Here is a 51,189-nt window from a genome sequence, read left to right as displayed (position 1 = left end):
TGCCAGAAATCCCAGGATGCTCTCTGGCGTGCTGGTTCCGCCGTGAGTCGCAGAGAGCTGCAGCGGCCTGCTTTGCTTGCCTTCACAGCTTTACTTTTTTTTTTTTTTTTTGCTGTACGCGGGTCCCACTGTTGTGGCCTCTCCCGCCGTGGAGCACAGGCTCCGGACGCGCAGGCTCAGCGGCCATGGCTCACGGGCCCAGCCGCTCTGCGGCATGCGGGATCCTCCCGGACCGGGGTACGAACCCGCGTCCACCAGCATCGGCAGGCAGACTCTCAACCACTGTGCCACCAGGGAAGCCCACCTTCACAGCTTTAATAAGGCACTTGGTTGGTCTTTCTGGTGGGGGAAACCCAAAGGCAGGTGGACGTCCCACAAGGTGTGTACAGTGTCCCTACCAGAGAGGAAGAACAGGAAGCTAGTAGCAGCTGGGACTTGAGCCCAGGTGCCTCAGTCTGTGCTCCTCTCCACCCCGTGGGGCACATAAAGCCGTGGCACCCCCGCCCTGGCCCAGTCACTGCATCCCCTCCTCCACCCAGGGACCAGGGTGCTGCCAGCCCTCACTTGCGGCAGGGCCTCTGCCTCCTCACCCTCTCACAGAGGGACGTGAGGCGTGGCCCAGCGGGCACGCCCCGTGCGCTCCCGGGGGATGCGTCGGAAGGCAGCTCCCGTCTCTGTCTGGCGCAGATCTCGTCCATGGAGAGGAGCCTGAAGAGCATCGAGGAGGAGAACAGGCTCATCGAGGAGCAGAACGAAGCCCTGTTCCTGGAGCTGTCCGGCCTGAGCCAAGCCCTCATCCAAAGTCTTGCCAACATCCGCCTTCCGCACATGGTAGGTAGCGGCGGCCCCGTGGCAGCCACGTCCTCGGGCTCTTGGGAGGGCGGGCGCCCCTCTGCCTCTGGGGTCTCGCTGGAAGGGCCCTGAGCTGGGGGTTCTGCCTGGGCAGACAGCTGGCCATGGTGGCTGTGGCACCCTGAGCAGCCTGGGCCGTGGTTGTCTCAGCCCGAGTGCCGCCCGTGGTGGGTCCGTGGGCTTGTCTCTGGTGGCGTGGGCGTGTGGGTCCGAGATTTCCCACATCGATTTCCCTTGCTTCTGGAAACCCTGGGGCCCCCTGCACAGATGGGCCTCGATAACCTGGTTCTGTTCTCTAGGAGCCAATATGCGAACAGAATTTTGATGCCTATGTAAGCACCCTCACCGACATGTACTCCAACCAGGAGTGCTACCAGAACCCCGAGAACAAGGACCTCCTCGAGAGCATCAAGCAGGCCGTGAGGGGCATCCAGGTCTAGTCCTCCTCGTGTGAGGAGCCCTCGTGCTGATCCGGGGCACCGGGGGTACCCCGACTTGCCTCCATCTTTTACCTCCCTTGCCCTGCCCTCCCAGTGGAGATTCCCAACTCACAGTGACTTCTAGTTGGCAGCCCAGGGCGGCCTCGGGGGGTTTACCCAGAGGGGTGCCTGGAAATGCGTGTCTCCCTCGATGCGATGCGCTCGCCGGGCCGGAGGCCTTGACTTCTCCACGCGAGTGCGGGGCGTGAAGTATTACAAAGTGATTTATTTTTGCTTCTGAAAGCTCGAAGTCTCCAGGGGAAACTCAAGGACCAGGTTCTCAGGGAAGTTTTGGAGCTGCAACCACAGTACTCCTTTGTCTGTCAAGGCCGAGAGGGCAGCCCGGCCGGGCGGTGGTGCGTGTGATGAGTCAGCGGGAGCGGCCAGTGCGCCTGCGCGGTGAGGCCGCGTGGCAAGTGTGTTTCCTGTTGTCCTTTAATTCAGTTTTTACGTTAAGGGTGGAAGAGAACAGCGTTCCAGAGGGTAGGTTAGGAGTAGGCCTCGAGGACGCTGGCCTGGGACCCCCTGAAAGACAGCGCCAGCTCTGCATGGAAGCACCCCCGGCCGGGCCTGCAGACCCTGTGCTCAGGGCTTGGCTCCCTCGAGGCTGTGGCCTTTAGGCTCATGTTGGGGTCGAGGCCGGGGCCTCTGGCTTTCTGTGTGCCCACGTGGCCTGTGACCCGCCCACCACCCGGGTCATGGCGAGCTTTACTGAGGTGGGGACAGTGTCAGCGAGGTCAGGGGATAAGTTCCTAACTAGAGACCACCAAGGTGTCACTTCTTTTTAGATCCATTCGAGATTCGAAAGAAGGGAAATTTTGATTTAATGTGTTAAAAACACAATGTTCCTAACGTGTAAATAGAGTCCAAATCAGCTGTGACTGCGATTCCAAGTTAGTATTTAAAAGTAGAGAAATTGCACTTCCTGGAAGAAATAAGAAAGTAGTTAGTTTAATTATTCTGTAAATTATTTAATTTTGTCAAAATGTAAGTATTTATATTCACAACCTCTTATGTTAACGTTTGCTATTTATTTAACATTTTTATTTATTAATTTTATACTATTTTACCTAGATCCCACACTAGGACACACGAGAGGGAAATAAATGAAATCAAAGCGAAATTAACGATTTCACTATGAGATAGGCCACACAAAAAATCTTGCTATAACTTCTAGTTATGATTTTAATGCAACTGAGTTATTTTTTATATATTTTGTTATTTATTCTTTTAATAATGGAATTTTAAAAAAGTATTTTGTAACAGGAATTTTGATAATTTGGGGATATTTCCCCCTCGGTCCAATGGAAAGAACGACTTTTTGGTTTTCTTCATCCCTTTTGGCTCCTTTTGTTTCAGGCACGGACGACAGCAAATGGAATTCTGTATTTATTGTTTATTTAAGCGTAGTGCAGATGTGTGTGCTCTGGCGTGTTTCTTGTGTCGCGTCTGTGTGCCGGTTCTTGATGTGAGTCCTGTCGCTGTGAGGGGTGCTGGCCGCAGGCCTCCCTGAGCAGCTGCCCGCCCTAGGCTCCCGTCCCTCTGACAGCTCTGATACTGTGATTCTCCTTCCTCAGGAAACGTTGAACCCACAGCACAGCACTTCTCAGTGTGTCTGCAGGGTGATTTCCTAATAAAAGTCCACTCTGACTGCGAGTGGGAGCTGTGTCTGGTGAGGGTGCCGTCTCTGTCCCGAGAGCTCTAGGGGTCACCTTCCTGGGGAGTGGGTGGTGGGTGGGCTCTTCTTGATGCTACACGTGGAACCCACATCTCCTTTGTGGAACCGCCCTCCCCCCCAAGGTTTGAGTCACAGACCTGCATGTGTAAATCAGAGTTTTCTCTTAGGGTCAGAAGCAGTCTTCCTGCTGGGGTGGCTAGACTGGGGGTGTGAAATGGGGGCTGCCCAAGGCCCCCTCTCCTGGCTGCAGGAGAGAGCCATCTGCAGAGGAGGGAATTTGGACATTTAGGAGGGAGGCAGAGCTGGGAGGGGGAGAGAGAAAGGTGGAGGTGGGAGGGGGAGGCAGACAGAGCTCCTGGATTCAGCCATACCTGAAGGCGGCGATGGCTGTAGTGGCTCCTCACTGCTTTACCCTTTTGTGTCAGGCGGGGCTCTCCCAGGTAGGACTTAGGTTTGGGGCTTCTGGTCACATTCAGCCTGAACTGTCAACACACTTTGACCCCACTGGGAATCTGGCCCTTGAGGGCAAACTGGAGCTCCCACCCGAATTGAGAACGAAGGGAGAGTCTTAGGAATGCTGGGCCTCACTTCCAAGACCCATCCCAGCTGGACGGTTGAGGGTCTAGAGGGCCTCAGCTGCTGGCTGTGGGGACCAGAGCATGTGACAGTGCGTGGAACCTGTGCAGCCTTGAGGAGGGGCTCCCCGGGGGGGCACAGGGAACCAGTGGTCCGGGTTGGTGCTCATCTGTGTCAGCACGCAGATGCTGGGGTGACAGCATTCTGGAGGCGTGAGAGTTGGCAGGAGACGAGCAGAGGCCAGGACTGCGGAAGAACGGGCGAAGGGCCGTGTCCGTCCCACGCGTGACACCCTGCTCCCACCCTCTCCCCGGGCTTCGCCCGCTCCCTGCCGAGGGTTTAGCGGGCCTCTTAGCCTCCTGACTCTGAAATGTTGTGCTTCGGGGGACCCAGCTTACCGCACCCCGACCTGGCACCAGTTCAGCCAGAACCTCTCCCCAGCGCCACCCGGCACGGCCTCAGCGCAGATTTCCAAGGGCTCCAGCAACGTGAGAAGCGCTGGTGCCCGTGGAGGTGACGGTTGGGTGCCGGCGCACTTGCCACGCAGGTCTCCAGCTGGCTTCGTCGCGGTAAGCTCTGCCTGTGGGCTCTGCAGAACCTGGTTGGTCCAAAGAACAACAAAGACAACACGGCTGGGAAGAGGGCCCCAGAGGTCAGCGTCCAGAGCAGGTGAGTGCACAGATGTGGGGGGACAGAGGGGCTGTGGAGGGTGGGGGCAGGGGCGGGCCAGAGGCTCCCTCCACGAGCCACATCTCAGTGAAGTTCTGTATGCATAGTTGGGGGACAGGTGGGCCACAGCGAAAGGACAACCCGGGGAGAGGTCAGCTCCAAACCAGCCCTGGACTGGCCCTGGGCCTGGGCTCCAGCAAAGATGGACTCAGCCTTGCCCTCAGGGCTGCTCAGGCCCACGGCTGGCCGGGTGGGCCAAGGGCGTGCCCCTGGAGTGTGGGATCTCGGAAGACCTCTCAGAGGCCGTGTGCCGGATGTGGCAGGTGGATTGGAGGAGAGGGGGCTTCCTGGAGAGGTAGCACCGTGGGCACGGGTGCTGGCGTGTAGGACCCTGACGTTGAAGAACCACAGCACTGAGGAGGCTGCTTTGCTCCTGTAAGACCTGTGGGCTTTCCAAGCTGTTCTCCGGCTCCAGGATTCTGGGAGGTCCTAGGCAGCCTGGCCTTGGGCTTCTGGGTCCTCGGTGTCTCTCGGCTTCCATCCGCGATGATACCCTGGGCTTCTGGGGCTTTGTCCACTGTGGTGTCAGCAGACCTGGGCTTGAATGGGGCTCTGCACCTACCTGCTGGTGTCTGCGTGTGATGCTGTGGGCAGAGGGTCCACGGCAGCCCCTCTGGCTTCAAGCAGATGCAGCAGCACCGTGATGCTAGAAGGTTGTATGGTCCCACAGTCTGATGATGACATTAGCTGTTCACCCCCCGAAAAGCTGATCCCACCTCCTGCTTGGAGGGTCTGCCTCAGCCACCAGCCTCCTGGGGTCCAGGGTTGGGGGAGGGTCTTGGTGTCATTGGCATATGCTCTCTTAGGATTTATTTTTGGGGTGGGGACCTCATCCACAGCCAGGCCTCCTCTCCCAGCCTGCAGACCCTTCTTTTACACCCTGCAGAGAATAAAACTCAAGGCTTTATCCTGAGGGAGGGGAGCATTCCCCAGCTCTCAGAGACACTTGCCACCAGCCACCTTTGTTACAGGCCCTTTCTTCCTTCTCCAGCATCACCTGAATCTGCCAGGTACCCGGGTTCTGAGGTGCGGATGGCCTTGGTTCTGAGCTTCCCACACTCTAGCTATAATTCGGGTTTGGGGTCTGCTAAGTCGTCCACTGCATATCGGTGTCTTTTCTGCCTTCTGAATCACATTGTTGTCTCCTCTTCCATCTTCCCATTCCTGCCAGTTTATACCTTTTTTTTTTTTAATCTTTATTGGAGTATAATTGCTTTACACTGGTGTGTTATTTGCTGCTGTATAACAAAGTGAATCAGCTATACATAGACATATGTCCCCATATCTCCTCCCTCTTGGGTCTCCCTCCCACCCTCCCTATCCCACCTCTAGGTGGTCACAAAGCACCGAGCTGATCTCCCTGTGCGATGCGGCTGCTTCCCACTAGCTATCTACCTTACGTTTGGTAGTGTATATATGTCCGTACCTCTCTCTCACTTCGTCCCATCTTACCCTTCCCCCTCCCCGTGTCCTCAAGTCCATTCTCTACATTTGTGTCTTTATTCCTGTCCTGCCCCTAGGTTCTTCAGAACCATATATATTTTTAGATTCCATATATATGTGTTAGCATATGGTATTTGTTTTTCTCTTTCTGACTTACTTCACTCTGTATGACAGACTCTAGGTCCATCCACCTCACTGCAAATCGCTCAATTTCGTTTCTTTTTATGGCTGAGTAATATTCCATTGTATATATGTGCCACATCTTCCTTATCCATTCATCTGTCGATGGACACTTAGGTTGTCCATCCTAATAGCTTGGACTTCCATGTCCTGGCTATTGTAAATAGTGTTGCAGTGAACATCGTGGTACATGACTCTTTGAATTACGGTTTTCTCAGGGTAGATGCCCAGTAGTGGGATTGCTGGGTCATATGGTAGTTCTATTTTTAGTTTTTTAAGGAACCTCCATACTGTTCTCCATAGTGGCTGTATGAATTCACATTCCCACCAGCAGTGCAAGAGGGTTCCCTTTTCTCCACACCCTCTGCAGCATTTATTGTTTGTAGATTTTTTGATGATGGCCATTCTGACTGGTGTGAGGTGATACCTCACTGCGGTTTTGATTTGCATTTCTCTAATGATTAGTGACGTTGAGCATCCTTTCATGTGTTTGTTGCCTGCCAGTTTATACCTTAAAAACTGTCACTTTAGCCAGGTTTTGAGAGGGTGCCAATGTAGATAGGCGTGTCCACCTGCCCTCCTTACCTGGACCCACAGGTAACGCCCCAAGTGGGTGAGCATCGGGCTGTGTGTGGAGGCTGTGTTGAGGCCACCCCATGATTGCAGGAGAGACTTTCCCCTTGACCACTGCACCCCTAAGGCTCATGGCTCCGTAGAGGCTGTTACAGCTGTGGGTGTGGAGGGTTTCCTAACACTGGGCGATACGGGGCCACACCTTGCCATACGGGTCTGCAGGTGTCATGACGCTGCCTTTCTCTTTGCTCCTCCTTGAAATAGGAGGTGGCTTCTCCGAGAGAAGCCCAGCCCCCACCTCAGCCAGGTGCCCGTCAGGTTAAAACATAGGGGTGCCAGGGGACCCACGATTGTGGGCACACCACCAGTGCTGGCAGCTGACCCTAGGGACAGGCCCCTGCGGTCCCTTCTGCCCCCCAGACCCCGCCCCTGCTAGCCTTGCCCCTCTCCCTGTCCCGTCTGGTGTAGGGTGTGTGGGCCACTGAAGCCTGGCCTCTACCCTTCCACTGCTTTGATGGCTCCCTCATCCCTCCCCTCTGTGCCCTCCTCCAGCCTGTCCCCCTTGCGCCCCGCAGAAGCTGCCCTGGGCCTCCTCCTGGCCTCTCCCCTCCCTTTCTCACCATCCCTACAAGAGTGTGCCACGTGCAGGGAACGCCCACACTGTCCCCAGGCCTGCCTTTCCCAGTTCTAGCAGCTTCTGGGTCTCCACTTGGGTGTCCCACCTGCCACAGGAAGGCAGAGCAGGGTGCCCCCTAGATCAGGCCAGAGTGGGGAGAGGGGTGGCTGCATGGGGCAGGAGGTGGGCCCAGGGCCCTGGCTCTGAATTAGGAGGATCCAGTTGTGCCCCTGGACACCTCAGCTAGGAGCAGCCCACAGCGGGGAGCCACGCCTGGCAGGAGCCCCAGGAGTTAAGAAGTCCCCAGACCTGCTTGGACCGTCAAGGGAGAGACCCTGAGCCTAACCCTGCCCGACAGGTGGCTCCACGGTGAACTCCAGAGGAGCTCTGGTCCCTCCTCCCAGGGTGCTAAGCTCTGAGAGAAAAGCAATCAGTGCTTCTGATTCATAAATAACTTTGCTTTAAAACATGACGGAGGGGCCACAGAGAGAAAGTATTTGTCTCCCTTCACCTCGGGCTAATTACAGACGGGGTCTTTTTTTTTCCAGAATGAGAAGGCTCTTTGCAGATCAGCTTGTCTGTAGTGTGGCCCAAGGTACACTGCCTCACTGCAGTGTGGGAGGAGCCAGGTGGAAGCTGGCCTCTGTGTCTTGGACAAAGAGGTTGACGTAGCCGCAGGGGCCCCACCTGGACGTCAGGGGTCTGGGGCCACCAGGCCCAGGGGATTCCCTTCTCAGCTTTACTGCCAGGTTCACAGTCCATGCCGTCCGACGGGAGGAGGACGGACCAGCCACATGTTCTGATCTCCTCTTTCTGGAGCCTCCTGGAGAGGCTCCTCCTTCACTGTGAGCTGGGGATGGTGGCAGCCACCAGGCAGGCCAGACCTGCTGTCAGAGTGGCCCCTCTCCAGTTGTTGTCCGGTGAGGATTCACTGTCACTGGGGTAGCCATGGGTTTCCCTCAAGGGCGGCCAGGCTTGTCCAAGATGTCTTCTCTGGACGCCTAAAGGCGGTCTCCTCCGATGCACACATTTTCAGTCAGAGGCAGAGAGGAGTAAGACATGGTCCTTGCCCTGGGACCACGTTTTCCAGAACCTTCCTGATCATTCCGGAGCCACCTTGACACTGTACCCTCCCTGGAGGCCCCTCCACATTCATGCTGTTCCCAGAGGTTACAGCGGCCTCCTGGCCTCATCCCCTGTGCTGACCCTGGGTGGGGGAAGGTCTGTCCCACGTGATTCCTGCCAAGCTGGGGGCTGGGATCACGACCAGACCCTCAAACGTGTTTCCTTCTTAAAGTGCTGAGTCTAGGGGCCTTTTAGAGTCCAGACAACTTTAAATTGAGAAATCATGTGCGCATGTTCAGAGGGGTTCTTTCCCTGGTCCACAGCCCACCCCAAATTCTTTAGTGCAGCAGGGATACTTCCCAGCTCACGGTCCCCACGTGTCCTGTGAACACAGCACTCAGAGCGGCCCAGGCCCTGGGCAGGTCGACCCTCTGTGGCAGTTTCCTCATCAGTTCAGGGGACAGACACGCTGAGACAAGTGCGTGCACTGCAGTGGGGAGCAGGCTGCCCTGAGACATCTGGACACCCCACCCCTGCCATCGCATGTCCCTGGGAAGCCAGCTCAGAGGCATCTGTGAGAGGGGTTCACAGTGGTGGTGATGTGCTCCAGGCCTCAAGGCTCACCCCCCCATCCACAGAGCTCTGCCCCAGGGGCCATCCACACCCAGCCCGCACTCATGCTAGAGGGGCCCTAGGGTACCCCCAACAGGTTTATGTGCCTCTGGGTGGCCAGTGGTGTGGGGGAGGGGATGCTGCTGCTGCCCTGCACGTTGGAGCCCTGTGTCGGGACTGGCGGTCTTCAAACATTGTTCAGTCACCTAAACCCTTTAAGTGGAGTGTCACCCGGAGCCCCCATGCTGCTCTGGCGGAGGCTGAGGGTCAGACTGGTGTGGCCGTGGGCAGCCAAGCACAGAACTCATGCTCAGCAGGGTGGGGGATTTGTAGGGTTGGAGGAGGGTCCAGGAAGTACATCTGGACAGTGGTGAGGGGCAGCACATGGACATGAGTTAGGAGTATGCCGAGATGCCCCTCACGGGCGCTCCTGGTTTCTGATACGTTAGCACAGGTGTCAGCTCTCTTGTTTGAGTCCAGGCCCGTCTCATACCTGGGAACCTTGAGCAGGACTCTTCCAGCCTCTGTGCCTCAGTTTCCTTCTCTGTAAAGGGGTCCATGGCACATGCTGCTGAAGGAGAATGGGAGGGAGCGAGCGGGAGCGCAGGCCCCGGGCCACATGCCACCCCTGACGCTCTGGGGACCCCCTCTAGCCGCCTCTCCTTCTTGCACCCCCCAGCAGCACCAGCCATCACTCCTGGCTCCAAGATCTGCCCCTCGTGGGTCACCAGACGCCTGATGTCTGAGCACAGCTGCCAGCTAAGCCCTGGGTTTGCAGGCTCCCCCCAGGGCACTCCTGTCTGCAGAGTCTAACTGCCACCCACCTGGCGCCCGCAGGGTCAATACGACTGCTGCTGCCACCTGCACTAGCAACTGGTCTTGTCCACTGACAGCTGCAGCCAGAGGTTCTGGAGTTTGCTCTTCCCAGGCTGGCCCCATGTCTCTAAGGCTGCTACCCGCTCACGCTGTCCCCTCAAGCTTTCCCTCTCATAAGTCATAAAACACAGTGAGAGCTGGCTAAGGGGGAGGGGCCCCTCGAATCCTGGGAACGGCACACTAAGAAATGCGGGTATCAGCACCTCAGGGTGCTTCCGCCCCAGGTGTCCTGTAGACAGACCTCTGGGCCCTGATTTGCTACCACTTCTGGGTCAGGACCCTGTATTAGCCAGGGTTCTCCAGAGAAGCAGAACCAAGAGGAGATACCTATATCAGCTGTATCTATATCCGTATCTGTATCCGTATCTGTATCCGTATCCGTATCTATATCCGTATCCATATCTATATCTATGTCTATATTTATATCCGTTTCCGTATCTATATCTATTATCTATATCCGTATCCGTATCTATATCCATGTCATGTGTATCTGTCTATACCCGTACATCTATATCTATGTATGGAGAGTGGTTTATTTCCAGGAACTGGCTCACACAATGTGGGGGGGCAAGTCTGCAATCTGTAGGGCAGGCCAACAGCCTGGAGACCCAGAAGACCTGACGTCTGGAGGTGGGTGGCAGTGAGAGGGTGGTGAGTGGGATCTCCTCAGCTGCATGGCTGAGGCCCTCCATTCTGATGGGTGATTTGCTTTATTCAAAGTTTACTGATGTAAATGTGAACCACGTTTAAAAGATACCCTCACGGCAACACCTAACTGGTATTTGACCAAGTATCTGGGCACCATAACCTAGTCAAGTGGCCACATAAAAGTAATCATTGAAGATTCCTGAGCCCGGGCATTGCTAACCTTTTATTAAGGTGGTTTGTTTTAAGATGAGAAGTTATTTTTCAGAATCCCTTCCCAGTCATTTTACTTATATGAATACATTTGAGTTCACCACTATTTCCAGATCAACATCAAACGTAGTACAAATAGCAGAGAAGCCTCAACTCATGTCTGAAACTGTGGCTAATTCCACCACAAAGGGCTACGAATGGCTTAAAATGAAGAAGAACAAACTTTTTTCTCTTTTCAGATGACCTAGTTTGGACGCTCTCAACACAACAGCGCAGCGGCGCCGCCTTGTGGTCAATATCGGGTCTCGTCATTGCTATGGCCTGGCCCTGGGATGCGATCCGTCCTGCCTCACTTCACAGATGGCCAGAGGCAGGAGAGAAGGTCCAGGTGTAACAGCATTCACTTGCTCTGAGGCCCCCTCCTTGACCCCCCCAGTGGAGTCTGATGCGTCTGTGGGCAGTAATCTCACTCCGAGGCCCCAGATGCGGAGAGTGGACGTGAGCCCTTCCCCCCCCGTTGGAGGAGACGTTGGAAGCGGGGCTGGGGGTGGGGTGGGGTGGGGGAGGCATGTTTTAGTTACTGTAATTGCAAAGGCAATTCTTGTCCATAGTAAAAACAGCACTGAAGTAGGTAAAGTGAGAAGTGACGTCCTTGTCCAGGACCGAGGCACACTAAAAAATAATCTTATATATTTACCCACACAGCACTTCCAGGGCTCTTCATTCTTTTGTGTAGATCTGTATTTCCATCTGTTATTGTTTGCTTTCTGCATGAAAAACTCACTTTATCATTTCATGTGTCAACTTAAAAAAATGCACAACGTGAGAGTTGCGAGTTAAGTTTTATTTGGGGCAAAATGAGGACTGCAGCCCAGGAGACAGTATCCCAGATATCTCTGAGAAACCGCTCCAAAGAGGTGGGGGGAAGGTCAGTATAGATGTGATTTTGGCGAAGGGGGAGCACATGCAGTCAAACACATATCTTTTTGCAGAAGGTTTCTGCTAGTCACGAGGAACAGACGTCACCATGAAGGATTTTAGTGCTTTTCTAGATACGAGGAGATACAAGAAGTGGGCTCTTAAGAATGGCTCCTGGAAATATCTAACTATCTGAAGACCTGTTCTGCCACTTTTTCCCGGAGCACAGAGTCCCTCATTTCTGCTCTCCACCCTGAACTCCTTTCAAGGGGTGTTGAAAGTCAGCAGCTGCAGCTACAGGAGCAGCACGTGATTTAGTCTTTGTAGAGGCAGCTGGCAAGTGCCCCTGGCAAGGGCTGACTTGTTGTTGACACATGTTGTGTGGGTCTGCTGCTGCTTCTAGCTTTTGTATGTCTGAAAAAAATTTCATCTCCTTTTAAAAAAAATTAATATACTTCATTTTTGCCAGTAGTTTTTTTTTTTTTTGCGAGTAGTTTTATGTTTACAGAAAATAGGGGATAGTACAGAGACTTCCCGTATACCCTCTCTCCCGTGCACACGGTTTCCCCTATCATTGACATCTTGCATTAATGTGGTACATTGTTACAACTGATGTACCAATATTGATACACTATTAAAGACCATAAGTTACATTAGGGTTCACTCTTGGGGTTGTGCATTCTGTGAGTTTTGACAATGCATATGTCATATAGCCACCATTACAGTATCACACAGAATAGGTTCACTGCCCTAAAAACCCTATGTGCTTTGTTTATTTGTCCCCCCTTCCCCCAACCCCATCCCTGGCAACCACTAATCTTTCTACTATTTCTACAGTTTCGCCCTTTCCAAAATGTCATATCATACAGTATGTACGTAATCACACAGTCTGTAGCCTTTTGAGACTGATTTCCTTCATTTATTTAGAAACAGCATAAGGTTCCTCCCTGTCTTTTCATGGCTTGACAGCTCATTTCTTTTTAGTGCTGAATAATAACATTCCATAGTTGGGATGTACCACAGTTGTGCACAAAAATTGGCAATTATGAATAAAGCTGCTGTAAACATTCGTGTGCAGGTTTTTGTGTGGACCTAAGTTGTCAGCTCCTTTGGGTAAATACCAGGGAGACTGCTGTATCTGATGAGACTGTTTAGCTTTGTGAGAAGCTGCCACGCTGTTTTCCAAAGTGGCTGCACTAGTTTGCATTCCTGCAAGCAATGAATGAGAGTTCCTGTTACTCCATATTCTTACCAGCATCTGGTGTTGTCAGTGTTTTGGGCTTTAGCCGTTGTAGCAGGTGTGTAGTGTGTCTCGTTGTTTTAATTTGCATTTCCCTGATGACATAGGATGTTGAACATCCTTTTATGTGCTGATTTGCCATCTGTATGTCTTTTTTGCTGAGGCATCTATTCAGGTCTTTGGCCCATTTTTAAATTGGATTATTTGGCTTCTGTTGTTGTTGAGTTTTAAGAGTTCTTTATATATTTTGGGTACAAGTCCTTTATAAGTTATGTGTTTTGCAAATAGTCTCTCTCAGTCTTTGGCTTATCCTTTCATTCTCTTAATAGTGTCTTTCACAGAGCAGAAGTTTTGAATTGTAATGAAATCCACCTTACTGGGACTTCCCTGGTGGCACAGTGGTTAAGACTCTGCGCTCCCAATGCAGGGGGCCCGGGTTCGATCCCTGGTCCGGGAACTAGATCCCACATGCGTGCCACAACTGAGAGTTCGCATGCCACAACTAAGGAGCTGGCGAGCCGCAACTAAAGAGCCCGCCTGCCTCAACTAAGATCCAGTGCAACCAAAAAAAAAAAAAAAAAAAAGAAATCAACCTTACCAATTGTTTCTTTCATGAATACTGTCTTTGATGTTCTATGTAAAACATCATCACCAAGCCAAAAGTCACCCAGGTTTTCTTCTATATCATCTTCTAGAACTTTTATGTGATAATTGTGAGGTTTGTGTCTAGATCCTTTTTTGTGTATCTGTATGTCCAGTTGTTCTAGCATCATTTGTTGAAAACACTATCCTTTCTCCATTGAATTGACTTGCTCCTTTGTCAAAGAACAGTTGACTATATTTGTGCAGGTCTTTTTACGGGCCCTCTATTCTGTTCTGTTGATCTATTTGTCTATTCTTTCATCAATACCACACTGTCTTCATTACTGTAACTTTAAATTAAGTCTTGAAGTCGAGTACTATCAGTCTCCAATTTTATTCTTCTCCTTCAATATTGTGTCGGATTTTCTTTTTTTTTGCCTTTCCACGTAAACTTTAAATCAGTTTGTTGATATCCACAAAATAGTTTGCTGGGATTTTGACTGGATTGCATTGAATCTACAGATCAATGTGGGATGAACCGACATTTTAACAACATTGAGTCTTCCTATCTGTGAACATGGAATATCTATTCATTTATTTAGGTTTTCCTTGATTTCTTTAATCAGAGTATTGTAGTTTTCCTCTTATCCATCTTGTACTTTTTTGGGTTAGATTTATACTTAAGGTTTTTTTTGTTGTTGTTTGTTTTGGTGCTAATGTAAACGTTGTGTTTTTTATTTCAAATTCCAGTTGTCCATTGCTGGTAAGTAGGAACGCGATAGATTTTTGTATATTAACATTGTATGCTGAAATCTTGCTATAATCATTTATTAGTTCAGGAGGTTTTTGTTTGTTTATTTTAATGGATTTTGGGGGTATATTCTATGTAGACAATCTTGTCATCTGTGAACAAAGACAGTTATTTCTTCCTTCCAAATCTGCACACCTTTTCTCTCCTTTTCATGTCTTATTGGATTAGCTAGAGCTTCTAGTACAATGTTGAAGAGAAGTGGTGAGAACATTCTTGCCTTATTCCCAATGTTATGGGAAAGTATCTATTTTCTCATCCAGTATGATGTTTGTTGTGGGTTTTCTGTAGATGTTCTTTACTAAGTTGAGAAAGTTCCCCTCTAATCCTAGTTTGCTGAGAGTCTTTATAATGAATGGGTATTAGATTTTGTCAGATGCTTTTTCTGCATCTGACAAAATCCAATTTCATATCCAAAATTGATATGATCATAAGATTTTTCTTCTTTAGCCTGTTGATGTGATGGATTACTTTGAAATGTTAAATGTATCCCTGGAGTAAACTGCACTTGGTCGTGGTGTGTAATTCATTCTATATATTATTGGATTCAATTTGTACATATTGGATTTTTGTGTCTATGCTCATGAGAGATATTGGTTTGTATTGGGTTGGCCAAAAAGTGCCTTCAGTTTTTAAGTAAAAATAAAAGACATATTTTTCATTTTCACAAAGACCTTTATTGAATAATGTATTCACTCTTTTGTTCCACTACCTTCTGCCATTTTTCAGGCAACTTCATCATTCCATCTTCCCAGAACTTTTTGTCTTTTTGAGCAAAGAACTGTTCCAGGTGCTTTTTACAGTCTTCCAGGAATTGAAATTTTTTCCATTAAGAGATTTTGTAAAGACCTAAATAAATGGAAATCCAAAGGTGCAATATCTGGGGAATACGGCAGATGAATCAGAACTTCCCAGCCAAGCTGTAACAGTTTTGCCTGGTCATCAAAGAAACATGTGGTCTTGCATTATCTTGATGGAATATTATGCATTTTCTGTTGACTAATTGTGGACGCTTTTCGCTTTCTGTTGAGTGCTGCTTTCAGTTGGCCTAATTGGGAGCAATACTTGTTGGAATTAATCGTTTGGTTTTCTGGAAGGAGCTCAGAATAGAGGACTCCCTTCTAATCCTACCATATAAAGAACATCACATTCTTTGGATGAAGACCAGCCTTTGGTGTGGTTGGTGGTGGCTCATTTTGCTTGCCCCACGATTTCTTCTGTTCCACATTATTGTACAGTAGCCACTTTTCATCACCCGTCACAATTTGTTCTAAAATGGAACGTTTTTGTTGCGTTTAAGTAGAAAATTGCATGCGGAAATACAGTCAAGAAGGTTTTTTTTCACTTACCTTATGCGGAACCCAAACATCAAAGCGATTCACATAACCAAGCTGGAGCAGATGATCTTCAGCGCTTGACTTGGATGTTTTCAGTATGTCGGCTACCTCCCGAGTGGTATAACATTGATTGTTCTCAATCAGTGTCTCGATTTGATCCCTGTCGACTTCAACTGCTCTACCTGACTGTGGAGCATCGTCCAGTGAGAAATCTCCAGCACGAAACTTCACAAAGCACTTTTGACATAGTCAATTAGTCACAGCACCTTCTCCATACACTGCACAAATCTGTTTTTGCGTTTCGTTGCATTTTTACCTTTCTTGAAATAATAAAGCATAATATGCTGAAAATGTTGCTTTTTTCCCTTCCATCTTCAATATTAAAATGGTTACACAAAAATTCACCAATTTTGATAAGTCTTGTTTTAAATGCATGCTGATGTGACAGCTGTCACATACAATCTAACAAAATTGCTTCGAATGAAGTTAAAGACAGCTAAGTGCTACTCGAGCATCTTACAGAAAAAGGCAAATGAAACTTTTGGTCAACCTAATACTTTCCCTTTCTTGTAATGTCTCTGTCTAGTTTTGGTATTAGGGAAATTCTGGTCTCGTAGAATGAGTTAGGAAGTGTTCCCTAGTTTCTGTTTTGTGGAAGAGATCAGATAACTGGTATCATTTCTTCCTTAAGTACTTGGTAGAATTCACCAGTAAACCCATCTGTGCCTGGTGCTTTCTGTTTTGGAAGGTCATTAATTATTGATTTCTTTAATAGATGTAGGACTATTCACATGATCTATATATCCTTGTATGAGTTTCGTAAATTGCGTCTTAAAAGGAACTGGTTCATTTTTTAGATTATCATATTTGTGAGCTAGAGTTGTTCACAATATTCTTTTTTTAAAAAAATTATTTATTTGGCTGCACTGGGTCATCATTGCTGTGTGCAGGCTTTCTCTAGTTGTGGTGAGCACGGGCTACTCTTCACTGTGGTGTGCGGGCTTCTCATTGAAGCGGTTTCTCTTGTTGCGGAGCACGGGCTCTTGGCGTGTGGGCTTCAGTAGGTGCAGCACATGGGTTCAGTAGTTGTGGCGCACAGGCTTAGTTGCTCTGCAGCATGTGGGATCTTCATGGACCAGGGCTCGAACCCGTGTCCCCTGCACTGGCAGGTGGATTCTTAATCACTGCGCCACCAGGGAAGTCCCCACAATATTTTTATTTGCTTTTAATATTCATGGGACCCATAGTGATGGCCCTTATTTCATTTCTGATAATTAATAATTTGTATCTTCTATTTTTCTTGGTTAGCCTGGCTGGAGGTTTATCAATTTTATCAATCTTTTCAGAGAACCACCTGCTGGTTTCACTAATTCCCCCTATTGATTTCTTGTTTTCTGTTTCATTGATTTCTGCTCAAATTTTTATTATTTCTTTTCTTCTGCTCACTTTGGATGTAATTTGCTCTTTGCTGTGTCAGTCCCAGCTTGTTGATGGTGATGCTCTCAGCTAGGAATGCCTGAGGCACTTTCTGGGCCTGTATTACTTGTAGTGAGCCCCGGAGACATCCCCCCCTAACCCTGCTACTGGGGCAATGTTGTGGCTGGACTGGCTCTTGTGGTTCTTATTAAGATCACTGGATGCACTTTAGCAAAAACCATGAGGGAACTCTGAGGAACAAGATTGATTACTCACAGGTGCTGGAGGGTACATGGCACAGCTCAGGGCCACGCAGCAAGGTCAGAGGGGGAGAAAGAGAGCCTGGGGCTTTGCCTTTATTAGGGTCTGAGGGTGGGGTGTCTAGGATCATGGGGTCACTCATTACTGGTGAGCCTGGAGCATAAGGGCAGGAATTAGGGTGTAGGCAGGGTCATTCAGGTGCTCAGTTTTCTAGGTCTCCCAGGGTTTTCTGAAATGGGAACGCCATGCGGGGCGGGAGGGGAATTCCCTACCTGATCGTTTTGCTAGTAGTCGTGTCATACAGCTGGTGATATGTTTATTCACGAGCCATGTCATCTGACATGGATGCCTCGGTAATCAAAGCTTCACGCCAGGCACTTACACTACACTCTTCTCCCCTTTGTTTTTGTTTTTAAATGTATTTATTTTTGGCTGCGTTGGGTCTTCGTCGCTGCACGCGGGCTTTCTCTAGTTGTGGCGAGTGGGGGCTACTCTTCCTTGCGGTGCGCAGGCTTCTACTTGTGGTGGCTTCTCTTGTTGCAGAGCATGGGCTCTAGGCGTGTGGGCTTCAGTGGTTGCAGCGTGTGGGCTCAGTAGTTGTGGTCCACGGGCTTAGCTGCTCCGTGGCATGTGGGATCTTCCCAGAGCAGGGATCAAACCTGTGTCCCCTGCATTGGCAGGCGGATTCTTATCCATTGCACCACTGGGGAAGCCCCTCCCCTTTGTTTTTGAAAGCTAGAATTCTAGGGTGGCAGGGTTTTGTTCTTCCTTTTAGTATTTTAAATATGTTACTTCACTGTCTTCTCGCTTGTATTGTTTCCATCAGGAGATCTGCTGTCAGCCTTATTTTTATTCCTTTGTACATAATGTGTCTTTTTTTCTCTGGGTGTTTACAAGTTTTTTCTCTTTATCACTGGTTGAGCAACTCGATTGTGTTACACCTTGGTGTAGTTTCCTTCATGTTTCTGAGCTGGAGGTACCTTGAGGTTTGTAGTTTTCATCAAATTTGGAAAATTTTCAGCCTTTGTTTTTTCAAATAATTTTTTCTCTCCCAACTTGTCTTTCCTTCTTTCTGGGACACTAGTTACATGTATATTAGGTCACTTGAGGTTGTCCCACAGTTGTCATTGAGGCTGTTAACTTTTTATTCTCCTTTCTCTCCATGTCTTATTTGGGACAGTTCCTATTGCTACCTCTTCAAACCTTCCTGCAGCAATGTCCAATCTGCTGCTGGTAATATCTGCATAGTTTTCAACTCAGACATTATAATTTTCATTTCTAGAAGTTATTTTTGAGTCTTTTTTTGTAACCTCTCTGTCTCTACTTAGCTGTTTTCAGTACTTGATATTCATTGTAGCACCGTGTTAGTGTCTTTGTCTACTGAGACTGATGAGATCTGCGTCAGCTCTGGGCCAGTTTCCATTGCTTGATTTTTTCTCCTCATTATGGTTGTATTTTCCCCCTTTGTGTACCTGACAATTTTAGATCGGGTGCCAGACACTGTGAATTTTACCTTGTCGAGGGTTCGATATTTTGTGTTCTTAAAAATATTCTTGGGCTTCCCTGGTGGCGCAGTGGTTGAGACTCTGCCTGCCGATGCAGGGGACACGGGTTCGTGCCCCGGTCCGGGAGGATCCCACGTGCCGCGGAGCGGCTGGGCCCGTGAGCCATGGCCGCTGAGCCTGCGCGTCCGGAGCCTGTGCTCCGCAACGGGAGAGGCCACAGCAGTGAGAGGCCCGCGTACCGCAAAAAAAAAAAAAAAAAAAATTCTTGAGCTTTGTTTTGGGATACAGTTAGAAGCAAATAGTTTGATTCTTCCAAATCTTTCTTTGATTTGTTAGGTGGGGTCTGTGCAGTGACCAGTCTGGGGCTAATTATTCCTCACTACTGAGGCAAGAGCCTTCTCCGTCCTCTAACCAATGTCCAGTGAACCAAGAGGTTTTCCAGTCTGGCTGGTGGGAACCCGCACTACTTCCTGCCTTGTTACGGTGCGGGGCGTTACCTCGAATCCTTCTGGGCGGTTCTTCGCCCAGACTTGGGTTGTTTACTGACATGCGTGTGCTGATTAGTTCTCTGCTGAAAATTTGGTGTGGGGGGTCTCCTGCAGATCCCCAAGTTCCTCCTCAATGTCGCTTTCTCCTCACCAGCTGTGGCCTCTAGCTGCCTTGGCTTCCCTGAATCCTCAGTTTCATCTCCTCGACTCAGGGAGTCCTTCTGGCCCTGCTTGGGTTCCCTTTCTCTGCACCGCAGCCTGGAGGTTCTCACAGAGGCAAGATGGGGCAATTGCAGGGCTCAGCCCATCGGTTCTTCATCTCTCAGGAGTCACTGAGCTTTGTTGCACAATGTTTAGTGTCCCGAGAACTGTTGCATCACGTATTTTGTCCATTTCTTTGTTGTTTCACGAATGGGGGCAAGTCCAACTCCTGTCACTGCATCTTGGTCAGAGTTTCTTAGTACAGAGTTTCAGTTTGGAATTATGAAAAAATTCTGGAGATCGTTAGTGGTGATGGTTGCACAACAATCAGAATGTACTTGATGCCACTGTTCACTTAAAAATGGTTAAAATGGTAAATTTTATGTTATCTATATATTACCACACACAAAAAAGACACCTTAAAAAAAAGGGCTACCTGAACAAAGGGAAGTCCTGGTACTGTTCTTTGAAGATGACAACACAACCCCGCATGTGGCTCCAGCCTCGGGTATGCTCCTGCCTTAGGCCTATGCATGACCATCCCTGTGCCTGGGGACCCCTCCTCCAGATACATCAACCATGAGTGGCCCACAGATCACCCAACCCAAGGCTACATCTTTCAGTGAGCTTTCCCAATACCTGTTAGAGACACCCCACAGCTCCCCATGGTGTGACCCCCACTCCCTGGGACAAGGAATAATCCCAGCTCACCCAACTACAGTGTGTCTGGTGGCCTTGGCAGGGCACTGACATCTCTTTTACAGACGGACAAATTCTGCATGGGCTGGATGCTGTCAGGAAGCAGGGGTATCTAAATGAGTGATACCTGTGAGGGGCAGGGCGGAGGGAGGCTCAGCTGTGCTGAGGCAGGAGCAGGCCTCACTGCTGTGGGCTGGGAGAGGGCACGCTGGTGGCACAGAGACCTGGTTTTGGCTTCTACCTGGACACAGTTAAGATGTGGCCTTTGTCACAGTGCAGCTTTTCTGCCAGATGTGTGTGTCCAGCAGGACAACCTTGCCGTGAGCCCAGGCCAACTCCCATCGTCAGGGCTGCCCTTCTTCCTGGAGAGCATGCTAATATCTACTCCAAGGAAATAATCTCTGTAAAGCGCTTAGCATGATGCTCTACAAAGACCAATACTGATGGTATGTTGTCTATTATTTATATTAGGAAGACCACTCCGCAGAGCAGAGGGAGGGGTGGTGAGATGCCTGGCCGCATAGAGAGGAGGGAAGCAAGGCCTAGGCAGGGTGGGGTGGATGGAGGGCGTATCCCCTCACAGCAGGGAGGGGGTCAAGGATGGCTCCAGGACCTCTGTAGTTTGAAACAGTCACAGACTATCGCAGGCAATCAGGTAGGAAGGGCTCTGAGAACCAGTGTGACCGTCACTAGGTTGGCGGCAACCACAGGGCCGCCGATTCGGGGCTGTGGACCACCAGGAGAAGCAAGCCTTCCCTGGAACATGGAAAGTGGTGGAAACTATGCCCCCAAGTGGAGCTCAAGTCTGGGGAGGAGTGTGGGGCAGGAGGGCCCCAGGCAGCGGTGCTGCACCTGCTGAGTATGAGGGCTCCCTTCTAGGACTGTGTCTAAAGAAATGGCTCTGCTGCTAAAGACTCAGTTGGAGAACCTACGTGAGGTTGGGCTGAGCAAAAGGAGGTTCGGGCAGATTTCACGAAGTTTACTGGGTAGGCCGGGCAGGTGGCCCACAAGGGATGTGTGGCATCGGGGCAAAAGGCGCCCCCGCGTCGGTGGGTGGCCGGGGAAGTAACACCGAGCATCTGCCAGTGGGCCAGGATGCAGGGGCACGCCACTTCTGAGACGCAGCATGACAGGAAGGGCTGATCAGGATGCGGCGTGGGAGGCGGCGGTGAAGCCAGTGAGGGTGGGTGTGCAAGTCGGGGCTGTGTGGACCCCTCGCAGGGGTGGGCATGGTAGGGGCTCCTGCCCACTTCAGCTCTCCCTGGCCTGCAGCCATTGGACCCTCTCTTGGCACAGCTGGATCCTTCCGGTCCTGCAGATCTTCGCTGGAATGTCCCTTCCGCGTCATCCAAGCCACAGTAGCCACCGCCGCCGCCGCCAGTTGCTGTCCATCCCCTGTGTTTTCATTTCTTCCTCACCGGTCGGTCCCCTCCTGGAAGGTCACTTCCAAGGAGTGAGCCCTGCCTGTCGTGGTCACAGCTGAGTCCTGGCTTGCGGTGGGGCGCGGAACAGTTAACGCTCACCTGCGGCTGCCCTTTGACTTCCGCCTCCCAGCGGAGCGCGTGGCCGGCCGGGACGTCTGGATGGGGCCCTCCGCTGCGCCGTTGCCCCTTTAAACGCTGGACCCGGGCGCACGCGCAGTAGGGCGTTCGGGCGCGCAGGCGCAGTGGCGCGGTGGATGTTTACGGCGGCGGAGGTCGGGGCTGCGTAGTGGGAGGCGGACTGGCGAGGGGCGCCAGAAGAGCTGCAGGTGCGGCCCAGCGGCCGATTCCGCGGGCCCGCCGAGCCAGGAGGTACTGAGCCGCCGCCGCCGCCGCCCTCGGCCCGGCCCGCAGCGGGGTATGGGGGCGGTGCGGCCCCTCGGCCCCCTCCCCCTCTCTCCCTCCTCTCCACCCCTCCCCTTCCCGTGGTCCCGGGCTCCCGGACCCTCCCCCAGGGCCGCATTCTCCTCTCCCCGTCTTCCTGTCCTCTTCCGCTGTCCTCTCGTTCCCCACCCCCAAGCATAAACACCCCTCCGCGTCCCAGGCGTCTCCCGTCGCCCCTCCCCCCTCCCCGGGGGTCCGCCCTCCAGCGTTCCGGGGGTTCCCGAGGTCTCCCCAGGTGCGCATTGCTTACACCCCTTGGGTTGACTTAATTCTCCAGACGCGTAGCTCGTCCCTGACTTACTAAGTAGGAAACATTTGCAATTAGCACGGCAAGTGGAGAGTTACCAAGGTTTGAAACAGGTGGTACCTTTTCAGAAGGTGACAGTCTGTTAAGGAAGTATTGGCCCTTCAAGCCTTGGGGACTTAGCTTCAGGCAAGACCTGAAAGACGCCTTCCGTTGGGAAAGGAGAGCTCGCCGGGCTTTGGTGCGTGTGTTTTGTTTGTGTTTGCGAGGGCCTGTGTCTCCCAAGTTGATGTTTGCACATCAGAGAGGTCCTTTATCTCCCCCCTTCGCTCATGTGCTTGTCAACGTTTTCTTCGTTCTTTTTGACCAAGGAGGGGCTGAAGTAAACAACTGCATTCTCAGTGTTGGGTAGACCGGCAGGTTCCTGTATAAACAAGTCGGAACTTGTGGCTCTGCTGGGGGGAAATAGAGCCATACGCTAGGGTGGGAGGGGCCCTTGGAGATGGTGGGTTTCGGCTCCTGAGACCAGCGCCTGGGCCCCCTCCCTGCTTGTACTTGGCGCGGGACATCCCTGGCGGGGAGAGACTCCTCGTTCTGACAACGTGTCAGTATTTTCAGTTCCAGTTTTAGAAAGCATTTTTTTGTGTGTTTAGCAGAAATTATCTCCATCCGACACGTGTTCCACTGGCTTGGCTTTTATCAGGCTCGTGTATAGTGTGTATATGGCAGCCTTTCGAGTACTTGGGAAAAAAAATCCCTCTGCATTCCTTGTGAGAGTTTTGGTTTTCAAAATGAAAGAAGTCTCCATTTCTTCCATTATTCCTGCGGCAGGAGGTGTGGTTTTGGTTCCTTCTCCCCAGCTCATCCAGCTGAATTACTTTGTCCATGTTGCACTTAATAAGTAGCCTAATAAACCCAGCGTCGACTTGAATCTTGGCCCCGGCTATCAGAGCTGCATGCTCCGTTAGCCTGGCCGCTGTCACAGCCTCCTCGATTGTCCACCTGAGACCTTCCGATGCCTGGTCCTGCTCCAGATGGATGAGCGCCGTCTCCTCCCTGTGCCCTTACGGCTGGTTTTGGAAGAAGCAGCATTAGAGTAAGGCTTTCTTGTTGGGTGGTGCCCGGTTACTGCGGAGCGGTGAATTCAGGGTTGCAAAGTATAGTCGAGTGCAGCATCCGAAAAATGACTTGCCATTATTTTGAAAAATTGAATTTGAGTGGCTTGTAGGTCCAGATTTGGTTTGGCAAGGACACCTCTTAACCTGTTGTTGGTGTTTTTGGTGGCGTTAGGACTGATCACATTCGTGGTCAGTAATAAGCAGTGATTGTTTGCAGTGTGAGGGAGTGTTAGATTGCCAGGGAAAGTTAATAGTAAATATCAGATCCTACAGGTTATCACGTGCAGCCTACCAGTGGCAGCAGATAGGGTTACCACGTAGTTATTTCGTCTGTCATTTTGGGTAGAGATTACCAGTGTGTTCATTGGTAAAGAATTTTGCTCCCTTGAGGATTTTTTAAAGCTGTATTTGGTGTGGGGTAAAGAACATAGGCCCGGGGTTGAATGGCAGCCCTGTCCTTTCACACTGGTGTGTGATCACGGGAATAACTTCTCAGTCCCAATATGCCTAATAATGTCGTAAAGCCAAAATGAGGTCGTGACGGGCAGGTGGTGCCTGTAAAAAGGTTGTAGTTGGTTGCTAGTTTTACTAAAAACCTAGCCTTTGCACGTGGAATAAACTTTCAAAGTGAGGCAAAGTTGAAAATAAGGGATAAATACTTAATAGACAATGAAACATACCCAACATATACTTCGTGTTTGCTTTCTGAGGATAGAACATTATACTTTGCGGGCTTCTGGGTGAAGAGGTGGCTTTCAGGTCTGTCCTGGAGGATGTGTGGGTGCCAGACATTTCCCTGAAGCAAGCAAACATGACCCGACTTTTAACTAGTGACCCCAATTTTAAGATGACTGTCCAAGACTAGGGCTATAGGCCTTAGCCTCAGAACTAAGTGGCTCGCCCAGGATTAAACTTGACCTCATTAGCGCTTTATCCCATCTGGCAGAGTTAACTGGTGGTGGAGTGTAACCAGGAAGGACTGTGAAACAATTTAGAGTGGGGGTGAGAATCTAATAATTGGAAGATCCTAGTGATTTGGAAGTCTAATATTCAGCTCTAAAATCTTTAATTTATTTTATATATTTTTATTTTTTAAATTAAATAAATAATTTTTATTTTTGGCTGTGTTGGGTCTTCGTTGCTGCACTTGAAATATTAAAAGAGGTTGATATTAGAATGATTTTCTAGTAGACATATCTGCTCTCTTTTTATGTTTACATTCAATGATTTTTCCATATGTGGATATATACCTGTTAAGATAGATACATATTCGGGATTTCCCTGGTGGTCCAGTGGTAAAGAATCTGCCTTACAATACAAGGGACGCAGGTTTGATCCCTGGTCGGGGAACTAAGATGCCACATGCAGCGGGGCAACTAAGCCCGTCACCATAACCACTGAGCTCGTGTGCCTCAACTAGAGAGCCTGAGTGCTGCAAACTACAGAGCCCACGTGCCCTGGAGCCTGCGCGCCACAACTAGAGAGAGAAAACCCACATGCCACAACTAGAGAGAAGCCCGCATGCCGCAATGAAAGAGCCCACATACCGCAACTAAGACCCGACCAAAAAAAAAAAAAAAAAAAAAGAGATAGGTGTATATTCAAGATGATTTTAATCCTAAATGCTTGACTTTCTAGAATGATGACTTTTAGTAAAGTTTTGAATTCATACTTTAATGATGTTTTTAAGTCGTCAGCTATGTTTTAGGTATTGCATGTTCATCTGTATTCAGTCCATACTATAAATTACAAACTTATTTTTGGATGGATATAATTGAATTTCAAATTTAACTTTTTTTTTTTGAATCTGGCATTCTTGGGAGTGGAGGAGGGTAAGGTGGGAGGGGTGGGTGATGACTAAATATATTCCATCTGTATTACTTTCAGAATTCAGAATCTGAAATTGGTATGTGTTTAGAACTTTTATTGCTCCGCTCTAACCTTTAGTATGAATTGCCCTTTTAAAAATCTTAAAGCGGCAGCTTTCCGTAAGCGCGGTCCCGAAGATGGGAGGCGCGGTGAGTGCTGGTGAAGACAACGACGAGCTGATAGACCATCTGAAGGCGGCGCAGTACATCCGCTCCGAGCTGGTGGAGCAGGCCTTCCGAGCTGTTGACCGCGCCGACTATTACCTCGAGGAGTTTAAGGAGAACGCGTACAAGGACTTGGCGTGGAAGCACGGGAACATCCACCTCTCCGCTCCGTGCATCTATTCGGAGGTGATGGAGGCCCTGGACCTGCAGCCTGGCCTTTCCTTCCTGAACCTGGGCAGCGGCACCGGCTACCTCAGCTCCATGGTGGGGCTCATCCTCGGTGAGTCTGGCTCTGTCCCACGTAGGAGGGAGAGCCTGCCGGCAGCGTGTCCTTTTGTGGAGACCGAGTTGTAACTGCCCTCGGCCTTCCCGGCCGTCGTGGTGTCCACACAGTCCCTGGGTGGGGGGTGATTGTGTTAATCGAGAAATCCCCGTAAGGAACAGAGGGGTCCTTCTGAAGCTTTCCTGTCCCCCCAGCCTGCACCTCCAACATCTGATCGGCACACCCACCTTTTGGACGACGGAGGACCTAGACATTGTATAAATCTGGACCTCATGGTCATTTCTCAATTAATACAGTCACTCAGTCTGCCCTGTCATGGTCTCTAAACTGGGAATAGTTAACTGTAAAGTCCCCTGGAAGTTAAAGTTCTTCCAAGCAGTTTTTGTTTTTGTTGTTTTAATACTAAAAAAGTTAATACTTTAAGTTGTTTGTTTTTAAATATATTCCAGGGATGGGAAGGATTTCACAAGTTATCTCATTCGAAGCCATTTAGCCTGTTTTCCCAGGTTTGCTAAATATCAAAGCTTTCGGCTTAAGTATCTTAACATCGTTACCGGGTCAGTGTTCCAAGATTCTGAATATCGGCGATTTCAAGTAATAACGGCTTTAAAGTCATGTTTAAATCATTAGCGATCCATCACAATATTGTTTCTTTGTGGTTGATACAGGCACTTAAGAAAATCTTAGCAGTAACAGTTGCTTTTTGTGGATACGGAATGAAACTTTTGGTTTCTTTATAAGTTCATATACTTTAGAATTTGCTGAAGTTTTGAGATTCTGATCATCTGACTTTAGGCTATAAGTTGCTACCCTCAGATTATTAAATGTGAAGTTTTTTTTTTTTTAACCTAATGCTTTTTGAACTTAACTTGGATTGAAACTGCTTTGCAAAGGGAGCCCGGGTTATTCATCATTCCGGAATTAGTGAATTATAATTCCCTCTGTTGGAGCTGAAAAATTGGAGGAGCTAAGGATAAGGTGGTCAGGTTATCAAACTGGTTAGATTAGAAATGCTATTGAAAAGAAATGAAATGCTCAGGAAAAGGTGACTTAAAGTAAACCTCAGCTGACCTGCTGCACTTGATGTTGTGTAGAAGTTATAAAGAAATGGCTTACAATTGATGTTGTTGTTTGTCTTTTCTGAGTCCCCTCTTTCTTGGGAATTTCACTAGTTATTAGGGGAGGAGAGTTCTGAAGGAAGGAAAGCTGTGTTTTCGGCCGCAGTGGACACTGCGTGGTGCTCTGATGTATTTGAAGGAGGTAACTTGAGAGTTTGCATCCGCGGGTAGCCATCTTGGATCTGCAGGGAGAAAGCTGTGCGCACTGGACCGTTCTCACCGTCTGGATGCTGTGTGTCCTGGGCCTCCCTGTCTGGTTCATTCAGCCGTGACGGTGCTTCGTGCAGATCACTGCAGAGGTGAAAACCTTGCTGGCCTCCCAGTGCCTGCAGATGTGAGGCTTGAAGTGTTTCGTTTGACTTAGGGGTTCTTACTCTCTGACCGCAGCCTTTCTGCCACATTCCTGTGCTCATTCTGCGGCTCCACCCCTTTGCTGAGGGTGCTCCCTTCGTGAGGTCCCAGTTGGCGGTGGGGAGGACGCAGCACTTGTCAGCTTAACCTGAAAGTGTCGTGTGATGCCCTGCTTGGGGGGCCTTGTGGGACTAGTTTCAGTGTTGTGTCTTTGGTGCCACCATTCTGCCCGCCCCCTGTACTCCCTCCGCTTTTAGTTCTCTTTTTATTGGGGTGGGTCAGGGGATATGTGTTTTTAGTCTGGTGTGAAGCTTCTTGGGAATAGGAGTGTGTCCTCAATAAGTGCCTAACAAAGGTGAGGGGCTGATGAGAACATGATGAGTGGGGGAAAGAAGGCAAGTTTTCTTGGTCTCTGGCAAGTGACCAAGAGAGCAGTGGGGATGGAAACGGAGTAATGTGGATGTGACATAAACACTGGAAATGTGACTTCTCAGGTAGGCTGTGGTTTTTCTTTTTATAACTATGTTTATTCTTTTTTAATGGTATTTTATTTATTTATTTAATTTATTTTTGGCAGCGTTGGGTTATTTATTTATTTATTTAATTTTTATTTATTCTTGCTGTGCACGGGCTTTCTCTAGTTGCAGTGAGCGAGGGCTACTCTTTGTTGCGGTGTGCGGACTTCTCATTGCAGTGGCTTATCTTGTTGCAGAGTGTGGACTCTAGGTGAGTGGACTTCAGTAGGTGTGGCACGTGGGCTAAGTAGTTGTGGCTCGCGAGCTGTAGAGCGCAGGCTCAGTAGTTGTGGCGCACGGGCTTAGTTGCTCTGCGGTATGTGGGATCTTCCTGGACCAGGGTTCGAACCCGTGTCCCCTGCATTGGCAGGCGGATTCTTAACCACTGAGCCACCAAGGATGACTGTAGGCTGTGTTTTGATGAGAGAATGTTACAGCAGCAGCTCTGTACGTGACAGGTGTTGAGAAAGGAGAGCGCGTGAGTCATCCAGCAGAGGCAGGGAGGCCTGGGCCTGGGGCCAGGCTGCTGCACCAGGAAGGGGCCAGATGAACCAAGTGGCAGAGTGCAAAGCTGTGGGCGCACAGAGGGTTGCATTTACCAGGATTTCTGTTGGACTGTAGGGTTGAATGCTGCACTGTGACTTTATATGTATGTCTTTTATTTATTTTTTTATAAGATGTTTTTGATGTGGACCATTTTTAAAGTCTTTATTGAACTTGTTACAGAATTGCTTCTGTTTTATGTTTTGGTTTCTTGGCCCCGAGGCGTGTGGGATCTTAGTTCCCCAACTAGGGATCGAACCCGCACCCCCTGCATTGGAAGGCGAAGTCTTAACCACTGGACCGCCAGGGAAGTCCCTGTATGTCTTTTAAATAAAGCCCTATGTGCCCTGTTCATTTTCACATGCAGATTTTTTTAAATTGAGGTATAACTTAGCCGTAGTAAAGTACCAAGTGTGAAGCGTGGAACTTGGTGAGTTTTACATCCACCTCCATGTAAGCATCACCCAGAACAAGATGCAGAGTAGAGTCTGTGCCCCAGAGGTCCTCATGGCCACCGCCCCATAGCAGGACCCCACCCCTCCAGAAGGGGGAAGATGCTCACCTCCATCACACAGATGAGCGTTACCTGTTTTGACCTTCATACAAATGTTTTTATTTTAATTTAATTCAATTTAATTTATTTTTTAATTTCTTCTTTGCATTTTTTTTAAAATTTATTTTTGGCTGCATTGCGTCTTCGCCACTGCACGAGGGCCCTCTCCAGCTGCGGCGAGCGGGGGCTGCTCCTCGTTGCGGTGCGCGGGCCTCTCACCGTGGCGGCCTGTCCTGCTGCGGAGCACGGGCTCCGGGCATGCGGGCCCCAGCAGTTGCGGCAGGCGAGCTCAGCACCCGTGGCTCGCGGGCTCCAGAGCGCAGGCTCAGCAGCTGTGGCACACGGGCCCAGCTGCTCCGCGGCATGTGGGATCCTTCCGGACCAGGGCTCGAAGCTGTGTACCCTGCACTGGCCGGCGGACTCCCAACCACTGTGCCACCAGGGAAGCCCTATTTTTATTTTTTATTTTAAAAAAATTTTTGGCTGTATTGGGTTTTCATTGCTGCACGTGGCTTTCTCTAGTTGTGGTGAGCGGGGGCTACTCTTCATTGTGGTGCGTGGGCTTCTCATTGCGGTGGCTTCTCTTGTTGCAGAGCACGGGCTCTAGGCGCATGGGCTTCAGTAGTTGTGGCACGTGGGCTCAGTAGTTGTGGCTTGCGGGCTCTAGAGCGCAGGCTCAGCAGCTGTGGCACACGGGCTTAGTTGCTCTGCGACACGTGGGATCTTCCCGGACCAGGGCTCGAACCCGTGTCCCCTGCGTTGGCAGGCGGATTCTTAACCACTGCGCCACCAGGGAAGTCCGACCTTCATACAAATGGATTCTTACAACACAGAGATTTAACGAAGCTGTTTGTGTCAATAGTTCTCACCGAGATTTAACCCAGAGGCGTTTGTATGTGGAGGAAGCGCTTTCATCAAGTGGGCTCCTAACTTTTCTCACAGCTTTATTTCCAGTTACTGATAAATTTCTTTTGATTAAAAAAGTTTCATTTTGATTTTGGAATTATAGTTTTATTTTAATGGTGATTAAAACCTATTTTGTGAGACTTAAACACCATATCTGACTGTTTGGGGAGACCTTTGATGGAAAACAGGCCTGTGTCCACTTTCATTTGCAAATACATGTTTCTTCTTTAATTCATTAGTGGCACTTTGAACTCTTGGTTACAGGCCTTGGCTTTTTTACATTTTCAAATGATTCCGTGGAAGTTTGAGGACAGGGAGGTCCAGGCTTTAGGAAGCTGTGGGAAAGAGTATTGGTGATGTGGTGAGCAGAGGCCAGCCTGCGTATTTTAATATTGGGCTGGGTGATTTAGGCCCAATAACGTGTATTTCTGTAATTATACATGCCAAATCAAATGTGTTGTAGTCTATGAAACAAATAAAGAGTAGGGGTTCTCGCCCTAATTCTACATGTTTTCTTATCCTGAAACCTTTTAGGTCCTTTTGGTGTGAACCACGGGGTGGAACTCCATTCAGATGTGACAGAGTATGCGAAGCAGAAGCTGGACTTTTTCATCAGGACAAGTGACAGCTTCGACAAGTAAGATCAAATCTGTCTGTGGTTCTGGGTGTCAGTTATAACTTAAACTTTGGATTAAATGGAAAGAAATCAGTTTATTACTGTTCGTGTTCCAGGAAACATGATTAAACTGTGGCAGGAGAGTCAGGGATATGTGTGTATCTGTTCTAATTATTCTTAAAATATTTTGTGTTTTTAAGGGCCTTACGTTATTTATTTATTTATTAATTTTTATTTTCTTTACAAATTTATTTATTTATGGCTGCGTTGGGTCTTCGTTGCTGTGCACAGGCTTTCTCTAGTTGCGGTGAGCAGGGGCTACTCTTTGTTGCGGTGTGCGGGCTTCTCACTGTGGTGGCTTCTCTTGTTGTGGAGCACGGGCTCTAGGCGCACGGCTTCAGAAGGTGTGGCACGTGGGCTCAGAAGTTATGACATGCTGGCTCAGTAGTTGTGGCACAGGGGCTTTAGAGCGCAGGCTCAGTAGTTGTGGTGCACGGGCTTAGTTGCTCCGCGGCATGTGAGATCTTCCCAGACCAGGGCTCGAACCCGTGTCCCCTGCGTTGGCAGATGGATTCTTAACCACTGCGCCACCAGGGCAGCCCAAGTTTTTTAATTATGATACCTGAAGGTAATTTCTCACCAGTATAAGAGAACAAATAGAATGTTCATTTTTCCCAATTTTCGTGTTTCCAGTAGAGACAACATTTTATCGCCTACTTGTTTGCAAAATGGAATTGTTGCATTTGTCTTTATTTTTTTATTTTAAATTTATTTATTTATTTTGGCTGTGCAGGCTTTCTAGTTGCGGCGTGCGGGCTTCTCTAGTTGTGGTGCATGGGCTTAGTTGCAGTATGTGGGACCTTAGTTCCCTGACCAGGGCTCGAACCTGGGTCCCCTGCGTTGGGAGCGCGGAATCTTAACCACTGGACCCCCAGGGAAGCCCCACATTTGTCTTTAAATGGCGCCATGTAGCTGGCTCTTGCATTTTAAAACAAAGCGTTAAAGTTCTTATTTTAGGGATTAAAATTTTTAGAAAAACCAAATATAATTTTCCCTCTTTTTACTCGGTTAGTAGATCTTGAATAAGATAATAAAGATAGAAGATAATAAAATAAGATAATAAAAATAGCCAGTAGTGATGCTTGGAGCTTGGGTGATTTAAGCTTGGATTGCGCCTATGATATTGACTTTCACAATATTTGGTTTGGAATTTCTAGGGTTCTGCTTATTACTAGCGTAATTCTTCCTGAAGTCTGGTGTCCAGCTTCTGCCTCTGATTTTGCTGTGTTGCTGTGGGACTGTGCAATGGAAACATACCTGTGTTTAGTGTAGATTTACTATATAGGCTTGTTCTAATGTGATATATTTAGTTGTGGAAAACATTGTTTGCTTCAGGTTTGACTTCTGCGAGCCCTCCTTCGTCACCGGCAATTGCCTGGAGATCTCTCCAGGCTGCTCTCAGTATGACCGGGTGTACTGCGGGGCAGGCGTGCAGAAGCAGCACGAGGGGTACATGAAGAGCCTCCTCAAAGTCGGGGGCGTCCTGGTCATGCCGCTGGAAGAGAAGGTCAGGTCCCCACGTAACCCACGGTTTTGCACACTTAGCTGCCTGCCAGCGTCGGTTCCGGGGATCTGACGTGCACTTTCCTTCGTAACTCTTGTAACAATGTCCTCCATTTCACTGAGGAGGAGACAGGCCGTAGAGGCAGCCAAGGCGGGGCAGGTCCTGACTCAGGCGGGCATCCCAGAGCCTGCACTGCAAGGCTGACCTGCCGCCCTCTCTCTCCTCCCTCCTCGTCTTTTCTGTCCTCTCCCCCTCCTCCCCCCGCCCCCCCTTAGCTATTCTTTTATGCTTTTTCTAGTATTGGAATTACAGTACACATAAAAAAAATATTAGAGTAATTCTATTTTGGTAGCTCGTCTAGTCGTTAAATTCCATGGTGGCGGGTACTGTACAGAACCCCTTGCTGAGTGGGAATCTCGTCCAGGTCTACTTGGCTACGCATGTTTCTGTATGTTTTAGATACTGTGTTTCATTGGGAAAACAGATTGCAATAAGTGAGCAACCTAACCGTCCCAAACAACTAGGAAAAACAGAAGTGACAAATGTTAGGAGACTGTGCGCTTTGGTGAAATTCTCTTCAGTTTTAAAATATTAGCATTCAATTCATTTTGTTTGAAAAGTAATTATTTATTTTAGAAAATCCAGAAGATGTGAACATTAAGAAAAACTATTCACAGTCCCTAAAGACTGTTAGCGTGTGATTCTTGTAGCCCTCTCCTCTTCGTCTGTATCCTTTCAAAAAGGTTATTGTACACTAAGGTGTTTTACTTAACAGAGTTTGTGAATATGATTTTAAGTTACTTAATATTCCACACCATCGTTTTTTAGTGCTTATGTGGTAGCCGGCTGAACCATTGACCAGTTAATTATCTGGCTCCTATAATCAGACATTAGGTTGTATGTCGTTTTTATTGTTATTTACTGTTATGTAAAGACTGTAGTGAACGTCCTTAATAAAAAAAAAAGAAAGAAAGAAAATATTCTTCAATATTTCAGTTTGTATCTGCAAAAGATAAGGGCTCTGTGTTTTTAAACTTCATAACAAAACCGTTATCAGCCTAAAAAAGTTAATAGTAATTCCTTAATATCTTGAAGCGTCCAGCTAGCATTCAGGTTTTCCTGATTGTCTCAAAACCAGGCTGAACAGCTTACTTGAATGGGACCCCATTTAGGGCTGTGTCCTGCACTTGGTGGATTACCTCTTTGGTGTTGTTAATCTCCAAGTTTTCCTTCTTTCTTGCAATTTATTTGTTGAAGCAATCAGGCCATTTGCCTTCGAGAGGTTCCCGCTGCTGTTTAGTGGGGGCGAGATGGTCTCTTTCCAGTTCCCACCCTCCAGAAACCACAGCCCAGGACTCCGTTAGGCTGAAGCATCGCAGCTGGTTGTGAGGGTCTCTAACGACTTGTACTTGAGAATCGCCCCATCTCCTTACGTTTCCCCCGCCACGTGCACTTTTTCTGTAGAGTCCAAGAAGGTTGTCTCATCAGAATCCCCACATTCCTTCTCTGATTGTTTCCTCTTGTCACCCGTTAACTTCTTTCCCTGTTAGATATATTTTCTGTACTAGCAGCTTGAGTATATTTGCAAGAATATCATTAAGTTACGTGTAATTCTTGTCACATCGCATTATGGGCACATTGCAGGCCCGTATTGTCAGGGTTTTTCATTTTTAGTGTCTGTGTTTTTTCAGGTTGTGTATAGGAATGATTATATTTAAATCGACACTACCAGTAGTCAGACCTGTTGAATCTTCTCGTTTTGTCTCTGGGATAGTTGACTAAGATAACTCGGACGGGTCCTTCCGCCTGGGAAACCAAAAAGATTCTGGCTGTGTCTTTTGCTCCACTCGTCCAGCCCTGCCAGTCGGAGTCAGGAGAATCAAGACTTGTCCAGTTACGTGAGTATGAAGATTCTTGCTTACTGTTTAGATCTTTTCACTGTCATTAGAATTTGAAGAGAAATAAAATTCATAAGAAACCTTTTAATGTTAAAGAACACTTTTCCACCCATTGAAGCCTTTAAAGTTTTACAAGTGATGTTTAAAAAGTCACTCAAAAAATTATAGTCTACGTTTAGCCTATTTCGGGTTATTTTAGGATGTTTGTGCTTGCTATTCAAGGATGAAAAGGAACCCCTAGAAAGAAAGAGAAGGGAAGAGAAGCATGAGCAGAGGCACACTGGCCGTGAGCTGGACGTCGCTGGTGTGCGGGGCACGTGTGCCGGGGACGTCCGGGTTAGGGTCAGGGTCAGGGTCAGGGTCAGGGTTAGGGTTAGCAGTGTTTGGCTGCCCTGTGTTATTTGAAGCCACGGGATGGATGTCAAACCAAGGACTAATAGGCGTAAGCGGAGAGGAGCTCGCCAGAGTGGGGGTCGTGGGAATGTGAGGTGGGCAGGTGGGTTAGACCCGAGTTTATCATGTAGGTGGTAGAGTCCGTCCCATGTTTTAAATAGAAGATGTGGGGACTTCCCTGGTGACACAGTGGTTAAGAATCCACCTGCCAGTGCAGGGGACACAGGTTCGAGCCCTGGCCTGGGAAGATCCCACATGCCGCGGAGCAACTAAGCCCGTGCGCCACAACTACTGAGCCTGCGCTCTAGAGCCCTCGAGCCACAACTACGGAGCCCATGTGCCACAACTACTGAAGCCCGCGCACCTAGAGCCCGTGCTCTGTAATAAGAGAAGCCATCGCGATGAGAATCCTGAGCACTGCAATGAAGAGTAGCCTCTGCTCGCCGCAACTAGAGAAAGCCCGCGCGCAGCAACGAAGACCCAACGCAGCCAAAAAATAAAAAACAACCCCCCCCAAAAAAAAACTCTAAATAGAAGATGTGGCACCTCTGTATTCTGGATTCCCTGGTGGTCAGGGGAGGGTGAATTTGTCAAATGTGTGCTCCCTGAAAATCCCACCGGAATGGGTAGGCAGGCACTGCCCGTGGGTGGGGAGGGCACGGCCTTCCAGAGCCCCTGCAGAATTTCAGAAGGTGAGGTCACAGGTGGGATCTACGACAAGTGTCTTGATCATGCCTGGGTAAGAATCATGAAGACGTGGAGGGTACCCCGAGATGTGGGTTTTGAGGCTTCAAAGCAGACGTGGCACAATGAACAATGTCGATGCTATTTAGGGCTCCTGAAGGGAACTTGTGATCTTGTCTCCCGGACCAGAGGTTCTTAGACGAGTAGAGTCACGTCGATGAGGGCAGTGCGCACGGAGGCCGTGAGGATGTGGTCGTGTGCTGCACAGGGGATGGGGTCAGCTCTCGGATGGACGGGTGAGTGACCAGACTGCAGGCTGAGCTGGTCAGGAGGCCGCTGGGATTTTCTGGGCAAGAGATAAAGACTGAAGCTAAGACACGGGGCTCCAGTGGCAGGGGCTCAGGAGGCGTGTAGGGCCTGTCTGAGGAGGGAGATGGGCCTGAGGTGGCTGGCATGTTATGGAGGCGGGTCTGCAGGAGGCCCTGACCCCAGCAGGACTGGGTTAGAACCTGGGGAGCCTTTGGCTGCCCTGTGTTATTTGAAGCCACGGGATGGATGTCAAACCAAGGACTAATAGGATAAGCGGAGAGGAGCTCGCCGGGCTGGGTGGAAGAGGAGGAGGCCAGGGGATGAGGCGGCCCCCACCGACGGCACCTCGGGGTGAGCTGGAGAGGCCAGAGCTGGCCCTTGGGAGGTCTGAGAAGGGGGCAACAGCAAGTGGAGTGGTGGGGGAGGAGTGCTGCCACCACCTCCTGCTCGGTGTGGCGGGGTGTGAGGGCCGGGCGAGTGCAGTGTCCTGACAAAGGGGAGGAGGGTGCTGCGAGCCGGGGGCGCCTCCAGGGCATTGGGCGCTGAGCAGGTTCTGCTCGGGCCTCTGTGATTCTGGTCAGAGATGTGGGCAACAGAGGAGCCCTTCGAATAGTCTGCGTTGTTACTTTTTGGAGAAGTTAGGTTCGGGGGGTAAGAAGTGGTGCTGACTTTCAGTGTCATGCATGTAAGCACATGGCCCCTAGTGATTCTCTTCCCCTCAGAAGAGCCCTTGTGTTGCCACGTGTGTATTGCCTACACATTTGCCCAACTTGAGCTTTCATTACCAGATTTTAGTTTTCCTTGATGTGCTTTGGGACTTTTGTTCTTAAAAATGTTTTGGAACTGCTTTTTCTCTACTTTAATAAAAAAGGAACAAATTCTTAAATTTCTGAAATACTGTGAAAATATTAAAACAGATAAAAGAATTGTAGAGCCATGTGGTCACTGTATTTCTACTGGATGAGACAATGCATCACTGAACACGGCAAATAGGGAAATGAAGCCGGTTGTCAAAGAACCAAACGCTGTAACCCTGGTTCTTATTCTTCCATTGATTGATTAGCCAAGCAGTACTGCTTCCTTTTCTTATCTGATTTAAAGGTCAGTGCATTTGAAAATATCTTTTGAAAAATACCATATGAATGCAAATTAGAGTATAATTAACATTGGCCTACAGCACTGTCCTATTCTTGTAATGTGTTTGTAAATATGCCAGTAAATGAAAATGTGGTTAGAATTTTCTCAGGTGTCTAGACCTTGTGGTGTCACGAGGGTGAGGCTGACGGTCTCGCTGTCTGCACAGCACCCCTGGCGGTTCGCAGCCTCCAGGACCTGGCGCGCATTGCCATCCGGGGCACCATTAAGAAGGTCATCCACCAGGAAGCTGTGAACAAAAACGGGAACGGACTGAAGAACACTCCCAGGTTTAAACGGAGGAGAGTTCGCCGCCGCCGAATGGAAACGATTGTCTTTTTGGACAAAGAGGTGTTTGCCAGTCGGATCGCCAACCCCTCTGATGACACCAGCTGCGGAGACCTGGAAGACGAGCGGCAAGAAGAAGAGGTGACAACCCCGCCGGACACCAAGCCCGAGCCCCCGGTGAACTTCCTGCGTGAGAAGGTCCTGAGCCTCCCTCTGCCAGATCCCCTGAAGTACTACCTGCTTTATTACAGAGAAAAGTAAGTCTGTGGTCCAGGGGAGGAGGCGAAGCCTTCCTGGAGGGCTGCCCACAGCAGGTGCACTGGAGGAGGAAGGGGCTCCTGCTCTGCATCTCGTCTTCTCGTCTGTCCTTGACTGTCCTGTAGAGTTTTCATCCAGTCATCTGATTTCTGTAAACACAGTCTGACAAACATAAGGTGCAAGGGGGAATGTCTCAAAAGGGCGAGAGTCTCCTGGAGGAGGGGTTGACTTCACACTCTCAGGAAATGCTGAGGTCTACACGTGGAGGTGGCCTGGAGACCGTTTCTTACACAAGGTACACGTGTCTGCATCAGAAAGGAAAACTGAAGTTGAAATTAACCTGTGTTTCTTATAAAAGGTGAGAAAAAAAGCACAAGTTGCTAAATGTATAAAATCTTTTCTGAGTGGGACATGCCTATGTGCAAGTTTGAATTTTACGGTATCAACCTCTTAATTACTGGCACCGAGTAATTAAAGATTTATTAAAAGATTAATTTAAAAGATTTAACTAAATGTTTTAGTTATTTGGAACGTGGATACTTGATTGAAAAGCCCTCTCTTATTTTAAGTAAATTAATTACATCTTACGTGAGTTGTCAATTGTAATTTTAAAAAACAAAAATTGTGATGGGGAGAGGAATGAACGTATCAGATTGCCAGGTGTCTTTGTGGAATTGCAAAAGAATTCCAAGGCATTTTTTTCTGACACCTTTTGTTACCTTTAAAGTAACCAACATTGAGTAATCCCCTCAAAGAAAGTCCTGAAGAATGAAACAAGTGTTGTGTGTAAGTAATGAGCTACATTACTTTTGCCCCAGAGACAGAGAGTACTGTTGACTCAACTTTAAATACAGTCAACGGTGTCTAAGGCTCAGTCCTTACAGCAGGTGGGAAGTACTGGCTGCAGGAAATGGATTGGGGACGATGTAGACGGCCTGTGGGTTGGTGTTTTGTTTTTTTTTTCAGTTGGCTATTGTTCTGTAATCACATAACAGTACTGATTCATAGATTTTATCTTTTATAATTCTGGAGAAAAATATTTGTTAGTTTTGTAATTTTTCCTAAGAACAAACGCGTGTTTGGTACATTGCATTAGAACAGTTTCACTTAAGTTTGACTTGTGGAATCCATCTTCTCCAGCGCTGTGTGTTGAGAGCTTCCTGTCTTATCAAGTCGTGGGTCTAGAAGAAGAGGCCGTCCTTTTAGTTAGGTGGCAGGATGTTTACAAGTGACACTGCTTCTTCCAAAACATTGGTTCTTTTCAGACGTTTCAGTTTTAACCAAAGGCTAGTATAAAATGTTAACACTAACCCCAAATCAGAGTCACCCAGATTTTATGATTCATTTGATCTCTCAGCCTCTCAGGTGTTGCTGGATTTCAGTGTCTTTGTGGTTTTACCAGCTTCGCGGAGTTCTGGTTATTTTGTTTTGCCATTTATGCTTTTTTAAAGTAACTGAGTCATTTTATCACAGAACACTGCGTGCACACATAGCTGGGAAAGCGGGTATATTGCCCTAAATGGGTACCGTTAAGCTGTTGTAAAGAAGGGTTTCTTCATAGTCGTGTTTACCTGCCTCTAACTGAACGTCAAGCCTCGTCGTCTCAGAGAGAAAAGCATGAGTCGCGTTTACTTGCTAAGACTTCGGTTTGCAGATCTTGTTGACGTCATTCTGATTGATTTATAGAGACCTCTGCAACACGTGGACATTTTTGGACATGATATCTGAAATATTTTATATTAGGTGGCTTGACTAAATTTTTTTCTGTAATTGTGTATGGATTTCCTTTTGTTTCAACCACATTTGCCTTTATGCTAGATTGTAAACAGTCTTTACGAGGCATAAGACATGTTTTCCCCTATGTATGTTAAACCTTGCCTAACATTTTGTATTTACATGTTGGTTTGTGACTTTTAAACCAGAATTTGGTTACAAGATATATATATATAGATATTGAATATAATATATGTGAAATAATTTGGTATTGATCTATCTAATAAACATAAAGGAGAATCATCAGTGAGTTTCCCTGTGTGTCAGCACCTTTCTCCAGAGTCAGTCTGAGACACTACTTTCTGTTTTCAGACAGATGAATTATATATATAGTCTGTGTTGTCTGCAAGCTCTATATTGTAAACCACATTCTAGACAATGGCTGACTTTTATGTTTTGATTAGTCTGTATTTTTATATGTGACTTTCGTCTTGAAAGTAGTACAGCCATAGACATGTGCAAAACAAATAACAAATTTATAAATATTAAGTATATAATACAGAAATCAGCTGTGTATTTAAAAATATTTTTGCCCATCTGGAACTTTCAGGGGATTAATGCAAGAAATATGAAACAAAGGTTTTAATGAACTGATATACAAAAGATACCAATAAAGGTAGTTACGGCACTTTAGCCTTCTTGGCATTGCTTCTGTTTCCTGTGTGGAATTAAAATTCTTGGCTACATTTTTTTTTTCAAAAATGTTTTAAAATAAACTTTAAAAAATTAGAATCAGGGCTTCCCTGGTGGCGCAGTGGTTGGGAGTCCGCCTGCCGATGCAGGGGACACGGGTTCGTGCCCCGGTCCGGGAAGATCCCACATGCCGCGGAGCGGCTGGGCCCGTGAGCCATGGCTGCTGAGCCTGCGCGTCCGGAGCCTGTGCTCCGCAACGGGAGAGGCCACAACGGTGAGAGGCCCGCGTACCGCAAAAAAAAAAAAAAAAAAAAAATTAGAATCCTGTGCTTTCTTTCACCGTTTGCATTATTGCTGAAGTCTGTACCATTCTAGCATACCTAGGGGAGGCGTGATATGTGATTAAACACAGGAAGTTGGAATAGACAGAGTCTGGCTACATGAGAGCATAGGCGTCTGGAGAGAGTCTGGTTAGTTTTCTGGCACGATTTCCCCATATCGTCAAAATGTTAAATAAAAGATATTGGGTAATGGCATCATATCTTGTGGGGCAGCAGGGGGTGAGGATGAGGGTTCAGGGTCGGCGTTGGGGTCAGGCCAGGGCCAGGGTCAGGATTTAGTGTCAGAGTCAGAGGGTCGTGGTCCAGACTTAAAAGTATTGAGGTGCTATTGTAAATGAGCTTTTTTTTTCTTTTTCATTGAAAATTCCAGTTTTTCCTAAACACCGTTGCTGATTGTTTTAATCCATCTGGGCTGCTGTAACAAAACACCAATTGGGTATTTTAGTTGGCTTATGAACAATAAAAGTGTATTTCTCACAGTTCTGGAGGCTGGAAGTCTGAGATCAGGGCACCAGCACGGTTGGGTGAGGGTGCCCTTTCTGGTGGCAGAGTATATTACAGACAGCCCATGCTGCTTTTACTTCAACAGGCCGTTTTTCTGTAAGCACATTAGAGCGCAGTTTGGGGTGGTGAGAGCAAAGCCAGGAGGCCGCTGCCGTCAGCAGCCCTGAGTGAGTGGTGGGAGGCGTGTGGCGGGCTCCGCAGGGACGATTGTCTTCCCACTGCGAGCACAGAGCCCTTGTTTTCTGGACTTTGTCACATGGTTAACCCTAACTGTCTCTGGGAGTTATTTCAGCAGGATGTGTTTTATAGAAGCTTCCCTGCCTTAAGGCTTAGGGACTCATGGTGTTTGGAACCAGGCTCCTTTGTCATGCAGCAAGCCAAATGCTTAGACGCCGAGGTTGCAAGGCAGCCAAGTATGATATCAAATCCACCTCCCCAGAGGCAAGGGGCTTGAGATACTTACGGGATAAGGAAGCAAGGTGGTCTTAGGTGTGGGGAAAGGAGATGGGAGGTAGGGAACAGGTGACGCATGAGTGTATCTGAGTTACCTGCTTCTTCATGCGACTTCAAGGGATTGGAGTAGGGTTCAAATTTTTAGTCTGTTCTGATACGAGCCTATAGTTAAGGGTTAAAGGTGGTGTAGGATCATGGTCAGGTCCAGAGGTTAGGGTTAGGGAGTAGTGTATGGTTCAGAGTTAGAGGGTCAGGATTAAGGATTGAAATTCAGGCTCAGGGACTTCCCTGGTGGCGCAGTGGTTGAGGATCCACCTGCCAATGCAGGGGACACGGGTTCGAACCCTGGGCCGGGAAGATCCCACGTGCCACGGAGCAACTAAGCCCGTGTGCCACAACTACTGAGCCTGCGCTCTAGAGCCCACAAGCCACAACTGCTGAGCCCACACGCCGCAACTACTGAAGCCTGCGTGCTCCAGGGCCCACGTGTCACAACTACTAAGCCTGCATGCTGCGACTACTGAAGTCCGCGCGCCTGGAGGCCATGCTCCGCAACGAGAGAAGCCACTGCGATGAAAGCCTGCGCACCGCAACGAAGAGCAGCCCCCGCTCGCTGCAACTAGAGAAAGCCTACGTGCAGCAATGCAGACCCAACGCAGTCATAAATAATAAAAAAATAAAAGACTTGTACATTTCATTAAAAAAATTCGGGCTCAGTGCTCAGGGTGAGAAGATAGGGTCAGGGTCAGGGCTAGAGGCTTAGGGACAGTATTAGAAGGTCCATTAAGAGGATGAGGTTTTGAGGGATCAGAGTTAAAGGATCTAGGTTAGAGGTTCAGGGTTAGAGGGTTAGGCTAGCTGTAGGTTGGCTCCCCTGCACCTGGAGATACGGGGCCCATGGAGTGGGGACCAGGCAGTACGACTGCAGTGGGGCTCCATTTCCTGGCACATCCTCACCAGGTGTCTCTCAGCGCCAGGAGTGTCCAGCCTTAGGGCCCTAGCCAGCTCTGGGTCTACATCATGTGACTCCAGGTTGGGTCACCGCTGCTGAAAGAATTTACTAAGAATTTCTCTCTCTCTCTCTTTGTAATTTATCATTTTTCTATAGTGGATTATAGCTGATTTACAATGCTGTGTCCCTTTCTGGTGTACATCCACTTGATTCACATAAAGAGAAACATCTACATATTTTTTTCCATACTCTTAGCAGTCTTACGTATTCTCTTCCGGAGATTTCAACGTGTTGAGTTCTATGTGCTATACACTAGGTCCTTGTCGATTACCTATATTGTCCATGAAGGGTATGTATGCTAATTTCAGCCTCCTGGTCTATCCCTCCGTCCACCCCTTTCGTAGCCACAGTTGTGTTTTCTAAATGTGTGTCGCTGTTTGTGTTTTGTAAGTTTGTTCATTTGTATCCATGTTTAGATGCCACCTATAAGTTGGGGTTAGGGTTAGGGTGGTTAGGGTTAGGGTAGGGTTAGGGTTAGGGTTAGGGTGGTTAGGATTAGGGTAGGGTTAGGGTTAGGGTTAGGGTGGTTAGGGTTAGGGTTAGGGTAGGGTTAGGGTCAGGGTCAGGGTCAGGGTCAGGGTCAGGGTCCGGTGTGTAGGGTGTGCTGAGTCTAGTCCTTTGAGCTTGAGAGTAAGCCTTGTTGATTGCCTGTTGGGTCTATGGAACGGTATCTGTGCTCATTTTAAACTCCTGGTTTATGCCTCGCCTCAGCCGACCTTTGCACCCTAGCAGTCATAAGTACGTTTTCCAAATGTGTGATTCTGTGTCTCTTGACACTTAGTTCGTGTATAGCCATTTTGATACTCCACCTATAACTGACACCTGAGGATAAGTCTCTTTTTTCTGTCTGACTTATGTCACTTAGAATGATCGTACCCAAGTACACCCGAGTTGTTGCAACTGGCCTTATTTCATTGATTTCATGGCTGAGTAATATTCCATTGTACATAAGTATCACATCTTCTTTATCCATGTTTTCCTTCCAGGGAGATTTTGGTTGTATCCAAGTCGAGGCTCTTGTAAACAGACCAGCACTAAACGTTGTGGTGCCTGTGTCCTGTCGAGCTTTGGTTTTCCCAAGATACGCGCCCGTGAGTGGAAGTGCCGTATGCTCTGTAGCTTCGTTTCTTAGATGTTTTGGGAAATAAACTACACTTCTCCAGAGTGCCGTTGGCAATTTACCGTCCCACAGTCAGCGAGAAAAGGCTCGCTTTTCTCCACGCCCTATCCTGCATTTCTGGTTTTTACACTTTGTGAGGACGGCCCTTCGGACTGAGGCGAAGTTGTACCTCTTTGTAGCGTTGGTTTGCACCGCGCGCCTGCTTGGTTGGCCAAAAAGGGTGTACGTGGTTTTCCTGAAAATATTCAGGAAAAACGCGTACGCCCTTTTTGGCCAACGGCATTGTTGAAGAAGTTCTGCCCCTTTCCATGTGCTTTCGAGGCGAGACCAATGTCCCTCTTGAAATTCTGTTCCTGCAATTCTGCCTTGCTTTCAAGTCCTCTTTCGTGACTTACCTCAAGGCATTTTTCCACGTTAGGGATCGTTTACAGTCCTGCACGATTGTGAATTGCAGTGCCCCTGAGCTCCACTTTTCAACTTGTTTCTTTGGGCACTGGCCACCCTACAGCAGGATTGCTTCAAGCCTTATTCTAGTTCCGAAGCCTAGCTGAGCCTTTCGTCACTTCCTCTTCGGAAATTAGAGTGGCATGTGCCTGTCCAAACACCTAGGTGTTGTCTCTCATTCTTCCCCACCTTCCGGTTCATCTTGCGGACAGATTCCAAAGTGTGCGAAACAGGGTGTTGATGGTGCTGACTTCCCCTAGTGGGGAGATTGTTAGGAAAGAGGCTGGAGGGGGGAACCCGAGCACCAGGAGATGGGGAGATGAGGCGCCTTTTCCAAACTCTTCCCGATGCGACGGTGTACCATCGTCAGGGTGTCCCATGCATGTTTTAGCTGTACGAAGGGTCCCCTGCACTTGGAGGTTTGGGATCCATGGAATGGGGACCAGGCAGGATTACTCGAAAGGGGCTGCATTTGCTGACTCCTCACCCAGCCTCTCAGCCCCACGAGTGTCCAGCCTTAGGGCCCATGCAGCTGTGGGTCTAGATGTGGTCAATCCAGGTTGCATCACAGCCCCTGAACGAATTTTGTAACGTTTTCTTTCTGTGTCTTTTTTTAAAATTTATTTTTATAATGGAGTGTAGGTGATTTTCCATGCTGTCTTTCTGGCTGCTGCACGTCCACTTGTTTCACTTACAGAGAGACATCCATAAATTCTTTTAAGATTCTTACCAGTCGTATATATTCTTTTCTCGTGACTAGAGTGTGCTGAGTCCAGTTCTTGAGCTATAGAGTAGGTCTTGTCGATTACCTGTTTGGTCTTTGGAACAGTATCTGTGTTAATTTCAACCCTCTGGTTTATGTCTCACCCCACCCCCACTTTTTCCCTTAATCAGCCATAAGTGTGTTTTCTGCATGTGTGACCCTGTTTCTGTTTTGTAATTTAGTTCATGTGCAGCCATTTTTAGATTCCACCTGTAAATGATAACTTATGCTGTGTCATTTTGTGTCTGAATTTTGTCACTTAGAATGATCGTATCTCAGTCCACCCGAGTTGCTGCAACTGGCCTTATTTCGTTGATTTCATGTCTGAGTACTAATCCCTTGTACATAAGTACCATATCTTCTTTATCCATTTTTTCCTTCCAAGGACATGTATATTGTTTCCAAGTCGAGGCGCCTGCAAAAGGGCTGCACTAATAGTTGAAGTTCCTGTGTCCTATGGATTTATGGTTATCCCGAGATATACACCCAGGAGTGGTAGTGCCCTATGCTCTGTAGCTCTGTTGTGTTTTAATTAATTAGGTAATTGTTTTTGCCTGTGTTGGGTCTCTGTTATTGCACATCGGGTTTCTCTGTTTGCAGGAAGTTGGGGCTACTCTTCGTTGAAGTGCGCGGGCTTCTCATTGCAGTGGCTTCTCTTCTTGCAGAGCACTGGCTTTAGGTGTCAGGCTTCAGTAGTTGTGGCACCCAGGCTCCGTAGCTGTGGCTCACGGGCTCTAGAGCACAGGCTCAGTAGCTGTGGCTCACGGGCTCTAGAGCACAGGCTCCGTAGCTGTGGCTCACGGGCTCTAGAGCACAGGCTCAGTAGCTGTGGCGCACGGGCTTAGTTGCTCCAGGGCATGTGTTATCTTTCCCGACTGGGGCTCGACCCTGTGTCCTCTGCCTTGGCAGTTGGATTCTTAATGTCTGCGCCACCAGGAAGTCCCTGTAACTCTGTTTCTTAGAATTTTTAGGAAACATCATACCCTTCTCCAGCGTGGCTGTTAGCAGTTGACATTCCCACCATCAGCGCAGCAGGGTTCCGTTTTCTCCACGTCCTCTCCTCCATTTCTGGTTTTTACACACTGTGAGGGTGGCCATTCTGACTGGGGCAAAGCGCTGCATCTCCGTAGTGTTGATTTGTATTTCCCGCATGTTTGGTTGGCCACAAAGGTCATGTGGGTTTCAGCCTGTACACCCGTTTTGGCCAACTGACTCGTAGGCAATGTTGAGCAGCTTTCATGTGCTTTAACGGCGAGTCCAAGCTACCTCTTGCAATCCGGTTCCTGCAATTCTGCCTTGTTTTGAAGTCCTTTTCTGTTACTTACCCCAAGACATTTTTCTACGATAGTTGTCATTTACAACCTTGCCCCTGAGCAACTGTCTTCAACTTGTTTTTGGAACCGGCCACAAGGTGGCAGGATTGCTTCAAGCCCCATTCTGGTTACAGGGGCACCCTGAGCCTTTGGGAAATTCCTCTTCCTTATTGGAAATTAGAGTGGCATGTGCTGTCCAAACACGTAGAGTTTGTTTCTCATTCCTTCCCCCCCTTCCCTTTCATCCTCCCGACAGATTCCAAGCCGTGCGCGACCCGCTGTTGAGTGTGCTGACTTCCCCAGGTGGGGAGACTCTAAGGAAAGAGCAGGGAACCCCTCCCCCAGGACATGTGGAGATCAGGTGACTTTTCCAAACTCTTCCCGCCCATCCGGGCCCCCATCCCCCATCCGGACACGGCGGGGTTTCCAGCGGTGCGGGGCTCTGGCGCCGCCCTGCAGGGAGCAGCCCTGCTACCCGCGGCTACAGTGCCGCCTGCTGGTCTCTCCGTCCTCCCACTGGGCACAGTCTTCACCTTCCCCGCTGCCTCGGATGCTCTGTCTCCTCGCTGTCCTGTGATCAGCCCCTCGTCCCCACCGCCATCACCCCCAGCTCCACAGCCCTCCTCCAGCCTCAGGGATGACCCAGGACCCTTCCTGGGCTCCCCGCCTGCCCACCCTTGGTCGGTGTCCTCAGTCCACCTGTGCAGACAGGTGAGGATCCCCTCCAGAGGCTCCCAAACGCTTCACCCCCTACATCCTCCCCGGGGTCGGCCCGTGTCCTGTCGGGATGTTCCACCCTCAGCAAGCCCCCAAGTACATGGCAAGGGCAGGCATCAGGCCTGCTGCATGCACTGCTGTGCGTCCTGCTGTATACACAGGCATGACCCTGCCCCAGGGTGCAGGAAAGACGTGGGGAGAGGGGCTGCCCACAGGGCGGACGTCAGCTCTCGGCTCACCAGGCAAGGGCAGCCGGGTTCTCGCTCCTTGGACCCTTTCTCACCCAGCCGGACCATGACCCGGCTTTGTTCCCACCCCTGTTGTCCCTCCACTGGCCTCGCTCTTGTAGCAGAGCAGGACAGTGTGGTCTGTGGTTACAGGCTGAGACAGACAGACACTGGCTGACCTGCGTGCACCCAGCCGACCCCATGGAACGGGCCCTGCACCAGGGCCTGTGCAGTGTGGGTTCATCTGCCCACAGAGAGGCTGGGCCTCTGCTCCTGGCTCTAGGAGGTCACCTTGAGTCTGATGGGAGTGTCCATGCTCCGTGGGCCTCAGTCCAGGCTGGTCTGTGCTGACGGCGTGATACACAGTGGGGCTTCCTGAGTCGCCCCCGGGGGCTGGAGGCTAAGGTCAGGCACAGTCGCCCCCGGGGGCTGGAGGCTAAGGTCAGGCACATGGTGGTCCCCACATTGACATGACAGACCCCAATAAACCCTGCACTTCAGGACTCAGGTGGGCTTCCCTGGGCTGCCACAGCCGAGGAGGCTGGACCCTGCTCGTCCCCCTGTCCTCGCTGATTTTAACTTGCATCCTTCACCATAATAAACCCTGGGTATAACAGCTTCAGGGAATTCTGGGAGCAAGAAAAAAGAAGCCGGGGAGGGGGTCTCTGGGTCCCCAGCCCTGCAGTTGGGGGCAGAAGTCGGTGGGGAGGATCTTGGGGCCCTGGAATCTGAAGGGCCCCCCTACCAGGGGAGGGGTGGGAGACCCTGGGTGGTAGTTAAGCTGAGTCCAAGGCCCTCCTGCGTAGGAGGCTTCCTAGCCCCGGGGATCCTGAAGAGGCCGGCTCCCTCCTCCCCTCCGCCTCTAGGCCTGGTCCCTGCTCTTGAGAGATTCCCTAGGGTGGGGTCCTGGTGCTGGAGGTGCCCCGATGCTGTGGCCTCCTGAGTCTCCAGGGAGGATAACGGGAGTGGGGGAAGACCTGTTCACAGAAAGGGAGCTTCTGCCGGAACAGAGCCTGGGTCTGCTGCCCCCGACCCCAGGTGCACTGGGGCAGGAATGCGAGAGCGAGGCTCCCTCCCCTCCCAAGACACACAGGACACATGGGCGCTGGTCGCTGGACTCCCACACAATATTAAAATCTCCCACGCAGGTCTCATGGATGAGAGACACTATTTAAAGACTATTAATGGGGGAGGGGGGCCCAGGGAGTGAGGCTGATGTGGGGAGACTTGGAAAATCACCCAAGGATGCACTCTCCCTGCAGCGACCCCGCAGGTGAGCCCAGGTGGAGGTGGACCCGTCAAGTCAGAGCCCACATCCTGGGTCTTTGGGGGACAAATAGCCAAGCACCCCCAGTCCTTGCCTCCACCTGCTGCAGTTAGGGCCTGCCCTGTCTTCTTCATGGCCAAGTTCTCACCCCTCCCAGAAGGCCTCTTGGAGGTTAATGCGATGGGGGTGTCCATGGCAGGACTGGAGGGTCTGTGGTGGGCTGGAGGCCATGTGGCAGGCAGGCGGGCTCCCACCGATCCTGCCGGTCCACACCTCCTGGTCATAGGCCCGCAGAGCCCACCAGGCTGTGGATGTGGTAGAAGGTGCCGGGGACCGGTCCAGCCCATGCAGGTGTCTGACCACCGAGCGGTCAGTGTGGAGTATTCCCAGGGAGCCCTGGCCGTGCTCGCACCCTCCCGGGAATGACACGTCAGCGTGGTCCCTGGAATGACCGGGAGGTCAGCCAGAAGCGCCCCCACCCAACCTCACTGTACCACAAGAAACAAGAGACAACTCCGTGCAGAAAGACAGAACATCACCAGCCTGATGCTGTCCTGAGGAAGGTCGGCTGGCATCTGGGAACTGGGTGCTATGGTGGGTTGAATGGGGAGGTCCCCCCAAAAGTTATGTCCACGTCATGGCTCCCAGAATCTGAGAAAAGAACCTTATTTGGAAGTAGGGTCTCAGCAGGTATAATTAGTTACGGATCTGGAGATGAGGTCATCCTGGATCCGGGTGGCCCTGAATCAGTGACAGTGTCCTTCTAAGAGACTAGAGGAGAGACACAGACACACAGGAGACACCATGTGAAGATGGAGGCAGAGACAGGAGGGATGAGGCCACAAGCCCAGGGAGGCCTGGAGCCCCCAGAAGCTGGAAGAGGCGGGAAGGACCCTCCCCTGGAGCCTCCGGAGGGAGCGCGGGCCTGGGACACCTTGACCTCAGACGTCTGGTCTCCGGGACTGAGAGAGGACAGGTTTCTGTTGCTCTGAGCCTCCGTTTGTGGTCGTTTGTCACAGCTGCCCCGGGAAGCTAATGCAGCTGGTGAGCAGCTCCCTGGCCTGATCTAAACCCTCCCGCCTCCCGTTAGGGGCAGCCCGCTGCGCCTGTGCTGTTTGCACAAACCACGTGGCTCGTGCTGAACCCCGGCTCCCCTTCTGGGCACCGGCATTTTGGAGGGTGAGGGCAGAGCACACCACGTGACCAGCCCCCAGCCAGGTACCAAGCCTCTAATGAGCTTCCCTGGGGGGACGGGGGTGGGGGTAACTGTAATGGTTCTGCCCTTGTCGCTGGGGGAAGAGACACCCTAGAGACCCTTGAGGGAAGGAGGGGGCATGAAGGGTCACGAGGTGACCGGAGCAGGGGCCCTCCCTCCCGTGCATCCCTACTGTGTGCTGTGACCCATCTCAGCTGTGAGCACACAAGTCACAAGCATGTGCTGTGTCCTGTGAGCCTCCCAGCCAGTCCCTGAAGGTGAGGGCAGCCCTGCAGACCCCAGCCCTCTCCTGCACGCCTAGTAGGTGGAAGACCCACTTCTCCTTGCCATTCCAGAAGCGGTTCTGGAGCTGTCCTGGGAGGGCTTCTGGGGTTATGCAGGCTGAGCCCCTGTTGCTACGCCCCCACTTCCCCACAAGAGCCTCCAGAGCAAGCAGTTTGCCCTGTTGCCTGAATGACCGCCCACCAGTTTTCTCAGGAAAGAATCGGGGGTTTCTGTAGAGGCGTCTGCAGGCAGCTCTGCAGCTGGGCCCACGTTCACATCTTCTGTGCAAATACCGAGAACCTTCCCTGACACGTGCCCCCGGCTGACCCCCTCCGCATGCCAAGCACAGGCCCCAGTGCGGGCGTCAGACTGACCGCCCGTCTCAGCCTCCTGTTGTTGTCAGAGCTGCTCCAGGCCCTGCTCAAGCCCCGTGCACCCACCTTTCACAGGGCTGTCCTGCACCCCCACCTTCAGCAGCAGTTCCCCTAAGTATTTAAGTGAAGGGGTCCAGAGGTAAGAAAGGAAGCAGAAACAAACAGATGAAACCAGCTGGGACCAAGATGACAATGAGTGTGACCTCCAACCGACCCTGAGTCTCATCACGTGCTGAATTTACTACATCAGCATATTAGGTGACACACCCACCGGCGGCGATGGCTGGACATGAAGGACCAGAAACGGGTAAAAGGAGGTGGTACCCCAGCCCCTTGGAAGAAGCCCCGCCCCTTCCCCGGAAGGCCTCTTCATCCCATCACTAGCCTCCCTCCTCCTCCCTTTGTCTTTACTCTTTAAAATTAAACCTCTCTCTCCAGGAGGGCGAGAAGGCGATCTGTGAGCTCAGTTCCCGCTTCTCCACTCTTTGGCCACTGAGTAGAGCCTGTGCTGTGTTGGTCTCGGCTTTGGTTCTGTTCTTTGCCTACTTGAACCCACGTGGGAAAAGGAAACCTCCCCCGCTGAGGCAGAGCGACTCGCAGGCTGGGGCCCGAGCAGGGTCCACATGACTTCACTTGGTAACGGTCTGTAAGGGGACGGTGGTCTCTGCCTGCGGCGTGGGGAGGGCACACCTACAGCCACAGCACCGGCTCCGTGGACGGCACGGCCCCTCGTGGGCCTGGACCGTGTGCTCTCGTCCCCCCACGCCTGACACCGCTGACAGTCGTGACGTGGTGACACTGGCTGCTGGGCGTCCAGTCAGGCGGGACCAGAGGCAGCACCTGGTGCCAGGTGAGACGTGCCTTTTCACGGGCAGGGGACATAAGAGATATTAGGACTTTGTGTCTAGAAAACAGACCAAATGGCTAGAAGGTGATCTGAGCTGTGGACTTGAAACCCACGTGCGCGGTGAGGGCTCCCACTGGACACTGGCTCGGGGGCTTCCGCACAGGCGAGACCACACCCGTGCTTCCCGCCCGACCCCTCCAGGCCTCCCTGCGGGCACAGCTGGGCCTGCGCCCCTCAGGCTCCCCGACCCAGAACCTGGAGGGCTGATGCTGCCAGGGCCTGGGGACGCGAGGGGTCCCTCCACCAACGCTGCTCGGCCCCTCCTGCCCAGTGACCAGGGGAGGGAAGCCCTGTGGAGTCTGAGGCCCGGCACAGGCGAAGCTTGCACCCCCTCCCAGGACCCCCTCCCCACCCTGCTTCCTCAGGCCCCCGCCTGCCCCTCCCGGTGCCCGCGTCCCACCGACCCACATTCCCGGTGTGGACGTCCACATGCACAAGCCGCCGCGTGTCCTGTTCCCTCATGGGACACCCCCATCCCTGCTTCTCCCTAATGACGACCCGGACCCCGAATGTTCTGGGCAGGAAGAGGGCCGAGGAGGACGCCGGCCTGTCCCGCCTGCCTCCAGGGGGCCCAGACACAGGGCTCGGGGCTGCTGGGCCTTGAGGTCTGGATGCTTCTAGGTGTGGGATGAACCTGCCACTGCCCGCTGGAGCTGCCCCTTCCGAGACTCAGGAAACAGGGGGACCCACCAAACGGAGCCCGTCCCCAGGCTCTGCTGCCAGTCTGCTCGGCTTTGCTCTCCCGATCCTGAAGACAGACCTGCGGAAGCAGGGCCTGCGATTCCCACACTGACGGTGTTCTGTGGAATTTCCACTAGACCCCTTCCTACCCTGTTCTGAGCAAATTACTAGTCAGTCCATGCTACCATCACCCCAGGAGCAGACCAGGAAGCTGAGGCTCCCAGAAGCCAAGTAATCCAGCCGGAAGCACAGCTGTGGGACCACGGAGTGGGGTCTGCACCCGCCGCCCGTCCAGGGGGACTGCCCACTCCCCGCAGCTTCCACACCTGTTCCCTTCACCCCCTCCCGGGACCAGCTCACAGAGCCTCCTCTTGGGGGGATTCACTTACCTTCTCTAACAGGATCCGTCTCACTGTCCTGTTCTGGGATCACCCGGAAGGCTTGTCACTGAAGCACGATCAGCCTCACGTCACCAGGGCAGCTTTCCTAGATCACACTCACCACCTGCACGTCCA

The 51,189-nt window shown here is 50.1% G+C and overlaps 2 protein-coding genes and 1 long non-coding RNA gene across 12 annotated transcripts in view; all 3 read left to right on the top strand.

Annotated features, from left to right (window-relative positions):
• MYT1 (myelin transcription factor 1) overlaps positions 1-1,292 on the top strand; it is a 35,148-nt gene extending 33,856 nt beyond the window's left edge. The window contains exons 20-21 of the mRNA XM_027086635.1: positions 688-831; positions 1,152-1,292. Of these exons, the coding sequence (XP_026942436.1) occupies positions 688-831; positions 1,152-1,292 (285 nt within the window). The remainder of the gene's footprint in view (positions 1-687; positions 832-1,151) is intronic.
• Positions 1,293-21,627: 20,335 nt separating this feature from the next.
• On the top strand, positions 21,628-49,314 carry PCMTD2 (protein-L-isoaspartate (D-aspartate) O-methyltransferase domain containing 2). Of its 10 annotated transcripts, XR_003428627.1 has the most exons (9): positions 21,633-21,785; positions 25,196-25,532; positions 30,056-30,158; positions 31,533-31,704; positions 33,476-33,599; positions 36,289-36,664; positions 45,278-45,382; positions 48,323-48,450; positions 49,162-49,314. XR_003428627.1 is itself a non-coding variant. In XM_027086644.1 (8 exons), exons 2-8 carry the CDS (start codon positions 25,226-25,228, stop codon positions 48,372-48,374), a joined length of 1,239 nt encoding a protein of 412 aa, XP_026942445.1. In that variant the 5' UTR covers positions 21,633-21,785; positions 25,196-25,225; the 3' UTR covers positions 48,375-49,314. The 10 variants fall into 10 exon arrangements, 7 of the variants coding, with proteins under 7 accessions (XP_026942448.1, XP_026942445.1, XP_026942447.1 ...); XM_027086644.1 differs by having other exon boundaries at positions 48,323-49,314; XM_027086646.1 differs by lacking the exon at positions 48,323-48,450 and having other exon boundaries at positions 21,634-21,785.
• Positions 46,286-48,270, top strand: LOC113609449 (uncharacterized). The gene is made up of 2 exons (XR_003428630.1): positions 46,286-46,370; positions 46,407-48,270. It is a non-coding gene; the product is annotated as an uncharacterized LOC113609449 (long non-coding RNA).
• Positions 49,315-51,189: the final 1,875 nt, after the last annotated feature.

This window comes from Aethalodelphis obliquidens, unplaced genomic scaffold, assembly GCF_003676395.1.
Source record: "Aethalodelphis obliquidens isolate GAN/ISIS:26980383/991018 unplaced genomic scaffold, ASM367639v1 scaffold57, whole genome shotgun sequence".
Taxonomy (NCBI): Eukaryota; Metazoa; Chordata; class Mammalia; order Artiodactyla; family Delphinidae; genus Aethalodelphis; species Aethalodelphis obliquidens.
Note: the sequence above shows the minus strand (reverse complement) of the source record. Positions and strands in the feature narration are given on the sequence as shown.

Coding starts and splice junctions, on each gene's coding strand:
- PCMTD2 (XM_027086644.1), top strand. CDS start 25,226: ATGGGAGGCGCGGTGAGTGCTGGTGAAGACAACGACGAGCTGATAGAC. Junction 25,533..30,055: donor CATGGTGGGGCTCATCCTCG/GTGAGTCTGGCT, acceptor GAAACCTTTTAG/GTCCTTTTGGTGTGAACCAC. Junction 45,383..48,322: donor CCAGGACATGTGGAGATCAG/GTGACTTTTCCA, acceptor GCCTCCCGTTAG/GGGCAGCCCGCTGCGCCTGT.